Source organism: Lycium barbarum, chromosome 2 (assembly GCF_019175385.1).
Source record: "Lycium barbarum isolate Lr01 chromosome 2, ASM1917538v2, whole genome shotgun sequence".
NCBI classification, from domain to species: Eukaryota; Viridiplantae; Streptophyta; class Magnoliopsida; order Solanales; family Solanaceae; genus Lycium; species Lycium barbarum.
Genome location: NC_083338.1, coordinates 2,838,375 through 2,910,463, shown reverse-complemented (window position 1 = coordinate 2,910,463; position 72,089 = coordinate 2,838,375). Strand labels below are relative to the sequence as shown.

Genomic DNA, 72,089 nt, shown 5'->3' with positions numbered 1-72,089 from the left:
CACATTTCATACACAAAATTTGAGTGATTATTTTAAGTCTTGAATGTTGTATCAAAGTTGTATACAATGTTGTTGTAGTTGTATTAATTTTACAGAAATCTAACATGAACTTTATACACGAAAATGTAAGCAAAATTTTAAGACTTGAGCGAGATACAAATTTCATACTGTTTTCATACACACAATTTTGAGCGGATTTTTTAAGCCTTGAATGAGATATACACATTTCATACATTTTTCATACCGTTTTCATACACTAAATTTTGAGCGAACTTTTTAAGCCTTGAGCGAGATATACACATTTCATACATAAATTTTTGAGCGAAAAAAATATTTGAAAAAATAATTTTTCACATTTAATTTTTTTTTTAATTTTTTTTTTTAAAAGAAGCATGTTTTGTATAGGTTTTGTAATGTTATGTTTTGTAAATATAAAACTATCGTCACGTTTCGTAAATATTTCTTCGTAAGATGTATATATACGTAGTTGTTAAGGGTAAAAGTCACGTCTGTCTTAACATATCTATGACCCATGCCAGACCAAACCGGATTTAGACCGGGCAATTCACAGAATTGCCCTTCTTTTGGGGTGGTCTTTAAATTTTGCCCTTCATATTTGAAATCTTTAAATTTTGCCCTTCGGCTAAAACCCATGGGTTCCAGGTTCGAACCCGCACACAGTCAAAATTTTAAAAAAAAATTCGTAAGACAGAGTTTAAATTTCGCTATGCCCCCACCGACATATACTGGTGAAGGAATTACCAAAGTTATGCCGAACCCGGCATACTTATGCCTTATGGGCAGATTTGGCATAAGTATGTCGGGTCCGGCATAATTTTGGTAATTCCTTCACAAGTTTATATCGGGTCCGACATAAAAGTTTGTCCATAAGTATGCCCCCACCGGCATAAACTTCTTAAGGAATTACCAAAGTTATGCCGGACCCGGCATACTTATGCCAAGTCTGCCCATAAGGCATGAGTATGTCGGGTCCGACATAAATGTGGTAATTCCTTAACAAGTGTATGCCGGGTCCGGCATACACGCGACCCAAACCTTGCCTTGCAATTTTTTTTTTTTAAATTTATGCTTGAGCGGGGGTTCGAACTCAGAACCTCATGATTTCTGCGTGAACGCTCAGGGTTGCAATGCGAAGGGCAAAAATTAAAGACCAGCAATATGAGGGGCATAATTTAAAGACCACAAATATGAGGGGCAAAATTTAAAGACCACCCCAAAAGAAGGGCAATCCGCGCAAAAAAATGATTTAGACCATCAACGAGTGGCCCAAAATCAAGTCTGGTACACTTGTGCTGTCTCTAAACAGCCCCAGACGATTTTAGCCCAGTTGATCTAGTCAACTGAAAGGGCAAATCTGATTTTAAAACTGAATAATTTAGGAGAAATAACCTATATGTATGACCCACACATCTATTTTGCAGCCGATGTAGCCCATTGTATCATCACTATATAGATAATGTATACATATAGTCCACACATCTAGTTTGCAGCTGATGTAGCCCATTGTATTATTGGTGTATAGATAATGTATAGTCAGATAATGTGTATAACTATATATAAACATTACATATACTTTGTATGTATAATATATATATTTTGTATAATCAATGTATAAACACACGAAGCCAACTCAAATTGCATTGTATTGATAATGTATCTGTTCTATATAAGTTATTTTTAGTTTGATAATTCAAATTTCTTTATAATTTTTGTATTCGTGTCATATGCATGGTGTCTTTTCCTGAGTAAAACAATCATTTCTAGAGAAAAACATACTAGGATCCCTTCAATTTTGTGAGAGAAGTGGCACTAATTTTCCAATCCATTTGACTACAAAAAGTACCTTATTATTTCAAGCCTTCTTTTTAAGTTTTGCTACATAAACATAAAAATTAAATATTATTGTAAAAGAACACAATTTATAAAACCTAATCTACTTATAGTGATAGATTTATTGTTTATTACTAGCGACATTAAAGCTTTCCCACATGGGTAACAAAAGGTGATCAAACGCTAAGTACAATATAAAATGTACGTAGCACTGGTGACAAATGCAATTAGAAGAAGGGCAAAAGAAACAACTAGCTAGAAAGAGGAAAAAATAGTTGGGTTAAAAATTGTTATACTTAGATGGCCAGTGGACATTGCCTGTGATTTCCCAATAATTTAAGTTTACATCCACAAATAATTTGATAAGCACATATCAGTTAAGCATGCCTTATAACATGAGTAGGTCATTATATCAAACAAGGAAGAACTTGTGGTATTCTGTTCAATTCATATTTGCTATTTAGTTTTCCATTTGATTAACTTGTTATTATCATCATTATATCTCTCGTACAATTTTTAAATTCATTTGTTTTTAGTAGATGTTAGTAAATTTTATCATCTCCTACTCTTTTTCACTTCTCCTACTCTTTTTCACTTACTCCTACACTTAAACGTTATTAAATTCATACTCGTATATGCTTGTCATCTAAGCTCAAATGAATATACTTCACATATCAATTGAACTTTTCGAGAAAAAGAAATTCAAATTATCTCTCAATTTTTACTATAAATTTGATATTATCCTTAATTTAGAACTCAAGGATCAAGTGAAAAATTAAGGGACTTTTCTGACGGCTCAATCAATATCGAATTATATAGCAACAAATTCCACCCTTTTCCTTTTAATTTTACAAAGAACAGTAATAACACCACAGACAAATTAATATCATACCAAATTAAACAAATATCAGCAACCCGTCTAAACAAATATCACATTCACATGTATTGTTTCTCGAAAATGCACAACTACTATATAATATACAAAGTGTACATTGTTCTGATTTTTTCTTCCCCACCCCCCACCAATGTTATAGCTCCAATATTAACACTGTCAAACGCATAAGTAGAAATCAATTGCTGCACCTTTTAGGAACTTGATTTACCCCTGCAACGAAAAGTAGTAGTAATAAGAATAGTTTCAAGTACAATCTTTTTTCAAAAAATATCATTAATTAAAAGACAAAAAAAAAGTCCCGTGTACAAAGCATATCGCATTCATGCAAGGTTCGGGAAAAGATTGGGTTAAAAAAAACACTGCACCCCAAAGGGGTAATTTAGTAGCCTACACCTATGTTACTCGGACTCTTCAAAAATGGACACGGGTGCGTGTCGGATTCTCTAAAAGAAGTGCATTTTTAAAGGATCCGACATGGGTGAGACATCATTTTTGGAGAGTCCGAGCACCATAGGCCTACACTAATGCAAGTATCAACATCATATTCTACCGCTCGAACCCACGACCCTTTTCCCGAACCCAAAAGGGGTAATTTAGCCACAAAGGCTAAAAGTGTCAATGGCTGATACCATAGCTCGAACCGTGAGCTTTTTCTCGGAACCCAAAGGGGTAGTTTAGCAGCCTATCCTATTTAGGCGTCAATCCGCCACATGTATCAGTAATTGATTCCACAACTCTAACCCGACCCATAGATAGACAACTTTACCATTACCTCCGATGCTCGGCTAATTAAGAAATAATTAAATAGAACCAAATTTATGTAGTGAGGGTATAATTACTTGTGTTTCTTGGATTGCTTTGCCTTGGCCATTTGTTCAAAAAGGCTACCATCATAAACACTCCTGACTGTCTCTTTGGGCAGCAAGCCATGCTCATCTTTGCAAAGGTGATACAGTATTTTCCACTCTGATTTAGCTGCAATACTGCATAATCCACCCAATTATTTCTGTTACAATTTCTTTAACACTCAAAAGATAAAAGAAAAAAATCAGCCATAATATCACAGGAAGTCACTACCCTGTTTTTAGGAACAAAAAGAAAATCACTGAACTTTGCATAAATACTAAAAATTTTCCTAAGTTATCACGGAACGTCACTAAATTATTTTTCGTAACAAAACTGAATTTTACATAAGTATCACAAAAAGATTGCTACACACTTTTTTTTTACAAATAGGCCCTTCAACTTTACCTAAGTATCATATAAAATGTATCTTTTGTAACCTCCTAATAGCTTTCTGCAATACTTAGGCAAAGTTGAATTAGTTTTCGATTACAAAAATAGTTCAGTGACTTTTACCTTGAATTAAGAAAAATTACAAAAAATAATTTAGTGACTTTAGTACAATAAAGTAAAAATTGAATGATCATTATAAGATTAAATCCATAATTTAAGGATAAAACCTCATTATTATTCTCGAGATAAAAAGAGAAGAGCATTTACTGTCCGGCAAAGTCCTTGGGTTGCTTGTTTGCCTTGAGCAGTTCATCTAATTCAGTGCCTGTTAAGGCATCTTCATTTGTTCGTCCATGCTTCTTGAATAACTCCTCAAATTTTTCGGGACAGAACCTTCAAAATATGAAGATGCTAATGAAAACGGAACATTTACACACAGATTTAATTTATATACACCGACAGTACAAATTATTTTTATACAACCAAATGCTTTAACTGGCAATAATTAACACGTTCTTTATATTATTTTTCAGTTACATCAATAGTAGCATATAGTTTCCTTTAAGTGACGTACAAAGTATAAAAACTCATGTACTTCCTCTATTACAATTTGTTTGACACTTTTCGCTTTTTGAGAGTCAAACTTCTTAATTTTGATCGTGTGTTTGAACATAGAATCTCTAATTTTTTTGAAATAAAATTTAGATATTTGGAAACTACATAAAAAGTAATATAAGTCACCATAATTAATAATTTAAAATATTTAAAAGAGATATGTAAAAATTACGGTTAAAGAACAACTCGTTTGACTCTCGAAAAGCGAAAAGTGTAAATAAATTAGGACGGAGGGAGTATATTGTTAACGTATAAACGTTAAACTTGTTACACAAACAGTGCAGATAGTTCTTAAACAGATAATGTAATTCAACTATATATAACAGGTAGTGAGGATTTCCCAAAGAAGTATAAGGAGATCAAGTTCCTGTCCACTACTAATGTTACGAACCCCGCAAAACGTCCAAGCCTACTAATTGGATCACGAACAACATAATATGGGCGCCCACAACACAGAAAAACCAAGAATTAGGATAACTCTAACCTCGAAACCATGAGATTAGACCAACCTTCACCTGACTCAACCTCAAGCTCGTGAAATAAGAATTACAAAGAGTCAACAATCCTACAAGGAACACTACCCAAAAAAAAAAAAAAACATACAAGGTAACCAAGTCTCCTATCCACTACAGATCGATATGGAAATCTAACAGGTTGTATACCTTATTTTTCATGTAACTTGTTCCACTTATTATGAGTACTTAACCGTTGAGTGACGTGATTGTATAAAAATTCCTTTTTTAGCAATCAATGTATAAAAACTAAACTCTTCTGTTCAGATACATATATAACATAGCAGGACCAATTTGGATAAAAAGTAGAGAAGAGAAGCTTTATTATTTGTATATTACCTTCCTTCAGTATCGTAGACATCACTATCACTGCTATGCTTAGCAAATTTGATGTTCTTCACCTCAATTGGAAATAGTGGAGAAGGCCACTTCCCCTGTACATAAACTTGCACATTAATCTTATACTAGCTCTTTTTTTCTTTTTTCCTTTTTTGGGTTAAAATCTTATAGCACTTCTAAATGACAGCAGTGAGAAAAGAATAGGAAGATAGGCATCTGCTAACAATTTTCAAAGGTTTCCCTGTCAAAATGTCACATACAACGTAAACTTGCACATCAAAGTCATCTTGATGGCCCATCTGGTAAAATGGAGGTCTAGTCACAACTCACAAAAGAATTTTTGGGAGGTGTAAGCGACATAGGGATGACAATGGAGCGTAGCAGGTTGGCATTTTGTGGGTAGAGACAAAACCCAGCACCCTCACTGCACCCTTTGTCATCCCTAAAGCGACATTTTCGGTCAATAAAATATGTGAAATTAAGTTGCTATAAGAATGATACATTTTTATATTTAGAAATAATTTAACTTAATTTTTTTTTTTTTACCCTTGTTAATGAAATGATTTACAACCACACAAGTATTTATAACTTATTTTAAGCCACAAGTTTCAAAAATCTTTTTTTCTTTCTAAAATTTCGTGTTCAATCAAATTATATCACATAAATTATGAATAAGGGAGTATTAAAAGACCATATGTCGGCAAGTGTAAGTCAAAACTTTATGTTGACACTTGAATACATAAAACAAAAAGGCATATATCTAGTCATGCTAGATGTTGAAATATCTAATATTCATCTAGGTACATACTTATATTCTTACTCCCTACATCACAATTTATATGATGCATATTGACCGTCTAAAAACGAATTTGATATATTTCTATATTAAAAAATAATTTAATTTTAAACTTTTCATTTTGCCTTTAAAATTATTTTATAACTACACAAATATCTATGAATTTTATTTTATGCCACAAGTTTCAAAAGTCTTTATCATTCCTCCTTAAATTTCGTCTCTAATCGTACAATAAAATCATACTAGAGAGGGAAAGAGTAAATTACAGGTCGAGTTTTGCCACTAAGACCAATATTTATGAAAATTGAAGCAACGGTTGAGAGGAGAACGCCACTTCCAATTTTCCGGAAACCTGGTAAAATACAAAATCCCCAAAAAAGAAATAACAAAAAGTTAATAGAGTATCAACAACCTCTAATGACAAAATAAAACAAAAACATAACCGGAAACAGTTAACATGGAATTAACATGTCAAATGAAGAACATCTAAGAAAGAACAAAATAAACATACTCACTCTCGCTCTGTTCTTGTCTAATTTAATATAGTTATGCCATAAATTAAGATGAGAATGTATATTTATTACTGTAACTATAATTTAGTGATTAGTGCATATAAAAACTTGTACTCTCGCATTCCAGTTTATAGAAATTTGTGGTTATAAACATGATATTAACATACACATACATACGTTTATAACATTTGTGTGTATATCTATAAGAACTTCTCATAACATTTGTGTGTCTAATAACATTTGTGTGTCTAGCCGAGTTTGTAAGTAAGCTAATTATTTTAAAATTTAGAAAATTAGCCTTTCTTTGAGGGATTAAAACGGAAATATGATATATAAGGTGAAAAAAAAAAGAGGGGACTTAGATATATCACCTTTATAAGTTTCCCATGGGTAAATGAGACCATCTTTGTTAATATCAAAGAACATAACATGCTTTTCCAAAGGGGTTGGTTCTTTCTTCTCAATTCCTGCATGATTTTCAAGAACCACAAAGTCACTCACACAAACAGAAATTAAACTACAAACACAAAATTAATTAGAAGAAGATATAAAGCAAAAAAAATAAAAAATAAAATTGCATACCCCACTCTTCATCAGTACTATTGGAGGAAGAAGCCATGTGAAATCTTGTTACACACAAGTAGAGAACGAATAAGTTTCAATTTTACTTTCTAATATCAGAATATAAGTAGAAGATTTAAAGCATTTGATTTGATGTATAGAATCAGAGAATAATGTGAGTTGCAGTTATGCTTTTTCACTCTTTTTTTCTTTTCTTTGTGTGCTGTGAGATTCCCAAGACGTGTCTAATATATATAGTTGCTTGTATAGGTGGCGGCCTGAGGAGTCATGAAGTTTGATGAGTGTTCTCACACAACAAACACTACGTTACCCCTGATTGGATATAGAAGTCTTTAAAAATTCAAAACGCCTTACTAAAAATATATAAAAGCTGATCTTGCTCGCGTGCCTTTAAAATAAAATAAAACAAAACATTCACATAGAAAACACTTCCTTTTAAATGATTTTTATGCGGCATAAATTCAAATTAATCTAGATTTTAAAATGAATACCTTACAGGGCAGCTCTTTCGCCATGATTCTAGGGTGACAAGCAAGAGATGTGCATGATACTTTAGGTAAATTACATGTCGGAAAACTAATTATTTAGAAGAAAAAAGTATAGTGCTATGGAAGTTAAAGCACAAATTCACATAGTACGTGTATTTTTAGACTCTATAGTGATATAGCCCCAAAAATCTGTAAAATCTATTAGATTAAAGCGGTAATGTGTGTCATGAGCTTAGATTATGACACTAAGCCTATGTGCAAGTTAAGGTTCTTATGTACCTTCCCCTAACACGATTTTTATACTACATAGCATGTTCAACAAAGTTCACAACAAAAATTGCCCCTAACTTTTTTTTTTTTTTTTATAAATTTTAGCAAGTACATTGTATATAATTTATGTATTATTAATAATTGTATATTATACTGACTATATATTGATTGAGCGTCGACAACGATTACAGACTGTTACGGCTGAAAAAAGGTCAGCTAACTTAAAATGTTAGGATATCCTTCTAGTATTGAAGCTACACCCTAATAGATGCTAACTTTTTTAAGCAAAAAAAATTGCTACTTTACCTTATACAACTTAGCTTAATTTCCTTTTTCAAAGTAAGAAAAGCAATTAAAATAAAATTTGTGTACAGTATCATTTAGAAATGTGAAAAAGATCAAAACCTTATCCTTAAGCAACGGATCTATACCAATCTCTAAACCGTTTCCCACCGCATAAAGAAATCTAATGATTAGGGAGAGATTAGCCCTTTTTCACTAGTTTTAGTCATTGGTTTTTTTATTGAATACATTTTTTTTTTTGGTTTTTTATATTTTAATGCAAGTTAGATAGCATTCCACACTTAACCAGAGATTTTGGGTTCAAGTCTTGGGAATAAAAATAATTCAGATGACGCTTCCCTCTTTTATGGTTCTTACGTGGCGGAAATAAGGATTAGTCGAGATCCCAAAACAAGTATCAACACCGATTGAAAAATTAAAAAATAATAAAATTAATGAACTTCAATTTACGGATGCTTCAAGTACCTTTTTTTTTTTTTTGGGTGGGTTCAAAGAGTTGATAGTAGTTTACAAGAAGTAGAAGCAACGAGGGGATGTTATAGCGTGGAGGTTAAACCATGATTCTCGTAAAAGGGAAAAACAAAGATTGTTTGCTTTAAGAGTAGATTAGGTATAATGAAAAACAAAACAAAAAGAATAAATTAGGTGTGTGTTAGCTACCTTTTAGGCTTTTGGCTTTAGCTTTACTCGAAACTTCAGAGTGACAATATGAAAGGAAAAGAAAGGATGTTAGGGTGTCATATGAGTTTGGAATTATAATTTTTCTTTGTTTGCTGAATTTAATTATTTCTAAATTTAAAAGTTTTTTTTTTTTTTTGGAATGAATAAAATAGCAAAGTGTCATATAAATTGAAGCAGAAGGAATAACATCTATGAGGCCTATTAACTAACTATGTAACATCAACTTTAAACGAGCAATTGTGGCTTTCCAACAAGCATAGTTTAAGCTGGTCTCTCACCAAGTGACAAAGTCAAAATTTTCACCCGGAAAAAAAAAACACACACACACACACAAAAAAAAAAAAAACTAAAGGAATTCAACATATCATATATATGCATATACAATACGTACGTAGTTATACAGCACATAGTACAATATCTTTGAAAACAAATTCTTCTATACTCAAATAAGATACGGATATAGCTAGACATCACTTACCTCTAACCTCTTCAACTAGCTCAAATCCTTGATTAAACACCTTTCTACAATGGGACAATTTCCAAACCTAGCAAAAACAATTATAAATAGGATAATCCATCAATAATTTGGCCTCAAAGTGCTTAGGAGGGCCTTAGAAATAAGCTCCAAGCCCACCGACGGTCAAACTCACTTAGTGTGTAATGACCTTGCTATTAATTCCATTAAGTATAATTAAGTTTTGTTGTGGAGGTTCGAAATCAGATCTCGGCTAAAGAAAGAGGAGCAACTATTTTTGATCTAACGGCTAGAATAAAAGAATGATTAATGAGCTGGGAGGGCCACGATTTGGCCACGCCATCTAATAGCCGGTTATAAAGGACAAGATAGGAGAGAGAAAATCATTATTGAACAGGTCATTTTCCTCCTCCTCCTCCTCCTTCTTCCTCACGATTTCTTCTCCTTCTTTCATTTCTCTTTCTCTTTCTAAATCTAACTCTCTCTTTTCTTCTTCTTCACAAATCATTGATGACTATGGTGGACTCCCATATTACTTAGTATTATCTTATTAAGTATTTGATTTCCTTGTATTTGAATTTCATTTCAGTTATATAAAATAGAAAATTGCCCCAAAATTCTTTCAATTTCGCATTATTAGTTGTATTTAGCTTAAATCCATATCTGGATCATCACAATTGGTATCAGAGCCGTCAATTCTACAGCTTGTGGGTCGAGAATGATGGAAGGAACACCTTTACAGAGTTTAGATGCTAAGCTAACTCAACATGAGGAGGTCCTATCAGAATTGACTAAAGGTCAACAATCCCTTCATCAAACACGAAGAGGAATTCAAGGCACCTTGAGTTGATATTGGAACGATTAACAACCTTGGAAAGACCACAACAAAGGGCCCAAGGTGATGGGATTTTGCCCAATCCAACTCAAGAAGCAAGAGTGGTTAGACCTCAAGTTGCAATTCAAACCCCTCCTCCTAAGTGGGAATTGCCTAGTTTTGAAGGTTAGGAGCCTAAGGTGTGGATTAGGAAGTGTGAGGGGTATTTCAATCTCTATAGGACTCGGGAAAATTCCGAGGTAGAAGCTGCTTCCCTTTACCTGAATGGAATAGCTGAAACCTGGTAACATTCATTGATATTGAGTAAGGGGGAGATCTTTTGGACTGAGTTAAAAAAGGAACTAGTCATTAGGTTCAGTGATGAAGTGTTTGAGGATATTGTGGAGGAGTTCAACAAACTGAGTCAAGTTGGATTTTTTGCTGAGTTTTTGGCACAGTTTGAAGATAAAAAGGCTCATATGTTGGTTAGAAATCCCACCTAGATGAATCTAATTTTTTTGTCTAGTTTCATAGGGGCCTTGAAAAAAGATATTAAGGTAGGAGTTAAGTTGCATAAGCCAACTCTTAGGCTAGCTATAGAACAAGCTAAACTGCAGGAAAGAGCTATTGAAGTAGCTAAAAAGAAAGCCAAAGCTACTGCTAAACTATTTGCTAAGCCTAGTGGTTCTACTACTGTTAAGGGTGGTCCTTTATCTAGTGCACCTAGATCCAATGGATTTAAGCTTACTTCTGAGGTGTATGAGTATAGGAAGAGTAACGACTTATGCTTTAGATATGGTGAAAAATATGGCCCTGGGCATCAGCATAAGAAGCAACAGTTAAATTGCATGATAGGTGAACAAATCCTTGCCCCAGAGATTACTGATTTAGAAGGAGAACAATCTGGTGTTGATTTGGTTACTAAAGGGGAACTAGAGTAAGAAATTATGGAGGCTGCATGTCTGAATGTTTTGACTGGGGATAATCAAGGAGTAAATACTATACTAGTAAGAGGCATTGTGAAAAATAGAAAACTGACAGTATTGATTAATTCAGGTGCTACTCACAGTTTTATTGACGTGAACACTATCAAGGAAACTGGTTATCATTCTAGCAGTTTCCCACCTGTAAGGGTGACTGTAGCAGATGGCAACTATGTCATGACAATTTCTCAATGCAAAGGATTCTCCTGGAAGATACAAGGAAGGCCATTTATTGAGAAATTACTTATTATTCCTTTGGGTGGTTGTGATCTTGTTTTGGGCAATGATTGGATGAAGAAGCACAATCCCATAAAGTTTGATCATGAGAGAAACTGCATCACTATTGGTAGGAAGGGCAACAAGTTGGTGTTACATGGAATATTTGAAGAGGGTAAGCTCAGTATGATTTCTAATAGAACCATGGGCAAAATGTTAAAGAAAGGTCAGGATCTCATAGCTCACCTGTTTATGATGAGCTCGCTGGTGCAGGATGATCAAGAACATATAGATGAAACAATACAGGAGGTGGTAAAGTCCTATCATGATGTGTTTTCTGAGCTTAAAGCATTACCCCCCACTAGAGCACTAGACCACTCAATACCATTAAAACCTGGAGCCTTACCTATTAGTTTGAGATCTTATAGGTATAACTATTATCAAAATGATGAGTTAGAAAGACAAGTTAAAGAAATGCTTACTAATGGAATCATTCAACAAAGTCAATCTCCCTTTTCCTCGCCAGCTTTGCTAGTCAAGAAGAAATATGGTACATGGAGGTTCTGTGTGGACTATAGGGGTTTAAATGACATTACCATTAAGGATAAGTATCTTATTCCTATTATGGATGACTTATTAGATAAACTATATGGGGCTGTGATATTTTCAAAGGTGGATTTGAGAGCTGGTTATCACTAGATTAGAATGAAGGTAGAAGATGTGCACAAAACTGCATTCAAGACAGACATGGGGCATTATGAGTTTAAGGTCATGCCATTTGGCTTGACCAATGATCCATCAACCTTCCAAGCACTGATGAATCAGGTTTTCCAACCTTATCTCAGAAAATTTATATTGGTATTCTTTGATGATATTCTAGTTTACAGTCTCTCCTTAGAAGATCATGTGAAGCATTTGATTACTATGTTTGACACTCTCAGACAACATTCATTATTTGTAAAACAATCTAAATGCTCCTCTGGCCAACCCAAAATTAAGTACTTAGGCCATGTAATAATGGTTAACCGACCGGACTTACAATTAATTAGGCTAAGTGTAAGTATAATATTATAGAAAAGAAAATAGCTTTGTAAGTATTGCTAAAGTTATAGATAGATATATAAGAATGCTATTTAAAATAGGGCTTGTAAGAAATAATAATATACATAAAAGAGTTTGGTTATAAACTGAAAGAGCGCGGGATATGTAACGTTTTAAACATAGTTGAAAATAATTCAAAAGGGGAGGCCTTGACTAATTTTGTTTTAAGAGTACAGACAAGATAGGATTTTCTTTCTCCTTTTTATTATGTTTACTAACTATGCCTAGCTAAAAGATGTACGTGATTGATTCAAACTTGAAGAGTTGTTTATGAAATATATTTGAGTTCATGTTTATATATCAGTAATACCTTAAGATTCCCAATATAGTAAGAATGAAACATAATTCAAAATATGTGTTCATGGCTTCACGCCCTTGAAAATCAATTGCTTTAATATAGATAAATATTATAGGTGCTATAGATAATTTAATATAAAAGAAGAAAATAGAACCATGGAATCAATTATTGGTTCTTCCTACCCATTTACTAAAACCAACCCCACTAATTCCGCTAAGCTTCGCCTAACCTAAGCAAATAAATAAGTAAAATGTTAGTCATGTAAGTACAAATTAAATGCATGAAATAAAGTAGATGGACGAAAATAATTGATGGGCTCAACCCATTTTGCGGCTGCTGCTGTTGCTGTTGGGCTTCGGCTCAGCCCATTTTTTAGACTATTGAGAACTGTTCCTATTGGGATTTGGCCCAGAATTTCCGTTTCTTTTGTTTTGTTGTTTTTTTTGCTGCGGACTGGGCTGAACAGAGATGACTCGAGCGAGATTATGTTGGGCTTTCAGCCCAACACCGAGCGCGGAAGAAGAACGAGTCCCTCGGACTCGTATGCGATGGTCATGCGTAAAACAAAAGAAAAAGAATTAGTATATAATAAAGGACTGAGACATAAATAAGGAAACTAAGTACGCAAATTGAATTAGCACATAACACAATAATAGGACAAATAGAGAAAAATGTTCAAGCCCAAATAAGACAATGATAAAGAAACAACTGAAGCCCATGTGATGTGTTTCATATTACTGAATAATTTAAGCCCAGCGAAGTCATATTCCATATTTTGAACAAAAGTACAACGAGTAGAGGAAGGAATGCCAACATCATCAACACTTAATGGTAGAACTAACTGTCTAGGATGATACCGTCGATATACATTAGATATACTATCATATACATGTCAGGATAGCTGTACAGAGTTGAATATACTCTGTATATATGTGTATATACCCTCTATATACTACAACCATTCAGTCATATAAGAGAAGAAATAGGAAAGAGCAATCATGTTAAGTCATTTAACATATAAAGAATCCTATGTGGGCATCGTCAAAGAGCCAAAGTGAAGACAAACAAAACCACCAGATCAATGCACAGCAATATAAACCACATCAGCATACTTTTTGACATTCTGTTTAGTCATACTTAAAGAAACATAATGGTCTCAACCTTCACATGGACCAAAAACAAAGCATCATGCGAGATTACATAGCATTCTAACTCATACAATGTCCTTGAGTGCACAAGCAGGTTTTAAGTTCAACAAAAATGATCATGTGGCATAAAACTTATATTTTATCAAGCAAAGCACATCAGGTAGCCTTCCAGATTTAGCAGAACATTGACAAGAGTTTTCAGATACCGAAACTAGACTGAAAATCCTCCTAAAGCTCTTTTAAGCATTTTCTGGGATTTAGATTATTTGAACTAACAGTGAACCAGATGGCACGAGTTTCATACTTAGGAAAACAGGGCATACAGGGAACATATAAAGTCTCAATCACTTTGAATCAACTGATACGTCTTTTAGTTTCAAAAGGCAGTTTAAAGCTTAATAAAGATAGAGGTCTTATTAATAATACATCCTTTGGAAGTAAACAACATTCTGCCCAAACCACACATATCACTCAAAAGCTAGTCTAAATCGTTAGACAGGATCCACAATACACATACTGTATATTTAAATAAGACAAACAACATGCTGGATTTGTTGGGTTGGACGGATGACTTAAAATATGGGCTACTGAACTTGATATGGGCTGATGATATTTGTTGGGTATTTCTTCTTCTAATTCATTCTTTTTGGGCTTCTAATTTAATAACTAGTATAATGTATACTATATGAAGACAATTAATAATTAATATGTGGAAAGTAAGGATTTAATAAAATCCGAAAATGAAATGATGACGAGCCATTTAAAATTTGTGATAAAGTAATGAAAGTAACGTTGATAGTAGAATAGTGAAAATGAAAGTAATGATATTAATAGTAGTAAAATAAAAATAGTAGTGAAAATAAAATATTTAGATTGTTAATAAATTTAGAAACCCAAGGAAATAAATTGGAATAAAGGAGGGGCAAAATTGGGTGTCAACGGCACTTCTGAATGCAGTAGAAAAATGGAGACATTATTTGCAGTTTAAGCATTTTGTGGTCAGGACTGATCACCATAGTTTGAAGTTCTTGCTAGAGCAAAAGGTAACTTCTATAATCCAGTAGAAGAGTATGACTAAGCTTTTGGGGTTAGACTATGAAGTTCAACATAAGAAAAGGGCTGAGAATAGAGTTGCTGATGCACTCTCAAGGCAACATGAAACTGATTCCACTATTGATCATTACAAGGGACAGCTGATGGCTATTAGCATCTTTGTTCCCTCTTGGAGGGTTGAGATTAGCTCCAGCTATGAACGGGATGCTCAAGCTATGGAAATCATCTCTCAAGTATCAGTGGATTTACATGGTCCTAGCATATGGCATTTTTTATCTGGTGTTCGCAGAAGAAAGGGTAAGCTGTGTATTGGTGCTAATTGTGGTCTCAGGAACCAATTAATAACCACTTTCCATGAATCTCCTATGGAGGGTCACTCTGGCCAGCTTGGTACACTTAAAAGGTTGGCTCAATTGTTTTACTGCCTGGGATGAAACAAATGGTGATTGCATTTGTCTCTAGCTGTAACATTTGACTTAGAAGCAAAGAAGAGAATATAGCCTATCCAGGATTGCTGCAACCTCTCCTTATTCCTAATCAGGCTTGGAGTCATATTAGTATGGACTTTATTGAAGAACTACCTAAGTCAAGAAACAAGGATATGATCTTGGTAGTAATGGATAGAATGACCAAGTATGCACACTTCATTGCTCTTACACACCCTTATACTGCCTCAACTGTTGCTAATCTATTTTGGAAAAGGGCGCATAGCCTACATGGTACACCTGAGTCCATTGTTATTGATAGAGACAGAATATTTCTCAGTAATTTATGGCAAGCATTATTCAAGCTGTTAGGTACTCAGCTACATTACAACACTGCATACCACCCTTAGAGTGATGGTCAAACTGAGAGGGTGAATAAGTGTCTAGAAAACTACCTTAGGTGTATGACTGCTAGTAGGCCAAGTCATTGGAAGCATTGGCTTCAGGCTGCTGCATGGTGGTACAACACTAACTTCCATACTAGTTTGCAGTGCACATCTTTTGAAGCTTTGTATGGATACTCACCTCCTCAACTATCCTTAGGTCCACTGTTACAGCCCTTTTTGTTCCCCCGCGCTATAAATGCGCAAGTTTTTATTATTAAAGGGTTTTTCCAATTGAAGTGACGGTTTTGAGTAGGGATTAGTTATTTTACTGAGTCGCCACTTGGAATTGAGTTTTGGTGTTCAAAGCCACCTTATGAATCCCTAATCAAAAGGAAATGACTCTTTTATTATGGTCCGCGAAAACAGAAGACCGGGTAAGGAATTCTGTTGACCGGGGAGAAGGTGTTAGGCATTCCCCGAGTCCCGTGGTTCTAGCACGGTCGCTTTATCGACTTATACTTAGCTTAAATTAATCTTTGAATATATTTTGTATCTGAGCCTTGATTTGCTCGTACTTTTATTGTTGAACATTTATTAGTCTTAATCCGGATGCGTAGCCGCATTCCGGGTCTTTTAAAGTGTCTCAAAATAAGATGCGTAACCGCATTCTCAATCGAAACAAGATTAATTATTAAAAGATATTGACCAAAGCGCGTAGACGCATCCTTGAGTTTGTTTAAGGCATCTCGAAATAAGATGTGTAACCGCATTCTTAATCGAAACAAACATCGTAAAAACGCACCTAAAGCTCGTCTAGCGTTAAAAGCAATTATTTGTCTCTGAAATTCGAGACTTAAAATTATTCGGTTATTATTTATTCCCTCTTTTGACAGCGGGTTTTGAAACGTGTTCGCAACCCATCTCGCTCCTTAATTAACTAAAGAGACCTTAAACATTGATCTAGGCCTAAGTGTTATGCGGTCCAAATTATTTTAGACTTACCCGCAGCATTGGCAATTAGCACTTTAAGATATACCCGATCAATACGTCCATCGATTACAATATGAAATACAAAAACAGAACACTAAAGGGGAAAAGATCATAATATTATGCTTGTCAATAATGCGTCAAGACTTCCACGTCAATTTACAAATCAGCTTCCAAGCCTTTAAACTCTAAACCACTATTTTGCCATTGTAATACTAATTCTAGAGAAGCTTAAACTATACACGTTGGCTCATTAACACATTTGACCAGCCTAGATTGATAAACAAAAAGAAGAACAAAATACGTCATTAAAACATTAGTAGTATAAATCTCTAACCTTACCTAATTGAAACTTTTCTCACAACAGAGATGCTCAAACTATAGCTAATTCTATATGTTGACCCATTATCATGCTTCATGACTCAACTCCAGAGTCTTCATTTGTCCAATAATGAATATGTATGAAAATATTTCACTAAGACATGGTACAAGTATTGCTAAGCTTGAAATATATCTAATTAACAACATCAAAATCCTAATGAGACTTTAGACAGAATACTTCATCATATTCGAGTAAGTGAAGGAAAAATTCAAATTGACGTGCTATGAAGACGAGGACAATTAAACACGCAAGCATTTAAAGGAATAGAACGAACGAAAAAGATAATAACAGAGATAAAATAAAGATTGGACAAAAATAAAGATTGGACCTTTATGGAGTAAAATCTTCTTGCAATTTATTAAAAACCTTTAGCTGTTAGCAAGTTGAAAATACAATCGAATCCGGTGTTGTACTTCTACCGGAAATAGCAAACACGATCAGAGAGCCTCACTGGAAACCTCGACGAACTAGAACCCTTGAACCCAGCTCAGAAACGTCCTTTTACCTCTATTGAAAAGACATTGTCTTGGCTCTTTTTAGTGGGTGTTCACATGGTGAAGAAGGTAGAATATAGAGTTGTTTGGGCTGTTGTAAATGATTTTGAAGCTCTGTTTAATTTTTTTGTTTTTGGTTGAGGGAGTAAAGTTGGTGTTATTGGAAATAGGGCTCCTAGGTTCGTTTTGGGGGACAAAGAGGGTGGGTTTCACATGATTTATCTGGTGATGTTAGGTGTAGTGGTTGATCGTGTTGTATGGAAAAGTGCTAAGAGTGAATCATAATTTTTAGGGATCCGGCTGATCTATGTGTATGGTCTTATGGTAGTGACGGCTAATGTGTGGAAAATCAGGTAGGTCTCTAGGTTTCTATAATTAGATATTTATAGGGTGTCTAGGCTAGGGTTTTGAGTGTGTTATTCCTTTTTTTTTTTTCTCAAAATGCCCACATGAATAAAAATATCTTGAAGGATGAAAGGAATATTCCCTTCCCAAAATGGATTGTGCCTTTTTTGTGTGGATAGGGTGAAATTTTGCCAAGTGGCGGGCCATCATTGGTTCCATTTTTATTTTTCTTTTCCATTAAAAGGATATATAAAATACCAAAATAAATATATTAATCAACTATTTTTTAACCAAAACTAAGAAAAAATTAAATAAATAGACTAAGAAAAAACCAAAAGATAGAATTAACTTAGAAAAACTAGATTAAAAGAAACCTATTTTTTTTTGTAATTTTTCTTTCTTTTAAACACAAAACTTATGCCTTGAAAATAGCAAATATTTTTTGTCCTTTTTTCATTTTCACAAACAAACCTACTTAAAATGAAATAATAGTTAAAATCCAAGATTAGACTAAAAAGAAAAAATTAATCAATAAGACAATGAAAACATCCCGGGAGGGTCAAAAATTACGTGTCTACAGCATGTCCCTCTTTGGTTGGGGACGCAAAGCGTTCTCAGACAAAGACGTAGACAACGAGACAAATTTGGACCCGACCATTATTTGAAGGAAGAGAAAGGACAACATAAAAATGTGACCGAGCCCTGGTCTTGGGCATCCTACATATCCCGGGTTATAAGGGAATCAGGTCACATGTGGTTCAAGGGTAAGAAGGGAGATGACACAGATTGAGGTGAATAGTCGAGCGAGGTCCTGTCGAAGCTCCGGTTCGCGGCTCCTGTTATTACATCAAAATGAAAAATAAAAGTTAAAAAGATAATACAAGTACAAGACCCTAGCTATGGAGCTTCTCTTGAATCTTGACCCGAATCTTCATGTTTTCCCAAGTGTGAGATAAACACTTCGATTTCGAATTGGACTTGAAATTAAACTCTACGCATTAGGCGAGGTCCTGATTTTGAAATTGAAAAGCAGTTGAATGTTGACCCTATTGTTCAGGCGGGCTCCTGCTACTTCTAACGGAAAGTACACCCTATTCTTCAGGCGGGCTCCTGAACTTGAAATTGAAAGATTTCCCTATTATCCAGGCGGGTTCCTGAACTTGAAATTGAAAGGTGGCCCTATTCTCCAGGCGGGTTCCTGATCATCCCATTCTTCAGGCGGGTCCTGACTTGCTCTCATTTTTCAGGCGGGTCCTGACTTTCTCCCCATTCTTCAGGCGGGTCCTGACTTGCTCCCCATTTTTCAGGCGGGTCCTGACTTTCTTCCCATTCTTCAGGCGGGTCCTGACTTTCTCCCATTCTTCAGGCGGGTCCTGACTTGCTCCCATTCTTCAGGCGGGTCCTGACTTTCTCCCATTCTTCAGGCGGGTCCTGACTTGCTCCCATTCTTCAGGCCGGTCCTGACTTGTTCCCATTCTTCAGGCGGGTCTTGACTTGCTTCCCATTCTTCAGGCGGGTCCTGACTTTCTTCCCATTCTTCAGGCGGGTCCTGACTTGCTTCCCATTCTTCAGGCGGGTCCTGACTTGCTTCCCATTCTTCAGGCGGGTCCTGACTTCTTCCCATTCTTCAGGCGGGTCCTGACTTGCTTTCCATTCTTCAGGCGGGTCCTGACTTCTTCCCATTCTTCAGGCGGGTCCTGAGTTTCCCATTCTTCAGGCGGGTCCTGACTTCTTCCCATTCTTCTGGCGGGTCCTGACTTGCTCCCATTCTTCAGGCGGGTCCTGACTTGCTTCCCATTTTTCAGGCGGATCCTGTACATTATCAAAACAAATAACACGAACAAAAATTTTCTGTCCCAGTTTGCACTAGGAAATTTTTGGTGAGTGTTAGCAAAATTGTAAAATAATTCAATTATGAAAGTAAAATTAAATGTACTAACTAGGAAGTGCGTCTCCCAGGGGTTCAGAGATTCAGAGGGGGTGCGCGAGAAGACAGTTTATAATACAGTTCAACAATATTAAAGCGGTAAATGAGCGACAATTAGCACATTAGGCTCAACAACACATAATAAATCCAAATAATAATAATAATAATAATAATAATAATAATAATAATAATAATTATAATTATAATAAAAGCCAAATATAAGGCAATATCACAAAGCTCGAATTCTGGTTAGTCCCCAGCAGAGTCGCCAGAGATGTCACACCCCTTTTTGTGCCCCCGCGCTATAAATGCGCAAGTTTTTATTATTAAAGGGTTTTTCCAATTGAAGTGACGGTTTTGAGTAGGGATTAGTTATTTTACTGAGTCGCCACTTGGAATTGAGTTTTGGTGTTCCAAGCCACCTTATGAATCCCTAATCAAAAGGAAATGACTCTTTTATTATGGTCCGCGAAAACAGAAGACCGGGTAAGGAATTATGTTGACCGGGGAGAAGGTGTTAGGCATTCCCCGAGTCCCGTGGTTCTAGTACGGTCGCTTGATCGACTTATACTTAGCTTAAATTAATCTTTGAATATATTATGTATCTGAGCCTTGATTTGCTCGTACTTTTATTGTTGAACATTTATTAGTCTTAATCCGGATGCGTAGCCGCATTCCGGATATTTTAAAGTGTCTTAAAATAAGATGCATAACCGCATTCTCAATCGAAACAAGATTAATTATTAAAAGAGATTGACCAAAGCGCGTAGACGCATCCTTGAGTTTGTTTAAGGCGTCTCGAAATAAGATGCGTAACCGCATTCTTAATCGAAACAAACATCGTAAAAACGCACCTAAAGCTCGTCTAGCGTTAAAAGCAATTATTTGTCTCTGAAATTCGAGACTTAAAATTATTCGGTTATTATTTATTCCCTCTTTTGACAGCGGGTTTTGAAACATGTTCGCAACCCATCTCGCTCCTTAATTAACTAAAGAGACCTTAAACATTGATCTAGGCCTAAGTGTTATGCGGTCCAAATTATTTTAGACTTACCCGCAGCATTGGCAATTAGCACTTTAAGATATACCCGATCAATACGTCCATCGATTACAATATGAAATACAAAAACAGAACACTAAAGGGGAAAAGATCATAATATTATGCTTGTCAATAATGCGTCAAGACTTCCACGTCAATTTACAAATCATCTTCCAAGCCTTTAAACTCTAAACCACTATTTTGCCATTGTAATACTAATTATAGAGAAGCTTAAACTATACACGTTGGCTCATTAACACATTTGACCAGCCTAGATTGATAAACAAAAAGAAGAATAAAAAACGTCATTAAAAAATTAGTAGTTGTTTACCCCGGATTCGGATAATCAATTGAATTTGTAAGTGGGTATAGGATATGTGCTTGGGTCTTGATGTGTGTTAGATAGAGAGAATATATATATGGGAGTTCTTTAATAAAACGGCCAGTGATGGCAATTTGCAATGAACATGAACGTTTATAAATAATATGAAACACTTGATGGAAGAAATACAATATAAATGGAAACAAATAGCCTTGACCGAATCAGATATTGAAAGAGAGAGTGTATATATGAACTTCTTCTATTATAAATGTTCTTGGAAAGTAAAAGGAGTCAACCCTTACAAAGGAGGGGGATGTGCCCTATTTATAGTGTGACTCCCCTGGTCCTCATACAATGTGAACTAATAAAATAATAGAAACAAGGACAGCTCTGCACGGATTTGGTGGGATTAGACTGACGGCGCCGTCTGACACACGCATGGTGGGTAGTTGACCAGGACTGGACGTTACTGGCGCGTGGCCCGCCTACAACGGCCACACGGACCAACGACTACTCGGACAGGTAGCTACACGGACCAACGGCTATGAATGCCCGAGTCACCGGGCTTGACCGTTTCAACGATGCAGAAGGCAGATCAGTCGGTGCCCTCACTCAGCTCCGGCCCAAGCATTACTTCGGTCAAGGGCGAATAGTATCCGGCACATTCCTATTAATTCCTCCGGTACCTCGTTCCACCGGTTTGACTTATATCCGGTCTTTACCGTATACAGTAGTATAAATCTCTAAGCTTACCTAATTGAAACTTTTCCCACAACAAAGATGCTCAAACTATAGCTAATTCTATATGTTGACCCATTATCATGCTTCATGACTCAACTCCAGAGTCTTCATTTGTCCAATAATGAATATGTATGAAAATATTTCTCTAAGACATGGTACAAGTATTGCTAAGCTTGAAATATATCTAATTAACAACATCAAAATCCTAATGAGACTTTAGACAGAATACTTCATCATATTCGAGTAAGTGAAGGAAAAATTCAAATTGACGTGCTATGAAGACGAGGACAATTAAACACGCAAGCATTTAAAGGAATAGAACGAACGAAAAAGATAATAACAGAGATAAAATAAAGATTGGACAAAAATAAAGATTGGACCTTTATGGAGTAAAATCTTCTTGCAATTTATTAAAAACCTTCAGTTGTTAGCAAGATGAAAATACAATCGAATCCGGTGTTGTACTTCTACCGGAAATAGCAAACACGATCAGAGAGCCTAACTGGAAACCTCGACGAACTAGAACCCTTGAACCCAGCTCAGAAACGTCCTTTTACCTCTATTGAAAAGACATTGTCTTCGGCTCTTTTTAGTGGGTGTTCACATGGTGAAGAAGGTAGAATATGGAGTTATTTGGGCTGTTGTAAATGATTTTGAAGCTCTGTTTATGTTTTTTGTTTTTGGTTGAGGGAGTAAAGTTGGTGTTATTGGAAATAGGGCTCCTAGGTTCGTTTTGGGGGACAAAGAGGGTGGGTTTCACATGATTTATCTGGTGATGTTAGGTGTAGTGGTTGATCGTGTTGTATGGAAAAGTGCTAAGAGTGAATCATAATTTTTAGGGATGCGGCTGATCTATGTGTATGGTCTTATGGTAGTGACGGCTAATGTGTGGAAAATCAGGTAGGTCTCTAGGTTTCTATAATTAGATATTTATAGGGTGTCTAGGCTAGGGTTTTGAGTGTGTTATTCCTTTTTTCCTTTTCCCAAAATGCCCACATGAATAAAAATATCTTGAAGGATGAAAGGAATATTCCCTTCCCAAAATGGATTGTGCCTTTTTTGTGTGGATAGGGTGAAATTTTGCCAAGTGGCGGGCCATCATTGGTTCTATTTTTCTTTTTCTTTTCCATTAAAAGGATATATAAAATACCAAAATAAATATATTAATCAACCATTTTTAAACCAAAACTAAGAAAAAATTAAATAAATAGACTAAGGAAAAACCAAAAGATAGAATTAACTTAGAAAAACTAGATTAAAAGAAACCTATTTTTTGTAATTTTTCTTTCTTTTAAACACAAAACTTATTGAAAATAGCGAATATTTTTTGTCCTTTTTTCATTTTCACAAACAAACCTACTTAAAATGAAATAATAGTTAAAATCCAAGATTAGACTAAAAAGAAAAAATTAATCAATAAGACAATGAAAACATCCCGGGAGGGTAAAAAATTACGTGTCTACATCCACTACTTGAAACTATGGTGCCAACAGCTGAGGATACTATCATGAGACGGCAACAAACGCAACAATTTCTAAAGGATAATTTGAACAAAGCTCAAGAGCGTATGAAGTACTATGCTGATAGAAGAAGAACTGCTAGAGAGTTTCAGGTGGGGGACATGGTTTACTTGAAGTTACAACCCTATAGACAGTCTTCCATTGCTCTAAGAAGAAACTTGAAGCTCAGCTCTAAGTACTATAGTCCATATAAGGTACTAGCCAGGATTGGTAATGTTGCTTATCGACTAGAGCTACCTCAAGAGAGTAAGGTTCATCTTATTTTCTGTGTATCCTTTCTCAAGAAGAAAGTTGTTGATCGAGTGGTGGTTTAGACCTTACTTACTAACACTGGTGAAGATGGTCAGTTCTTGGTAAAACCTTTTGCAATCTTGCAAAGACAAATGATCAAAAGAAACAATGTTGCAGTGGCTAGAATTTTGGTACAATGGTTTAACTTGCCTCCTGACGATGCTGCATAGGAGGATTACCAATTTATCAAGGCCAAGTTCCCAGATTTTGATAATTAATCCTTGAGGGCAAGGATTGTTTCCAAGCAGTGGGGATTGTAGTGACCTTGCTATTAATTCCATTAAGTATAACTAAGAGTTGCTGTGGAGGTTTCGAAATCAGATCTCGGCTAAAGAAAGAGGAGCGATTATTTTTTATCTAACGGCTAGAATAAAAGAATGATTAATGAGCCGAGAGAGCCATGATTTGGCCACGACATCTAATAGTTGGTTATAACGGACAAGACAGGAGAGAGAAATTCATTATTGAACAGGTCATTTTCCTTCTTCTTCTTCTTCCTCATGATTTCTTCTCCTTCTTTCATATCTCTTTCTCTTTCTAAATCTAACTCTCTCCTTTCTTCTTCTTCTTCTTCTTCACAGATCATTGATGACTATGGTGGACTCTCAAATTACTTAGTATTATCTTATTAAGAATTTGATTTCCTTGTATTTGAATTCCATTTCAGTTATATAAAACATAAAATTGCCCCAAAATTCTTTCAATTTCGCATTATTAGTTGTATTTAGCTTAAATCCATATCTGGATCATCACATAGTGGAAATAGACTTAGGTTCAATCTCTACTGAGAAGAAATCGCCTAGCATTTTTGCCTCCACTAGGATTTGAACCGGTGACCTCATGGTTCTAAATGCACTTTATTGACTACTGGGCCACACCCTTGAATGCAAGTCCTAATTCCATTATTGCAACTCAAAAAGATTTAAGGAAAAAAAATCATAAGGAACCAAGTGCAAGATTGTTCTTGAACAGATTTTCTGGCAGATTGACCGATGTCGCCAACAGGGTCGAACAAGAACACAAAAATATAAAAAGGAGAGGAAAAGCACATTCAACATCAATCCACGATTACAATCCCTAATTTCCCAGTTATACAGAGAAACTCCAACTATGGTAGTTACAAAATAGTCCCTTATTTTCATATATAACAAGTTGGCATTATTCAGTAGAGTTCGAAAAGTAACAACAATCCCTTCCATAATAAGCAGTCATCTTTCTCAAATAAAACCATACACATATTTACAGATATATTAGGACAACTTTGCTACTATCTGAGCAATAAGGTTATATACATTTTCATCTTCAGTGTTCTTCTCCAATTACAAAATACAACACCTCAGAACCAAGCCTCTTTGTTCCACCCGATTCTTTTCATTGCCTGCCAAAAGAAACACCATATTTCACTCAAGACAGAGATCTCTATGAGTGTTTTTTCACCCAGTTTCTCACTTCACAAGATTTTGTATATGAGTTCTTTTGACATATTCTTTTAGTATTTTTGTCAATCACAATTAAGATTCTTTATAAGAAAATTCATTTTATTCATAGAATATGAGTTGCTTTTTTCTAGGTGTTATCGAAGGGGAAAGCTTCTTCAACTTTAATCCTTAGTAGACACCATAAGATAAAATCTCTAAATTATTCAACGATTAGTTTCATGCCTTAAAGATCTCTACCTTTTGCTTATGAAATGATATTTTAAAACTATTGTTCCCTTCATGATATTGAAGATTTTTTACAATGGACAAGGAAGTTATAGGTTGTGCACATCAAAATTCTCCGAATAAGTATCATGATGTCACTACGGAATCTGAAGTTTCCATAGATATGATATATAGAAATATCTCACAAATGTGAAATGAATATTTGAAGAATAAACAAGCACAATGGAGAACCGAAATATAGAAAGGAGTTTTACCAAATTGTCAAGATGTAACTAAGGAGTCTGAAGTTTCCAAAGATATGATGTATACAAATATCTTACAAATGCAAAATGAATATTTAAGAAATGAACAAGTACGACGGATAACCGAAATATATAAGGAAATTTTACCAGATCATTCATGAAAGGAATGACTAAATATATTATGTATATACAAGAATTTCTTTTGGCATTATTCACATTTTAGGAGCACTGAGCAAATAAAAGCTTATTCTGTGTTTAAAAAAAATAAAAAAAAATCTCTAACAATTTTCAACAGGCTATTTCGATGACAGCATTCTTAATCGGGTTGCTTATGTTGAGAAAAATTTACACTGACATTTAAGATTGCAAATAATTTAAGGAGAAATAAACAAATAAAAAAAAGATGTGTGTGTGCGTGCATAGTGAAAATCTTATGAGAAAATGTTAGACCATGCCCTGAAAACATTTAGACAACAGTCTAATGTTTTGTCAACATTAGACAATATTCTAATGTTTTGTCTGTAAGGCTGAGCAATATTTGAGCAAACATTAGGCCAGAGTCTAACATTGCCCGGAAGGGTAATTTTACAAAGAGAAACATTTGCACAACTTTTAAAAATAAGTAATCGGGGACATTTGGATAAATCAGTCCTCTACATAGGGCTATGGGCTAAGCGCCTCTTGGGAACCAATCCTCTTTTGGAAATGATAAACGCTCTCTGGTCATGAATGTTAGAAGAGGAGATAAGGAGTGCAGATATGGCAAATAGAGGTGGATCCAGGATTTTAAGGTTATGGGTTCCAAAAAAAAAAATTACAACAACAACATACCTAGTGTAGTCCCACAAGTAAATCATGACATTCCGGAAAAAGAAAGGAGAGAAGTAACCAAGCCCAATTCTCTGATTAAGCAGCTTAATAAATGCCCAATTTACTGTTTTAATTTGCTGGGTCTGTGTTTTTTGTTTGATGGCTATTGCTTTTTAGAAGCAAAAGAAAGCAAATTGAATTTTTTTTTAAATAAGCGTCCAGCGGGAATCAATCCCGCAACCATCTGGGCAAAATCCCCCTTGGCAGTCCGTCCTTTGCCAAGGAACCATCATGGTTATGGATTCCACACTGAAAATACTTATACTCTTCTATATTTTACAATATAAAAATAGGACTTACGGTAGCGGTTGTGGGTTCTCGAGAACCCACACCCGCTACTGTAGATCCGCCCCTGATGGCAAACATATTTCAAACTTCTTACTTAGCTGATTCAGAATAAACAATAGAAAAACTCAAGCTAAATTGAAATAATTGATAGCTCAACTTCAGCATGCAGAACTAGTTTTCGATTTTGAGGAGACATCATTTCCTTCTTTAACTGCAATAATATATCTTCCATTGTGTATTGGCGCTTCCAATCTGCTAGCATGGGGAAAAGACTTGGCTCGACCTGATAATGTTCTCAGGTCGACGTTAAGCTTATTTTCTAACTGTCCAAGTCTTTAAAAGTCGATTAGACAGTGGGACCTACGACGCCGGTTTCTTGGTTTACATAACTCATGTTTATTCTTGTTTGGAACCTCACACTAGGTGAGTGATCTGGTTACTCCTTTCCGCAGAAAAGTTTTAACTGATAGATGCGCCCTTCATGCAGAGTCTAACAAACAGTACATGTCATAACAAGCCCGAATTCTTTGGCTTTCAGTATTACCAAAGTAATTATGAGTAGCAGAAAACACCAAGCAAGCAATTCTCACATTCAATTGACAAGGTAAAAATAACCCTTGCCGGAAAGTTACATCTTCAATTTAGAGACCTTAGAAGTTTCAATAAGAAAATACGTTTTTGAAAGAATTGTAAACAGCCCCAGTCACGTAGTATTAGTTAGGCCAACCATTATTAACCGAGGACTAACTTGCCTCTATTGATCAAATTTCATTTTATTCAATGAATATCAACAACAATCCTTGTCCTCAATGATTATAACATCGATAAAAGGTTTCGAGAAAGTTGTTCCTTTTCAACTATCTCCCCTCCCATGCCTTCAATTCTCACCCAAAGAACACTTTTTTCTAGTTGTTAAACGCGCGCTTAAGCCTTGAAGCGAGGCACAAAACATGTTGAGTGCCCCTCACTTTATGGGTGCTTCAGTATCATCATCAAGGCTCTAACGCATACTCGACACTAAATAATTGATATTTTCTTTATCGTATTTTTTTTCATGTTCTTTGTCCATATACTATCTGTTATTCATGCTTCTGAATATTAATCTTGGACTACACATGCATTTTTGTATTTTTTTTTTTCTCCCTTTGCACCTTTTTCATTAAGGCCCTTGCTTTATATTCGTGCGCTTAAAGCCCCAAAGGACTTTAGAGCTTTTTTGCGCTTTTCGCTTTTGATAATACTGAATGTATTCAACATGGTGGTTGAAAGTCAAGGTGACTATAAGTGCATCAGTGACCATTCAGGGCAGAGCTGAGATCTCCCTTTTTCTTCTCTATGCTTTTTAATTCTTTATCTTTCAACCTATTTTTTTGTTTTTGGTCTCCAGAAGCAACTGAACTTTAGAACCTGTTGCTAATCTCATTAACTCAATTGAGAAAATCCAATATGCTATTTTTTTGGTATAAATTTTCGGAAACAAAACACCAGCTTTGATATCTTATATTTCTCATTTAGCCCGACAGGTCCTACAGTAATAAATCTATTTCTAGCAGGACTAGAAAACAGATCATTTCCCTCTGCATTTCAACCACGTCAATTCTTTTGATGTTGACCTTATTTCATCAATAAATCATAGAGAAAATTCAGACTTATCTCGTGAACTAAGTTAAGTCTCAAAAGCAGCTTATGCACGTTCACGAAGAGATGCAACAACCATTAAAAGCCTAAAGATGAAAGTTATGGGAACCAAAGAAATGATTAAAAGATCTCTTGATGCAACAGGAAGTTTCCTTGGTAGTTTTGTTCCAATATTATGTCTATTGTTAAGCTACAAACTTCTTGTCAATCAATTTTCCTATAGTAAATCTTCAAATACTTTGGCCCTCCAAAATGTGTACTTCGATAGCTTCTTCAATATATATTGTCTACTAAGCTTGGAAGCAGCTAGTAAGTTTTGTCAGGTCTACGGATGCTTTGTTGATCTTGGTATTTGCAGTAATTTTAAACGAGTCATTTTCAATATTGTGATGGAAGTGTTCCTCAGAAAAATTCAGCTTTTTAGATGCAGTCGTACTTCTTAACTTTGCCTCCGAGGCACTTGGTGGCAAAGCAATTCTATGTCTCCAATTAACTACTGTTTTATAGCCTGTTTGGCCAAACAGGCTATTAATCTTCTATCAACATACCTTAGTGTTTACTTTTACATTAACCCAACTAAAGGAGTTGGTGACTAAAATATCATAGCCCACTACAAGTTAAAAGTGTGATACGATAGTCAACAAGGATATTTGAAGATTAGCCAAGAACTAAATTAAATGACACAATTCTTACTCATCTCAAGAAAAGATACAATTCTTAACATTAACAGCGGAAAGCATAAAGAGGGAATTAATACTAAAATTCAATCAACTTCAAGGAAAAACCATGGATATATCCAAGAACACAGAAAAATGGATCTACAAGCACATCTTCGGAAAAGCTGAGAAAGAAAGCCTTACGTTGGCAGGACCAATTATAGTTCCTGTCCATGATTGCATGTACACATCATCTGCGTCATCCATTCTGTAGTTGACAGTTCCATCCCCAATTCCTCTTTCTCCTCTTTCAAGCTCTTCCAATAATTTGAAATTCCTCGGGACTGGAGTTCAAGGAAATATCATCAGATAAAGAGCAACACACTTATATGGTATGCAGATTGTAGTGCATTTAAAAAGGGTTTGCTTGAAAGACTGAAAAACACAAAGTTTAATGAATAACAATCATGTTAAACCTTATAGAGGAAAACAGCAAACAGTTTGTAGATACAAAGGGAGAAGAATAAGGAATAGTATTGCACAAGATACCAAGGAATAGTTTTTTTTTTTCCTTAACTCATACTGTTGCAACTACAAATTGAATGAGTAAAACAAGTTCGAATATAAGTGTCGATAAAATTATAAGTTGTGTAACCTAAGAGTATCGTACAAGATGCCTAGGAATAGTTTTCTTTCCCTGAACTCATATCATGGTAGGTAAAAAATGAATAGCAAAATAAACTCGCTAAAGGAAGCTAAATAAAAATATATTCTAGTTGCTTGATCCAAACTGCTATTTTTTTCTTTGATGATTTAAGATTGTTCGAAATAATAGCTGTTATATACCAAAAACCACAAAACTTCCAAAATTAAGTAGAAACTTTTTGTTAACAAGTGGTGTTTTCCTCAAAATGCAGACTTCAGAACCTCCCAACAACTGAGGGTCATCTTAGATCATTAGATCCCCAATTGTATGAGAGGAAGCAACTAAATTTTCACAAAGTTATTTTTTAACGTGCAAGTTATATAGAGGAGATAAATGTGTTACAATTTCATTCAAGAACTTAATGGTATTCAATTGCATGTAGCACTGAACTTGAAAACAAATGCCATCTCAATTTCGGACGAAATAACAAAAGTATCCAGAGAGTTCACTATTTTCATAATTCTCTTCTAACTTAATAAAGGAGGAAAAAACAGATTCAATCAGTTTTAAATCAATAATCATGGACATGCAAGTATGGCTGTTTCTTACAAGTGAAAATATAAACGGGTTAAGTATCTAGCACACTTTACAAAAAGCTAAAAACTCAGACCTAGGTAAGATGCTAGAAAGTACCCAATGGTGTGGCCTAGTGGTCAATGAAGTGGATTGAGAACCATAAAGACAAAAACACTAGGTGATTTCTTCCCTCTGTCGCAACCTTGGTGGACAGAGTTACCTGATACCTGTTGCTGGTCGGAGGTGCAAGGTATCCCATGGAATTAGTCGAGGTGCGTGCATGCTGGCCCGGACACCACGGTTATTAAAAAAAATGATGCTAGAAACTTATACCGCTCTATAAATGAAATCCTTAAGTTTAGATTCATCCTACTTGGAAATGTACCATTATGTTTTCTTAAGGCAATTGTCTGCAGAACATAATCATGAATTATTAAGTATTGGAGTTGTGATCAGCTCAAATCATTTTGCCTGCTCTTAAGGATGCGGATCAGTTAGTATTTACATTGAGTCACATGCAGCTCCGCATTCCTTCCTACCCCAGGGGTTAGCTCAATTGGCAAAGGTTGAGGGACTTGTGTCTTAGGTCACAAGTTCGAACCCTGTCTCAAGCAAATCAATAGCTTGTTTGTCCAAGCTTCTAGAAAGCCAAAAGTGCTTATATTTTAAAAATGAGTGTTTTTGAGTAGTGGCAGAAGTTGTTTTTCAGAAGCTAAAAAATAGTTTTTCCGTAAAAGCACTTTTGGAACATTGGTCAAGCATAAAGTACTGCTCTAATAATGGCAAAAGTGATTTTCAAAATGATTATCCAAACACAAATTGCTACTCTCTAAAAATACATTTTTGATAAGCACTTCTAATAAAAACAATTTAAAAATAAGCAGATTTTGGAAGCTTGAACAAACAGCCTATAAGTCTAGTAGAAAGTGAAGAAAGCTAGATGGATGGACCCATCATCCCTAAGTTTCGAAGGTTGAGGTTGGTTCAAGGAAGTGGCTCTAGACAAATTTCTCGATCATCATCAAAAAAATCTGCATTCCCTCTTTTGACTCTCCCTCCAGTTGCACACACCCAACAGAACTATCCTAAAGAAAAAAAAACCCTGAAAATGTACTAAAACTTTCAACAACCTTCTAACTAGAAATTACCTTCTCCTGTCCGTTACTTTTCTTTGCATCATATATCTCACATACACAACTCTTTCTGTGGTTGATGTTGATTTTGTTGAAACCAAATAGCAGGAACAGATGAAACGAGAACTCTAATTACAGAACAGGAGACCAAGAACTCAGCCACCCAGTGGCAGGTGGAAGCAACGTAGATGGTAAAAACTTACAAAGGAGCAAAAACCGATCATTCAGCAGCCGCAGGAATAGTATATTATCTAGAATTTCAAGCAATGAACCTTCGACCTGAGCATCAGTAAGACAATATCTTCACCTTAATTAAGTTTTCTGATAACAAAGATTTCAACTTTCCAGTAAAGGCTGACAACAAGTCCACCATGAAATACAATTTGTTTTGTTAGTGCCTCAAAAGGACAACTCTTTAGAACTGGAAAAACCACCTGAACAGAGCAGAATGCATATAGCTAACCTCAACTTTTACAGTGGTCAGGCAGATTGTTCTGAAGAAAGAGGACCCTAAGAAACTCAGAAGGAAATAAAATGTAGGAATCACTCATAGTTAGAGAATAACAATAAGGGATGTTTTTTTTAGGAAAGGGATTATAATCCCGAGATTAAATTCAGGATTGGCTTATCCCACGTTTGGTAGTACTTTTTATTCCAGGATTAGACCAATCAACCGAAAATCTACCAATAAAGGTATATCCACTAGATAATGGCATTATTAATCCCGACCCCGAACATCCTCTAACCCCCCCCCCCCCCCCCCCTAAAAGAAAAAAGAAAGGGCAAGTTACCTATTTGGCTGGTCGGCAAAAATAATAACATTCGCTAGCCAAATGTACAAAAATTATATACTATTATGTATAAAAATTGTATCTTTTATGTATAATATACATTTATATACAGAAAATATACATTTTGCTGTCTATTATTTTGGTGGGGGCTATTTATGTCAATCTCTCAATAACGAAAAACCCAAAAAAAAAAAAAAGTGGTCTAGAATTTGCATAGGGATTAAGGGTTGCTTGATTTTTCACATTGAAACAGGAAATGTTAGCCCGATCACTAAATCCTATTCATGGTAAAACCCAACAAAGAAACCCTGGTCTCATACATCAGAAATTAAGGTATAAATAGCAAGGGAAAGACATAAACGAAAAAGAGACTTAAAACAAGAGTTCAATAAAGATTTAGTACAACTAAACAAAAAAAAAATCAATCTTGAAATGTAACAAAGCATAAAATGACTAGTACATTTTGAGGATTTTGAAGCTTACATTTTGAGGATTTTGAAGCTTACTCACAACCCTGGATGATCTTTCTGTGCTCATTTCTGGCAGCATTTTGAATTACAACAGCAAAGAAAGATTCTTTCTTTTTTAACTGACAAAACCAAAGGGTTCCTAGAAATACAGAATTCAAACAAAAAAGAGACTGAAAACAAGAGTTCAATAAAGATTTAGTACAACTACACAAAAATATCAATCTTGAAATGTAACAAAGCATAAAATGCCCAGTATATTTTGAAGACTTTGAAGCTTACTCACAAGTCACAACCCTGGATGATCCTTCTGAGCCCATTTCAGGCAGCAGTTTTAATTATAACAGCAAAGAAAGGTCTTCTTTTTTTTTTAATTGGCAAGGGAAATACAGAATTCTACCAAAAAAGATAAACTTTAAACAGACAAGGCAAACGAATTCAATAAAGATTTAGTACAACTAAACAAAAATATCAAGCTTGAAATGTAACATAACATAACATAAAATTGAGTTCTATCAAGATTTAGTACAACTAAACAAAAATATCAAGCTTTAAATGTAACATAACATAAAATTGAGTTCTATCAAGATTTAGTACAACTAAACAAAAACATCAAGCTTGAAATGTAACATAACATAAAATTTAGTTCTATCAAGATTTAATACAACTAAACAAAAACATCAAGCTTGAAATGTAACATAGCATAAAATTGAGTTCTATCAGGATTTAGTACAACTAAACAAAAATATCAATTTTGAAATGTAACATAACATAGAATTGAGTTCTATCAGGATTTAGTACAACTAAACAAAAATATCAAGCTTGAAATGTAACATAACATAAAATTGAGTTCTATCAGGATTTAGTACAACTAAACAAAAATATCAATCTTGAAATGTAACAAAGCATTAAATTTTGAATAGACAAAAACAAAGGGTTACTAGAAAGAGCAAAGAAAGAGGCAAAGCTCAACTCAGAAACACTAGTCTCATACACGCAGAAATTAAGGTATAAATATCATGGGCATACAGAAATCAAACAAAAAAGATAAACTTTAAACAGACAAGGCAAAAAATTTGTACAAAGATTTAGTACAATTAACAAAGCATAAAATTTGAAGCTTACTCACAGCCCTTAATGATCCTTCTGAGTTTGGTTGCATTTTGAATTATAACAGCAAAGAAAGGTTTTTTATTTTTTTTCTTTATTTTTTAATTGTTTTTAATTGACAAAACAAAAGGGTTGCTAAAAAGAGTAAAGAAAGAGGAAAATGGGAAGAATTGGACTGATTTTAGCCCAACACAACACAATCAATTTTAAATTAATCTCTAATTTAGTTCAATACTAGCTCAATTCTAACTCATTTTTAATTTGAATTTATTGCTTGAGATTTACTTTTTTTTTTTTCTATGTATTCACTTTTTTGTTTCTTGTATCATGCCTCTTATAAGTTTGAGGTGTGTTTAATGTGGAAGCAAATATTTTACATGAAACAAAATACACTACTGGTTGACGTGTCAACTTTAGCACTCATACAAAACAAGTATACGAAAATATTTAAAAGTGCTTTTCATCACTTAATATTTTTCGGTTGTTTTTACTTAGCTAAGCCAAACTTACTTTAGTCTTGTTCCTTTATATCGGGAGTTGTTCAACTTAGTTTGCACATAACTCGACCAATTTATATGCCATCGTGTCTAGATTTGAATTTAGTCTTTTCTTTTTATATCGGGTGTTGTTCAACTTAGTTTGCACATAACTCAACTAATTTATTTGTCATCATGTCTAGATTTGAATTTGGTATCTCCAGATTATCACTTTTATGTCATGACCACTTAAGCCACCGCAATGTTTAGACTCACAGTTGCAAATCAAAAACATTTACCCTTTCTTTTTCTTTTAGAATTTTTATGGAGAACTACATAAATTGGGGCAATTAGTATAGTGGCCCGATTTTCTTTCAATTCCGTGCTAGATAGACAAGGCAAGAAAAACAGGGGACATATCCGTCAGGGGCACAGTGCTACTAGTCAAAGTTCTCAATGGTGCTTTACTGGGACGCCTTGCAGGCCGGGCTTTTAGAGATGAGGCTTTTGGGCGAAACCAAGTCAATTTCGGATCACCAAACCTTGTAACCTCAAATGTGGCAAGAGCCACATATAACTGTAGCTCGTTGTCCAAGGTGCGTGCTATAACTTTAGTCATGGGAAGGGGCATAGAGAACTTTGTTCCCTACCTCATCATACTTTAGGAGGAGCACCTGCCACCCGGGGCTGCATTTATAGCCGCTCATGAGCGGATCTAGGAGCGTTGAAAGTGTTCACTAGATATCATTTGATAAAAAATTATAATGTATATATAAAATTAATTTTTTATTTTTTATATGTATATATAGAATTTGAACCCCCCTAAACACAAAACTAGAGATTGACTCAGTGATTAAGGAGATTTAAAATTTACCTTGAGTTCCAAGTTCAAATCGTAAAGACTAAAATTTAATTCAACTCCCTTAATGAAATTCCTGATTTTTATGCGTTTATCGTCATGCTAGATGCAGATACGTCCAATATATAATACTTTATCAATTTGTGCTTGTGATACTTGTTGGAGTTCTTGAACCTACCATTATTAGAGACGACAATATATAATACTTATTGAGTCCTTGAAACTCACCACTTCACTTCATTATGCAGAAGCTGGTACTAATATTAATTGCCTGCTTGACCAAGATTCTAAAAACAGTTTATTTTAAAAAGTATTTTTTTTAAAAGTACTTTTCAAAAAAATATTTTTAGCTAAAAGCAGTTTGTGTTTGACCAATTAATTTAAAAAGTACTTTTGAGGAGCAATTAGTGTTTGACCAAGCTTTTAAAAGTGCTTCTATGTATATTTTTCTCAAAAGTACTTTTTAAAAAAGTGCTTTTGGGCAAAAACTATTTTTTTAGCTTCTGAAAAACTGCTTCTGCTACTCCACAAAAATATTTATTTTCTTCAAAAAACTTGGTCAAATACCTCATTTTTTAAAAATAAACACTTAATAAAAAATAAGTATTTTTTAGGAAAATAAGCTCGGTGAAACAAAGGCTTGACTTGAGTTAATGCGGCTATCATTTGAGTCACCATTCTTATAATTATTGTTAGTTAAAGGTGAGTCGTCCATTTTTTTAGTGGAGGTTATCATTACTTGTTTCAGCTTTACTTCATGTTTTAGGTAAGTGTCTCTATAGGGAAAATGCTAAAAAAAAATAAAAAAAAATTAATCAATATATACTCGGATTAATTATAACGCATTCAATTTTTGTGAGCGATCTATTATCTTCATGGTCTTATTTTTTCTATATTTTTGAATTTTTTTAGCTGATGTGACACCAAAAAAAATTAATAGCGAGTGAAAGTAATAAAAATAGTTTTTATATTTTAATAAAAAATAATTTTTAAAAATCTATTTATATTTTATCCTCTCACCCATCTCCATCCTCCCTATATTCCACATTTCAATTGTTAAAGTTACTAAATGCAATTTATTTTTCTCTTTCTTCTTCTTTCTCCTTTTCTTCTTTCTACTTCTTTCTCCTCAACCTCCCCCACCGCTGCTACCTCCACACCTCCTCCTCCGCCGCCATTGTCGCCGCCGCCGTCACACCGCCGCCACTGATGTCGCCATGATTGAACATAGCCCAGTTCGTAAAATCATGGGCAGTTCGTGCAATTTCTACATTGTTATTAAATTCCATTCCCCATGAATTTTCATGAAATTTAACAAATGACAAGAGGAGCGGATTGGATAATTTTCATGAAATTTAACAAACAACAATTTCCGTTGTTATTAAATTCCAGTCCATGATTGAATATAGCCCCGAAAGAAAGAAATTGAACAGTTTATCCTTCAAATGACAATTTCTTCAAATGGGTGTCAATCACTGAAGTTCAAAAACTCGTCGAGGACATTTATATATTTGAGTTGCATCTTATTAATTAATATGAGTTTGTTATTGCGATCTGTTTAATGTTTACAGATGTATTCACTTTCTTAATTAATTAATGTAACACCAGTTGCAAAAAAAAGGAAAGAAAAAATTGCGTTGAATGTGTGTTGCTGCTGTTGCTGCTGCACAGTTTGTCCTTCAAATGGACTTTAGGACTTTAGAAACAATTGCGTTGAACGGCAGAAATTGAGTTGAGAAAAGGACCAAAATCATCCATAATGTTTGAGTTTGGATCAAAATCATACATATTCTTTCACATGGAGCACTAATAGTACATTATGTTTGCATAAGTGGTGCACTTTTAGTCAAACTCCCAAATAAATTTAACGGAAAAGAACAAAAATGCCCCTGAATTTTTAGAAAAGGTATAAAAATACCCTTTATTCATCTATTTTGCTAAAACTACCCCTCAATTCAACTTTTTGGCTCATTTATTCCCCTTGACTAACGGACAACACTAATTTTTTTTTTTAAATTAAATTGCACATGACATTTTATTACTGAAAAATTAATTTATTCTTTTAAAAAGAAATCTGAAACCTTGAAATTTTTTTAAATTTGAATTTTTTTTAAATTTGGAAAACTTTTTTTTAACGAGTAAAACCTTGACTAACGGACAACACTAATTTTTTTTCTTTTCAAAATGTGAAAAATTGGATTTTTATAAAAATCTGAAAAAATTAAATTTTTTATGGAAAAACTGTGTTTAAAAAAAAAAAACAGAAAACTATCTTTTTTTTTTTTTAAATCTAGAAGAAAATTATGGAGTATTAGTTTTGCACATTTTACTTAAAAAAACAATCAGTTTTTCAGATTTAAAAATTGAATTTTCTAAAAAAAAAATGGGGTTTCCACCCGTTAAAAAAGGTTTTCCAAACTTAAAAAAATTCCACATGTTTTAATGAAAATCCATTTCTGTTTATATATATATATATATATATATATATATATATATATATATATATATATATATATATATATATATATATATATATATATATATATATATATATAAAAGGCTTGCTACATTTGTTTTTTAAAGAAACGGATGTTGAAAAATTATTTTTTCTTATTCTACAAATAACGAGTTTTCAGATTTCTTTTTAAAAGAATAAATCAATTTTTCAGTAATAAAATGTCATGTGCAAATTTTTTTATTATTATTTTTAAAAAAAATTAGTGTTGTCCGTTAGTTAAGGGGAATAAATGAGCTAAAAAGTTGAATTGAGGGGTAGTTTTAGCAAAATAGATGAATAAAGGGTATTTTTATACCTTTTCTAAAAGTTCAGGGGCATTTTTGTTCTTTTCCGTTAAATTTATTTGGGAGTTTGACTAAAAGTGCACCACTTATGCAAACATAATGTACTATTAGTGCTCCATGTGAAAGAATATGTATGATTTTGATCCAAACCCAAACATTATGGATGATTTTGGTCCTTTTCTCGGCAGAAATTGCACAGTTTGTCCTCGACAAGTTTTTGGACTTTAGGAAGAAATTGCACAGTTTGTCTTTCAAATGGAGGTAGAAAATGGGTTGAATGTGTGTGTGTTAATGGAGGAAGAAAATGGGTTAAATGTGTATGTTAATGAAGGAAGAAAATGGGTTGATAAATTTCTTGAAATGAAGAAGAAGAAGAAGAAGGGTTTAGTGATGAAGAAGACAAAATTAATGGTTTAATGGTTAATTAGAAGTTAATTAGTGTAAATATAATTAATAAAAGAAAAATCAAATGAAAAAGGGAAAGGAGACGTGGCACCAATGTGTCGGAGAGTGCAACACTCTCTACTGTGCAACTAGGCATCAATTTTTTTTGATGCCACGTCAGCCAAAAAAGATACAAAAATACAAAAAAAATAAGACCCCGGGGGGAGGGGGGTAATAGGTCGCCCGCAAAAGTTGGGTGCGTCATAATTAATCCGAGTATACGTTGGGGGTTTTTTTATATATTTTCCCTGTCACTATATATGTATATATTTTATTTTTATTTTTTAATATTCTTATGTTATGTTAAGTTACAATTTAAATCCTCTTGGCTCGCTCTGGAATATGACTTATAGTATTCGAATTTGTTATAACTAGGGGCGGACCTATATGCTGGGTGGGGGGGGGGACTCTTTATATATGTGTATATACCTTGAAACGCTACTATATATTTGAAGAGGACCCCTCAAAAATATCTGTCGACGTGGGTCAGTTGGTAAGCATGCCCCTTAACTCTTTGTGCATAAGCGCGCGACCCAAGTTCGAGTCCTAAAAAAAAAAGAAATAAAAAGTGTTGCTGGCACGTTTCAAACAAGGTACCTAACATGTGTAACTTGACACCAAACCACCAGGCCAGCGAGCGAGTTCTAAACAATTATGTCATTTTGTTTGTATATTTTTTACATCGATTCAATGGGTGTTCACAAAATTTTCAAATGATGTAATGTTGAAGAAAATTGTGATTAGAGACAGACTCAGGATTTGAAATTGATGCTTAGACTAACGCGCATCTTCCTTTGATGGTGCCCTCATCGTCTTAAAATCTTGGATCCGCGTCTGATTGTAACAACATCTTCTATATTTTGTTTGTGGTATTTCACCTATTTTACCAATTAATTATGATTTAGTTAGTGAGGTAGAAACTCGATGTATTTGGATTCGCTAAGTTTATTGCGGTGATAGCTGAACTAATTAGATGGACTGATCCAAAATAAAAGCTAAGATTTAAACCTGAAATTATAGTTGTGTAACTGCCCTAATGATTACCAAACATAAACAATGGAACCAAAAAAAAAAAAAAAATCACAAAGATTGGACATTGTATCTTTTCTCCTTTTGCAAATCTGTCAGAATGATAATGATACAGTTTGTCGTCTTGTTGAAGCCCTTTGACCATCCAACATTTATGAAGAACATTGGACTCTTTTTTTTTGGTCTCTATAGATCTATTCACAAAAATCCTAAACAAAAAGGATTATTATTTTAGTTTGAAAGAAGGGATTCTTTGTTAAGATTTGATGAATTAAGCCTATTAACTAATCTATCAAGTGCTTCTTTCATCCACCATTGTTGACAAGCTTCACTTGCTTCCTCCACACTCATCTGCACAAATACAATTAAATAAAATTTTAGTTTACTTCCACTAAAAAACAAGAATTTGCTACAAATTCTCATCTCTACTCTATCGCTAAATAGCTCTGAGCTAACGACTATTTTTTATACTGTTAATCCGTCGTTAAATAAGATTAGCGACTTTTTTTATTGTAACAGATCAATCTCTAGCTACTTAAATTAAATCTTAATTTTTTTTTTATAACAAGTTTCCTTCTTCTTTTTTTGGTTTCAAAATATGTAAGTACTTACCCATGCTCTTTTCCTGAGATTTTGTTCAGGCCAAAGAGAAAGTTGTTCAGTAACAAGCAATGGAAACATGTAACCTTCATGATAGATGCTTTGACTCTTGCTCTTGAATCTCCATTTTCCTAATTCACACTGTAAAACAAAAAGAAAAAAGCACACTCTTTGTTAATTAAAATCTCCAACAAAAACAATTATATGCATTTGATAACTAATACTTCATCCCTCTCACTTTATGTGATAACTCTTTTTCTACTCGTCCAATAAAAACTTAAAAAATAATTTAACTTAAACTACTCAATTTATTCCTAAAAACACAAATGTTAGGACACGTTGACCATAAGATTAAAAAATACTACCTCATCCTTCATAATTTAAAATGTCATATTTCATAATTTAACTTCGTGCTAAATTAAACAAGCGCACATATTGAAATCTTTGGTCAATTGAACATCACCACATAAATTGAGACCAAAAACCTAATTAATTATTGCAACTTGAATAAAGATAAAAATATTATTTATACAGACCTGAACAATGCCAAGAACACCAGCTTCTTCAAGAGATTCACGAGAAGCTGCTTCTTCTACAGATTCATCAATTTCCCATCCTCCCTACAAATTCACATTTATGTTAATTGTAATTAAGAGGGAAAAAATATGAAATATAATATTAAAGATTATATATATGTACCTTGGGAAACATCATTGTATGACCCTTTTGTGAACTAACTACAAGGACCTCTAATTCCCCATTTCTTGTAAATCTATATGGAATACATCTGCAAAATATAAAAATTTACATAATTATTAATTTTGTCTTCCTTTTTTTTTTCTTTCTTTTTTGGAACATAAAACAATTAAAAGAAAAAGAAAGAAAGAAAATAAAAAAACATACCCAACAACAAGGCGACGACCTTTGTTGTACCTCTGCAATTGTCTTCCTGTACGAGAAACCATACAAACCATTTTTTTTTTCCTTTTTCAATTTAGACAAACCTTTCAAAAGGGAATATAAGAGCCAATAAAATTTTATTATGAAGAATTGGAAAGGCTAAATGAAAAGATGAGTGATAATGTGAGAAAATGATGAGATTGGGTTAAGAGAAAATGATAGGACAAGAATGTAAGAGAGAAAATTTTCTATGGTGCTTTAAATAGAGAACATATGCTTAAACCCCCACCCACCACAACTTGTTCAACCCCTCCACCCCCACTCATGAAAAAATATAATACTAGTAGTAGTAATAGTTATTTATGAGTTTACTTTCATTACTATATTGATAATGATGTTGCTTGAAACTATCTTCGTATTCGTTTTAGATTCTTTAAAAATAAGTATTTCAGTTTATTTGTATTACTTCTTTTTATATTAGTCCTTTAAATATCTCTTTTTTTTTTTCCTAGCAGCTCTTTAATTCAAAGATTCCACGTTGCATGATGGACATTTCGGTATATATCTACATATCTTTAATTGAAAATTATATGGATAAAAAAAATCTTGTTTATTATCTTAAATTTTCTATAGAGTCAAAAGCGGACAAACAAATTAAAAATAAATAGAGTATATTTATTTTAAATCTGACATGGACATAGTGGTAATTTTTAAAGGATTCAAGTAACATCTACAAATAGTGCAAAAACTAATTATACCATCCAACATAGGCAGATCTAGCACTAAGCTCAGTAAGTTCAACTTTTAAGATTCTTAACATTAAATACATATATCTTTAAACTTATGAATTAAGTCTTACTATTTATTGCAATATTACTATGAGATTTTAAATGAACCCGATACGACGATATCGTATTTGCTTATACTGTCAGATTATTTAAACAATAATTACAAATAATTTTATTTAAAATACTTAATAAGTCTTTATAACAGGTGAATTGTGCTAATATTATTAAGAAATTATTAAAAAATACTCTCTCCGTTTACTTTTACTTGTCTGGTTTGAACTTTATACATTTAAAAAAAAAAATTGATACGATTTTTTTTTATCTCCATATTGATTGATTATAGTCTTAGATTACTAAGGTAAAACATGAAAAATAGACATTTCTCTTGATATGCTAAAAATGATAAGTAAAAATAAAATATATTTTTAGTATAGTTCGCAAGTAAAAGTGAATGGAAGTATATAAAATTTATAAATTCATAATTTATGTTTTCTAGTATAGTCTATTTTTGGATTCTTGTGTATGTGGCTAACAAAAACCAAAAGCGTGGATGCGTGTAGGAGGAAGAACATAGAGGCGTGTGGTGACTCCCGTCACTAACTTACTTTGTCCTTTCTTATCCCTTAAGTTTTTCTATTCTTATTCTATATATTCTTTCTTTTGATTCTTTATTGATATAATAAGTTATATATAATTGAAAATGTCGGTATTTTTACACTACATTATATTTTAGTTTGTGATATCAAATTAGTTATTTCATTCGTCTCAATTTATATAATCATATCTAACTAGCCGTAATTTTTTTTAAAAAAAATATACATTTGAAACTTATGGAATATGCACATCAGCGTATGACTACACATTATCTCATTAAGTAAACACTCAAAAGTGGCACGCACACATAAAAACGTGGTTGAATGGTATCTTTCATATTTTTGTTCCTTCCTCAAGAAGTTCTAGAGTTTTTTGATGTAAGCTCTGTTGGTACGGTTTTCACATTTAAGTAAATGTCCTATCTTCAAAGGAAACTGCTGACGTGAAAAAATCTATCTCTTCTTTGTGAAGTATTCAAATGAAAAAGTTTTAAATAAAATAGTTTTTAAATAATAAAATTCGACCTTTTTTAAGGATAAATAAAGAAGAAATATAATACATAAATTGAGACAGATTGGAGTAATATACTAATACTTGTTATAATAATTTACTTGTAATTAAGTTTGTAAATGACTTGATCGAATAGAAGTTTTCTAGGTCGGTCAATACTTTGAGATTAGATTCATTCTTTACACTCCTCTATTATTCGTTTACTAATTATTAGGGGCATAATGATTGGTTAATGATAATCTGCTATATATGATTGACCTTTTCTATAGCAATTTTGATTTAAAAAGATATTCTTGCGAATATCATTTGGAATGACTTCATAAAAAAAGAAAACATAACTTATTCAGTCCCAAACAAAAGAAAATGGAAGAGAAGTTAGTTGCTGTTGAGAAGTACTAATTAGATTAATTAATTATTAAGTTGTTTAATATTTGGAATAATTATTATTGTTAATAGATATCATTAAACTTGATCATCCTGCTGGATCTTAGTAGGCTGGTAGATTTGACTTTATAATTTCAGAAAGGTGCCAGTGTCTTATTCCAAATGAATAAAAAAGTAAATAGGAAAGAAGAAAATTTATTACTTGCCTAATTACGTGTCTGCTACATGGTCTTGTAGAGAACTTTCTTTATGGTCCACTAATTTTCTTGTCCTTTTTAACATGTTTTTCTCCTAATTTTTCTATTCCCATTTACGTTAAATTAAGAAAATTTCTATAAATAAAGTTTGACTTGTATGCATGGGCGGAGCCACCATAGGCGAAGGGTGGTCAGGAGTACCCCCTTCGCCGGAAAATTACGCGGTGTATAGAGATTAAATGTTAGTTATTATGGGTATATATTTAATGTTGAACACCGTTAACACGAGTGAGAAGTTAATTTGCACACCCTTCGTCAAATTCCTGGCTCCGCCACTGCTTGTATGTTAGAAACCATATTTAACAAAATAAAAATGTATTTTTTTTAACGATTTTAATTTTAGACAAGATGATGCACACAACTTAGTGCATCAATGTAAACTTTTATTCTTAATACTTAGTAAGTGTTAATAGTAACTAGTAAGTACTCCTTGTTACTTTTTTTTTTGCAACAATATATTTAAGACAACACACCAATTATGATTTATTTAAGACAAAATTTTCTAAAAGTCTTGTTTTTAAACTTCATGTCCGATCAAATTAATGATTTTTTTTATTTTTTTTTTAAAAAAACAATTTCCTCAGGTAAGTTGATTATAACTAATAAATTCACCTTGTTGCTTGCCATTTTCGTAAGTAATTAATTGAATCCACAAACGAAAATATCCATTTAAAAGTTGGCATTTTTCACATAGATAGGAATCATCATTTTCAAGAAAATCGAAAGACATCTTTTCCACAGTAGTCATTGTCCTCACGATTAGTTTAGTTTTTTAGTTATTACTTAGTCAATTTGACACAATTTACTTCGATGCAAATGGAAAGTCAACTTCCACCGGCCATTTTTAGAATAAGAAAAAATTTAATTTGTTGGCAGAATAGTTTCATAATTAGTAATCGCGACATAATCCCACCATCTCATTTTAAGGAGTCGTTTGGTGTGTGAACAAGTTATGCGCCAGAATTATAATTTCGAGATTATAATACGGGGATTAAATGATGACAAAATCATTAGTGAATATATTTTGATTAATAGATGTTTGTATAGGGGATTGTTTTTAATCTATCTTGCATTTTGTTGAGGGACGTATTACCTAAAACATGCATGATAAATTGTAACCTGAATCATGGGATTATCTATCTCATATAGAAGATGATCAGGAATAGATAATCTTGATTATAATTTCGGGATAGCTTGCAAGACCTTTGCTAAGTCATCGGCAAAGCTAGAGTTCTAGCTACGTGATATATTGGCAAAATTCAGTAGCATTGGTTTTGTCAAAACCTTATAGTTGTACTGAAAAATTCATTTAATAAATATAAATGTTTTATTCAGAACGATCAATAAGCTATCTTTCTCTGAATTTTGAACCTTTAAACTCAAAATTGTGAATTCGCTTCTAGACTACTAAGTCATACACATACCATTACGATGTTGGCGTAAATTAATCTGATAGCACATAATAAGTGTAACATAAGATCGAGTACTAACGAAAGCTAGCTAAGATCACTTTTTTCCTTTTTAATTCCACCAAGTGATAAAAGAATTTAAAAAAAGAATTAAATTGTAGGTATGAAATTATAAAGCAACATAACCTCTAATATATTAGAACTAGAATAGGGACAAACTACTACTAATTAATAAAGAAAAATAATTAACATCAAGAGAATCTTTTTGTGTTTCCTCACGAAAATAATATGTGATTGACTTTAATAAGTTGACTGGATCCAATTAACCTCCAACCGAGTGATCTACATTTTGTTAGACTTTTCCTAGTGACGAGGAATAATGGAACATTAAAGCACATGCAATGATACTAATTAAAGATTAATATAATATACTAGGTTTTTCTGTAGGTAGATATCATGATTTAGCGACTTAGTCGTAGGATGTGAACTAAGACCAATGGAAACATAAATAAATTAAATTTGTCTTTAAAGTTCGTACTGTTTCATTAATTTGTGGAGATTTGAATTTGAATCATTTAGACTTCGAATGTATTTGTGCTTTTTTCTCTTATAATTACTACTACTTGTTTGTTCTGAATATATTTGATTCATGAAAGTTTTGTAGTCTTAAGTCATTAAAACATTGCTCAATTAAAAGTTGTCACAACCACACAACTAGTCTTTGTTGGGCTTTATTATTTGCAGTGATTCAAAATTTGAAATGTCTTTTGAGCAAGATATGATACTTTGTAACCAATGAATACATAACATATACTAAATCTTTTACGTATAGTCAAATCTTTCTATAACAACGTCGTTTGTCCGAATTACTTTTTGATGTTATAGTGAAAATGTCTTTGTAAAGAATTTATAATATAACACAACATGAAAATCCGTTCCAAGCTCGTCGTTGTTAACTTCTTAGATTTGAGTGAATTAGAGGACAAAAAAATAAAACGCGAAACTTATAGAGTGGTAACGTTTAATGTAAAACGTTCTTCTTCAACTCAGTTAATCGATAAATTGAGACAATCAACTGAAAATCGACTGAAATAAGTTATTATAGAAGATGGTTGTTACTGAGATGTTCGATCTTATATTATTTAGCATTTAAGAATTAATTTAGGTTCTAGAAGTAGAAGGAGGACCACAAACATAGCAAGTAAACATCAAGAAATTTCCACAAAAGCTTTTGTCTCATCTTTTTATCTTTGTCCCATAGTTATAACATAATCACTGAAGAAGCATAATAATTAGTCGACTGCACGTGCATTGGAAAACTAGGAAATGTCCTTGCAAAACAAAAAGTATTCTCTTATTATTTTTCTCTTTAGTTGCTATTTTTCCTTGGTACAATGAATATTAACTGGGGATATATGGTTTACGAATATTGACGAGGAGGACAAAAGACTCGGCCTGTCTCAAGGTCGTGTTTGGCAATTGAAAGATTGGAAGAGTCTTGGCTCAAAACTAGAAGAGACTAGCAACTCCAAATTGAATGGATCAAATAATTAATGTGCAGCCTTTGTATTTCATGAGTTATGGAATATGCTAGGCGAAGCTAGAATTTTCACTTTATTTCTTTAATACATAAATATAGGGTTTGGACCAAAATTACATTAAACTCGTAACCAGACTTATAGCTCCACAGGGGAATATGCTTTACATTCCATCTCCTTTTTGTTTGGCTTCCCAAACTAGGCTAATGCGATTGAATTCGCACAGTGGAAGACCCGTTAAAGGAGGAAACACACACCATCAGAGTTTTTTCTCATATTAGGGCTCCAATCCGGACCTCTGGTTAATAAAGTTCCAAGGGAGATTCTATGGAGATGCTTGGAGGCTAGAGATGTACTTGTGGCGTATACTAGGGTGATCAAGGACATGTATGATAGAGCCAATACCAGGGTAAGACAGTGGAAGGAGATTCAGAGCACTCCCCTGTGGTGATTGGATTGCATTAAGGATCAGCTCTTAGCCATTTTCTATTTGCCTTAGTGATGGATGGATTGATGCGATAAATTTAAAGTGAGATGCCATCGTGTATGTTATTCGCGGATGACATAGTTTTGATTGACGAAACTCATAGCGGAGTTAAAGCTAAGCTGGAGGTTTGGAGACGACTCTAAAGGGTTCAGGTTGAGCAGGACCAAGACAGAGTACATAGAGTGCAAGTTTAGGAACGTAGCGCATGAGGCTGGCGTGGAATCGAGGTGGTTAGACTGACTATGTTGTATGAGGTGGAGTGTTAACCAATTAAGAGCACCTACGTTCAGAAGATGAAAGTTGCGGAAATGAGGATGTTGTGATGGATGTGTCGGCATACTAGGAGGGATAGGATTAGAAATGAAGAGATACAGGACAAGGTGGGAGTGGCTTCGGTGAAGGATAAAATGCGAAAAGCGAGGCTGAGATGGTTCGGCCATATGCAGAGGAGATGCACGGATGCACCAATGCTGAAGTATGAGAGGTTGGCCATGATGGTTTTCAGAAAGGAAGAGGTAGGCCGAAGAAGTATTGGGGAGAGGTGATTAGACAGGATATGGCGCAGGTCTAACTTACCGAGGATATGACCTTAGCTAGGAGGTTATGGAAGATGCGGATTAGGGTAGAAGGTTAGAAAGTAGTTGTTGGCTAAACGGCCCAAAGATACGCTTAACATAATGTGATATTGTCCGCTTTGGGCCAAGCCCGCACGGTTTTCCTCAAAAGGCCTTGCATCATTAAGAGTATCTGACACCTTATAAGTAGCTTTTTTTTCTTTTCAGCTACCAATGTAGTACTTTGTTCGCACACTCAACAATCTGCCCCTCGAACTAAGTTTCACATGGCTCATTGACATAATTTACGGGTCAGAGATTCACATGTTTGTATGCCACCCACATCGTCAGGAAATTTACGGTCACCGAAGCCCAAAGGCTGTGTATGCGTCTTCAAAGCTACGGGTAAAGGTCGCAAAGCGGACCATAGACGGGAAAAGGCACTAAGCCAGGCCCCATGCTACACTCCGCCATCTTCATACTCGTCATGCCAAACCATTGACTCTGATACCAGTTGTTGAGCTTAACAGTCCAAAAATACTCTTAACATGATGTGATATTGTCCGCTTTGGGCCAAGCCCGCACGGTTTTCCCTAAAAAGTCTCACATCATTAAGAGTATCCAACACCTTATAAGCAGGTCTTTTTTCTTTTCAGCTACCAATGTGGTACTTTGTTCACACACCCAACAATCCTTTTATACTAGTAGCCGTAGCATTATTCTTGTAGTTCCTTGTCCCGTAATTTATGTTACTTGTATTATCTGTTATTTCTTGTACTTCGATTATCGTATTATTTTGGGATAGTTACGGCCCTTTTTTTCCAGTTCGCTTTATCATGCTTTCCGTAGTATTTTGCCATGGATTTTTTTTATATATGTACTGTTTTAAATTGCTTGTTCTTATGTCGATGGTCTACTGGAAACATCCTCTCTATCTCCCAAGGTAGAGGTAAGGTCTGCATACACTCTATCCTCGCAGGCCCACTTTATGAGATTTCATTGGGTATGTTGTTGTTGTGGGAAGACCCGTTAAAGGAGGGAGCGCACCACCAGAGTTTTTTCTCGTACTAAGGCTCGAATCCGAACCTCTGGTTAATAAAGATCTAATCCAACCCACCACAACACATCCATCACAATGTTGTTAAACTTACAGAGTTAAATTTAAAACATAATAGCAACAGTTTTTTTTTTTTTTTTTTTTACTATATATCAATGTAATTTAAGGATTGTAGTTGGTCGCATACCTATTCTTGACACTTAACTTAGATAAATGACTTCTTAAATAACCAGTGAATACTTTAAACTTAATTATTAATATGCTTACATTTTCTTTCATAAAGAAATAAAATGAAAATTAAGAACTAACTTATTTATTCTCCATTTAATGACAAGAATGAAAAATTGCGAAAGTTCTGCCTGACTAGACTGACCAGACCAAACAAGTTTGGTCCTGTCATGTTTGACATCCATGACTGGAAGAGTACCATCGTGACTCAGTATTTATCAGTATTTACTGATAAATATATATAGAGCATCTCAAAATTGAATTATTCAAATATATAATTACTAGGAATCGTTCTTTGTTGCATTATCCAAGTTGATGTCCTCTTACATTTTACTTAATTTTTCTCTTTGGATCTACGTATCTTGTGACTTTTAATTAATTCGTACCACGTAGTAATTATATTGTTTTAGTCCATTAAAAAAATCTTTTTAATTTTTAAAATAATGTAACTTAAACTAGGATTTTACCTTTGGTGACAAGCTTTTATAGTTACACAAATGTTATGGCACCACAAATTTTAGAAGTTCTATAACTACAAAAATGGTATGATATGGTTTATTTCACAAATTTCAAAAGTTTGATTTCTGTAAATCTCGTGCCGAAGTATAGATTCTCATAAATTGAAACGGGAGAAGTAGTAAAACTTTAAGTAGTATCCTTGTCATTTTATGTGGTACTGCTTGACTGTGCACGAAGTTTAAGAAAGAAGGAAAAACTTTTAAAATTTATGGTATAAAATAAATCTTAAAAATAGTCTATAAACCGTCTCAGATAAATGTAAAAAATTAAAATAAAAAGGTGACATTTTGTCGTGAGTTGGAACAGACGAAAAAGGAAGCTATAGCCTATAGGTGTGCAATGTGCCAAATAAATTAAGCTTTTTTTATTAAAAAAAGATCGTGCATTGTCGAATAGTCTTTATGCAATGGGATAGAGGAGGGTAATGATTTTAGAGTGAAATTTCAAAAGAGTACAAAATGCTCCCAATCGATGTAAATGCTAAATCCAAACAACTTTCAAAGAAACTACTCAAGTAAAGTTAGAGCTAGGACAAGTGTGGCAAGATTGACTAACATACACAATAAATAATAATTTCAAGTGGAAGTTTTTTAAAAAATGGTACTACTATGATTTACCTAGCTCGTAGTCAGGTTTTAAGTGCAAGTGCATCGTCCATTGAAACTAATTTTACTAATGTTATGTAAAGTACTTTATCCCTTTCATTTACTAAACATTCGTCTTCCTCGAGCTTGCATTATTGAATCTTTTTAACAATTTCCCAATTGTCGTGAACATTAATGCACACTTGCTTAGGGCTGCTCATCGGGCGGATCGGACGGATTATTATGTTAACGGTTCGGCTTAACGATTATCGGCTTTTAAAAGTACTAATTCGCTAGCCAACCTATAAGATATCGATTGGTTCGGTATCGAATTAGCAATTATCGGACGGTTATCGGGCGGTGTATCAGTTAAGTATGGGTTACCACATTCAATCTTTTATTTTGGTTACCACTACTGGACAGTCTGGACTAGTACTCTTCTGGATATGCCAATGTAAATATTCCTACCGGACTACTGAATATGCCAATCTGCGAGCTCTGTATGAACTTGGATCTTGTGAAATGCTTCTGCATTTTTTCATGCAACAAGGAACATTTTGTCCCTTTTTGCTGACAAAAGGACTTGTATTTGCTCCGTTAGTTTTCCTTCTTATTTCAGTGAAAAAGTCTTGCTTAGGCACCGATTTACTTGGTAATGACTAATACTTGGTAAATATTCCTTAAGTGCAGTTCTCCTTCACCTAAGCAGTTCTCCTTGTCCTAAACAGTTCTCCTTGTCCTTTTACCATACACCAAAGATTAACATCCAAAATGCTCTTATAAGTCTAGCAAAAATTATGTCCAATCTGCAGTTCTAATACTAATGAAAAGGCAAAAGTATTACTCGCTAATACTAGGAAATATGTGTCTTTATGGAGTATTGACTAGGGAGAATTCTAAAAGTTTTAAAATAGAGGAAACCCCATGGATCAGAAGGGGAAAACCCATTACGATCATAAGTGAAAAAAAAAAAAAAAACTCGAAATTTCCCTTGCGTGTAGTAGCAGACTAGCAGTTGTTGAGTTATTGTGGACTTGTGGTTTAATAACAAATGCAGCCCACTTTTGCGATCTTCTCTTGAGTCTTGACGCCGTGTAAAAAGCAAAAAAAAAAAAAAACCCTAGGAATCCATTAGTTGAGTGGAAAATGACAGCACTACAACAGTTCCTACCCTTTAGTTAAATGAGGGTTATTTTCTAAATGGGCTGTTGCAACTATTGCAGTCTTATTTACTAAATGGGTTGTCTTATTAATTAAATGGGCTTGGCCTGCTGAGGCTTATCTTTAAGTTTACAAATTATAATTACCATACATATTTTATATGTTTAGAAATTATAATTACCATACATATTTTATATGTTTAGAAATTATAATTACCATACATATTTTATATGTTTAGGGATAAAAATATAATAGATTCTTAACGGGTTAACGGTTTACCCAATAAGAAAATTGAGTAATCCGTCCCCCGCACCGATAAGCCGTTAGTTATAAAATTTAAATCCATTCCCCACCCGCTAATCCGATAACCCAATACTAATAAGCCAATAAACCAATTTTACGGTTGGATTATCGGTAGCGATCGATTTTGAACAGCCCTACACTTGCTTACTTACCTACTAGAACTTTTGTACCTTTCAAGTCTATTAATTATATTTCAAGTTTTTCCCTATCATCTTTTAAACTATTCCTTTTATTTGCAGACTCTTCCATTGTTATAATTCCCAATGAGTTTCCATTATTGAATTGGGTCAACAAGAACAAGTTGTTCCTTTCCTTAATTTTTTTTTTCCCGTTTCCCTCCTTCTTTATATCAAACATAAATATAAATGTGGTTGGGGCTTGTTGAGCAATTTGCATTACTAATCCCTGCAACATTTTTTCTATATTAAAATCTGCATAACTTGTTTTTAAACCAAACAACCCCTTAGGGAAAATTTCAAGCGCAATAATTAGAGTTCTTTATATATTTTAATAATAATATTTTTTGAACTACCATTTAGAATTTTACACGATGTAATTGAAATGACAAATAATTTATCCATAATACTAAGTTAGAAGTGGGATCACACTTGAAGCAAATTTGAGTAATCATTGTTGAAAAATATTAGAGATGATAACACTAATATTATTTAATTAGAAATGAAGAACAATAATTAACTATAAAAGACGAAATAGAGTTTTGGATGTGAAAAAAATGTTTGAAGCACCCGATGGAAAGCGACTTCGGAGTAGATTTTCATTGCTACTTGAAAATTTTAAATCTCTCAACTATTTTTATAGAAATTAAAGAATGAGTAGCCATATAATAAAATAATTTAAGTGATGATTTCTACAAAAGGAATAAGAATTTATAGATATTGAAACATAATTAATGTAATTTCTCATGAATAGATATATCCTTCTACAAAGATTGATCAATGTTATGCTTTTTCAATGAACAAATTCTTAAAAGCTTGGACGCATCTTTCTGGAACATATATATTATGCTTTTTCAATAACAAGTACATTAAATTTTTTGAATACTCAAAATAAAACCATTAACAAAATTGTACTATAATCATCAATCGAAAGAAACCAGGTGCACTTATACACGTGTAACTTTTGGACAAATACTCCTGAGCTGAAATCATAGACAATAGTAGACTAAAAAAAGCAATGGATGATGACAACATTACAAGTAAGAGTGAGTAGTGTTTTTAGAAGAAGGGCTAAATATGTTTGGGATCAAAATAATCAGAATATCATGCGAAAGCTATCAATTGCAAATTTTAATGACGATAAATCAGACGACAAAGAAACTATAATAAAAGAAACATAATGTTTGATATGATTTGGTCAATTGACCTATATATTGTGAAAACTAATATAAAAAGCATAAAACCTATTGAGAGAATATCTCCCCCTAAACAAGACTCTTTAATGACTACATTGTGGATACTATTGTGTTCTAGTTGTGGGAAGGAGGTCTTCAATTTATAGATGTCCAAAACTTTTTCTCCAAAACAAGGAATAGCAATTTGGAAGAGAATTATATTTTTCTTTAAGAAAAAGTAAAAGCAATTATGGTAATACTTTGAATTTCCTTCAAGAGAAAAGTAAAACTCAAATTTGGTAAGAAAATTAGGGCACAAAACCCTAGTAAAATATAGGATTATATGATTATAGTGTGACATTTCAAAATTCCAAAATCACAAAAAAAAATAAAAAATGGAATTAGCTGCTAATTTCGTCGCTAATTCATTACTAAATTCCTCGTAGTTAATAATATTGTTTGATAATTTATCATTAATCCCGACACTAAATAAATTGAGTAACGGATTTATTTAACTACAAAATTTATCCGTTCTTATTTTCTTGATAGTGATAAGCCGGAAAAAAGTGACATCAAGTAGATGAGATTAACATATTAGGTCCACGTTAGATGCAAATTGGAAAATGCCAGAACTATGGGCTATATATATATATGTTCTTATCGTGCTTGGCAAAAAAAAAGAGGGTCTATCTCATGACTATTTGTCTCCGATTCTATCCTTTAAAAGAAAAGAAAAACAAAAGACAAAACAATTTCTTTGTGGAAAGTGAATGAGTCAATGAGAGGACATATAAAATACTCTATCTTATCCTTTTAATAGTTTATGTATTCTAGTTCTTTAGGGAGAGGAACCTTCGAGCAACATAAAATTATTATGAAATTATTTACTTGCGATTTTTAGATCACGAGTTTGAACCATGAAATTAATTATTGATGATTGTGTTAGAATGAGTTGTCTATATTACATGTTCTTATTGTACTGTCCTTTTGTGGACCTAACGATAAAATTATGGAATTATCTCTGTGCGACTTGTAGTTCATGGCGAGTTCGAGTCTTCATATCAATCACAGATGATTGTGTTAGACTAGGCTGCTTAAATATTGCACGTCCTTGGCATACTTACTGCCTTTTTTTGGACCCTGCATGAATGCGGAATATGCTTCGTGCACCGGACTACCTTTTTAGTTTTAGTTTTGGTCTTTTTAAGAAAAATGAAATATCGCTTTTTTTTTTATTTAGGAAGTTAATTATGACATTCTCATTTTTCTTAATGACATACATATAAGAAAATCATGACATATTTTAGATTACAAATTCAAAAGATAAATTTGATTCTTTATATATACCTTTAATTTGCAATCATTCGATTTAAAAGTCTCATTTACATGTTTATATTTCGTATACTCAGCCAAATTAAGACACGTAAACATTTAAAAACAATAGAGTGAGTAGTACTTAAGCTCAACATTATCGTGATCGTGACTTATCAAGAAGTGACGAGGCTCTCTGTATAAAGAGTTTTAAAATTCTGACTTTTTCTCTCTGTCTCTGTCTTTTATTAATTTTCTTTTTTAAGATCTTTGTTATTCTGATAAGTAGGGAAACATACCAATTTTTTAAAATTTTTAGAGCCACCCAGTATAAGAAGGGATGAAATTCACCAGTTTTTGACCAACTGATTGGCAAGGACCTAAAGAACATGCATGCACCAAATATATAAATCATACCATCAGTGCATGCGTAATTATACTACTAATACGTTCGTTACTTCTTTTAAGCAATATAAATGTGTGAGCTTTTTATGAATGTTTATGATCTTTTAAAACTAATTTAACATTATATATAATTCAAACAAAAAAAAACACATTTTGATCAGACAGTTCATCCGATTATTTGATATCTCCACATATTCTTAGTGCGTATTTTGGAGTCACAATGGTCCTTCAACAGGTTTGCATACTTCAAGTTGTCTGACCACAAGTCTTAATTTCTTAATTAAAACAACCTCTCAATCTCCAAATTCAGTCCTTCATGTGGATTCTTGGAATTAGTGGCGGATCCAGAAATTTTAAGTTCGCGAGTGCTAACCTTCCTTTAATATAAAGTTGCTAGCGATCATAAAGTATATAAGTGCACAAGTATTTGAACACAAGATGAAAAAAGTTAACGGAAAACATTAAAAAAATGTTAAAAAATAAACGAAAAGTGAACAAAGAAAGTAAAAGAAAAAAAAAAAGAATTACTATCATGCACCTTTAAGTTAGGCACCGAACCAAAGCATCCACAATAAGAATTTATTTATGGGTGCTACTCAAGCTATATATATCAAATTTTTAAGTCCGAAATATTCCGTTTTTAATAAGGATAAACCTGAGAGTGTTGTTAATTAAGCTATGATTTCAAATCTAAGGAATATTATGAATATAACGCTGTTTAACAAGAAAACAAAGAACCTTTCTAATTTGAATCTTGCACGCATAAGTTTCAAAAGGATTGTGTATAGGAACAATTTTCATTTCAAGTTTAACTCTCAAAATTCTCAAAATCAGGTTATGTAATTCAACAGATCTATATGGAGGGGAGAGGTTAATTTCTACTGAAGGGATTATTTTGTTTTCCACTGCCAATATCCTTTTTTTTTAAAAAAAATTTGGGTGTTGCTTGGAGTGAAAGTAAAATTGTCTCCGTTTGACCAATGGATCATGAATCCAAGTCATGTAATCTACCACTGATACTTGCATCATGATAAAGCGGGTGGGAGGTTGCTTCAGCTTGGGCATATATGGATAATACTTACCTGCACTAGATGTTTATACGAAACCAAACAACTTAACTTTGGTATTTCAAATTAGAGTGAGAACATATATCACCGAAAAGTCATTGTCATCTACCCTTTTTATAACTAAAAAAAGAAAAGAAAAAGGAATACCATAATTAATCACCAAATTTCCAAGAATTTGTGAAGGTATAACTGAATAAGACTTCCCAAAATGGCAGAAAAAAGGGGGCAAAAGAACTTTTAATCTACCTAAAATGATGTCCACAAGCCTTGATGAACAGAGTTACCCGACACCTCTCCTAATGGGAGGTAGCAGGTACCTCGTGGAATTAGTCAAGGTGCAGCAAGATGGCCCAGACACCACGGTAATAATAATTAAACAAAAGAGATGATGTCCACAAGTACAAGAACTCCTCAGTAAGTTGATGCATTTAGCTCTTTTATGAAGCTGATTCTTTGGCAAGGAGTAACTTTACTCTCTTGCTAAGATCCTTCATCACATCCACAATGAGTGACTTCTTTTGTATTCTGAACTGGAGAGCCAACTCAGTAGTAGGAGAAACATTTTGCTTCAACAACGACTCGTCCTCCATGATTTTCGTCGGGAAGTGTCCGAGAGCAATTACACACAACGCGACAACAGTGCGAAGGGCGGATACCTCAGTCGATATTCCCAGAGGGGCTTCGGATGCCAACGATTTGAGCTTCTCCAAGTCTTGCGGCTTCACCGCTTCTTCATCGTTTGATAGGATAACTCTCAAGGCTGCTAATAATCGGCCCTCTACTAGCTCTCCACCTCCTAGTGTCACCTTTAAGAAAATCCAGCAAAGTAAATCAGTTCAACTCCAGAAACTAATTGCCTTGACAGATTTAAGACCAAGCTCATCACTATGGTTCTGTAGAAGTTTTTTTTTTTCTTCTCATAGCTAGTAATATTTGTATAGTTTTACCGTAGGCATAATGGTGCTTCAAAAACGATAGAACTTCATAATGTAGGATGAAAATAGATGGGAAGGAAAAGCTTGAACCTTGAGATCAGAGTTTTCTCCGCCTAGATTTAAATGCGATAAAATCTGCTGCTGCCATGGGGACGGTGCAGAGAAGTTTGGGGATGAAACCCCTGCAGCCATACTGGCAGCATCAAGAAGAGCAGCGTCATATCTAAGTTCAATGCAGTCATAGGGGTTTGATTGAATGACAAATCCATAATCTAAAAGAAAAAGATCGCTACTTAAACAACCATAGTTTAGTAGCAACGGATCATTTTGCTTTATCTCCCTTCCTGCGACCACCTGTTAAGTAAAAATACGAGATATACATGAACATTGAACGGAACAAACTAACACCTTCATCTATGACAAAGGAAGAACCAATTTATTGGTACACATTTTCAAGTTTAGATGCAAGCATTTAAATACCTTTACAAGTATATTGCTATTGCCGTTCTTTTCTTCCTGTACAATTTCAGCATTTGGATCAAAGCTGTGGTTGCACATATCAATAAGTGGAAGCATCATAGGAACATTACTGCGGGTACCATCAGGACGTTTACTTCCATACAATCGGAATGCTCGAGATGAAACAGCTGACATAGCCCATCCTAGTGCAGATGAATCCACATCTTGGCCACCAAAAGGATGATCATCGGGTTTAACATTCTCGAGTTCATGCTTCAGAAGTTTCTCAAACTCCAGTAGAAACCGACATCTTTTGTTCACCTGACAAATGAAAATGTTTACAAGTTTCACATCAGCGAAACATATATAGCTTACTTCCAGAGTTATTTCCATACCAAACACACCCTTAAAAGTATTATTTCCACTGGGAAAAACATTTTCAGCATATCCCTCCAATACCTGATAAAGAAGAGGGGCATACTGCAAGTTCTTTATATCCTCGCCAGGAAAGAAAATCGGCACTGTGTAGGTCTCCGGGAGATTGCTGATGTATGGCCACCAGAATGAACCTTTTCTTGCTCTCTCTTGCAGAAGCTTCAAACCCAATTTCATAGCCCACAGTTCCTCTGCCAAATGCTCCAAGTTTCCAGTTTACTCCTTTTATTAAATACTCAAAAGCCTAATTTATAAAAATTTAGTTACCAATCTATACTGAGACAGAACCACTTCTGACTTCTCCTAATAGAGATCAGAAAGGTATTTCAATGTATAGCATTAGCCACCTAACTTGAGAAAGAGACTAATTTTATTGAAAAGGGACAGCAACAGAAGAGCAAGAGTAAATGATAAAGACTGATTTGCAAAATAGAATAACAGATAGGCAAGCAAAAACAGTACAAACTGCTGGAAACCAGCAAACAGAACAGAGTTATCTGTTTCTTTTTACTCTGACAAGATTAGATCGTCTAAGAAAAACAAATGTATATATAAGAATATGCCAACTGTATAAGGTATTATAAAAGTTAGCACAGAATCCAACACCATACAATTACCAATTATGGTCATATCTATCTGAATTGCATGCGACAGTAAGCCAATTCATTTTGCTAATATTAGCTACACTGGTCAGTAGACCGATCATGGGAGATTAGGGCAACGGACAACATCCCCCATGGCACATGGTAACTCACATTAACATGCCAAAAAATAACATTTTAACTCGAGCGTCGAGCGTCGTCTCGGATTCCGCTTCTGATCTCTCTTTTGTTAGAATGAAACTGACAGGGTTCAACTAAGAATTGATCGCCTGCAGACAGCTTATTTTATTGCTAAAAAGTGGTCCAATCTCATCAGCACCCATGGTACTATCTAAGACAGGCATTTGGGTGCAATAAATGATTAGTAGACTGATCATGAGAGGTTAACGCAGGGGCAACATCCCTGTGGAACATGGTACTTCATTAACATGCCAAAAAATGAAATCTTAACTCAAGAGTGTCGTCTAGGACTTGCAATTGGCTTGTCAGAAATATGATTTGTAAAGCTGGTGCCTAACCCCAAAGAAGGATATAGTCTCCTGAGTAACTAGGATTGCGCATAGCCAGCATTCAGCAGACATGATGCCCTAATACTGGTATCAGTCTCCTTCTCAACTTCAGCACAGATTGTACTAATCTTCCCGCTAATGTGGGCTGCAGTATCCCCATTACTGGCACTTCCCTTTTCCCCAGTAACATCTGTCATCAGTACTTAGTTCTGTGATTACACTCATGTAACTTGTAACCCGTTTATGGTTCATTCTCTACCACCCCTAGCCTAGTACACTCATCATACTAATCTGAAGACTAATCTTTAATTCTTACACATTTTTCTAAGTCGTAAAATTTCTGGTTTCAATTTTCAATTACTTTGTACGAGAAAGAACAATTAAAAAAATTAGTTGAAGCTATAACTTCCACCTTAATCCCTTTCCGTTAATATGGAATAAATTGTCTAATACATCCATAATTCCATGACTAACAGTCCGTCCAAAGTCAACTTCATCCCTCATTACCTTATTATCTGATTTTGGGCTTATAACATATAGGAAAAATCTTCTTTCTGTGACCTATAACATGGCAGGCCCAAATATTGAAATCTATCTGGAGCCCAGTATTTACTGTTTTGATCACTTTATGCTGCACTTTGAATGTTTTATACTCCATAATTTGCTTTATTTGGGGTAATGTCGAATGCAACTTAGTTCTTTCTATCTGATCTGTAGTAGTTGTTCTTAGAATTTTGATTCAGTGATTCGGTCATATTGTTTCTACCGTGCCATCGAGGTAATCTCATATGTGTACTTTCTTTTCTCACTATCACGATTCTCATTGCTTTCTAGTGCCCAATTCATCATAATCCTCTTCTTGCTCAGATGAAGTTATTTGGCTATGGTTGTAATATTTCACTCCCCTAATGATTTAGTACATGAAACAAAAGCAGTATTCTTCCTATTTCCTAATTAGCTTGAGGTTCCACCGTGTGTGTTTGTGTGTATGTCTGTATATTATATACTAAAACAATGTACTTCATTTACACATGTCTTATCTGATCTGATTCCCTCCACTTTACTTTTCTTTGGCTACTTAAATTTCAGCATTTACTCCACCAAATGTCATTGCCAAAGTCAGCAGTATTGATATTCAAGTATCCCCGAATCAGATACTCAACTCATGCAGATGTACAACGTGCAACACAAAACAATCATAGTTAATCCGCTAATCAAAGAACCTATAATAACACCTACAAATTTTTTTCTCTAGTGGAAAACGGCAATCCTTTGACTCTGCCAATGTGTCCGTCCCTAGCCTCGATAAAGGATGATAGTTGGGGAATGTGGGCTCAAAGTCAGCATAAAAGATAGTCTAGTTATTATATAACTTCCAAAAAATTCGGCCTGGACAGTGGAGAATGGATACAAAGGACTATAGAGTGAACCCCACCTAATTTTCTGTTAATGTAATTGATAAAAAGGAAAACATTTTGTATGACTATGGTGTCCGGCCAACTTGCTGTAAAATATGGCCTTTGCAGCTAACTCAACCCTAAAAGTTAGCTCATGAGGGGAGGTTTGCCCAAGTCCATATAAGCAGACCACCAGTCTATTGCCTAACCAATGTGGAACTCTAACCCACTCTAACACGCCCACACCTTGACTAATTCCATCAGATACTTGCTACCTCCCACTATCACAGGTACCTGGTAACTCTGTCCACCAAAGCTTAGACAAATTAAAATAAATTACCTAGTGCTTTTTTTTTTTAATCTCCGCTGCGATTTGACCCTTAGACCTCATGGTTCTGTCCAACTCATTGGGCACACCCTTTTGTGCATAAAAAGGAAATCTTTCTGGCAGAATTGCATGCTTTTAGTTATCTGAGAGTTGTGGTGGTTCACACATCACATTCAGCTTGAAAGAAAAAAAAAACAATCTAATTATCATTAAAACCTATGGAAAATCAGTCTGAACAAAGACAAATAGATACAAAGACATATAAGAAGAAAGAAAACCCCTTACTAGGATATGGGAAGAAATCATCTACTGTTTATTTTTTTTTGCCTATCTTGGATTTAAACCTGAGACCTCATAGTTTCACCCACTTCGTTGATCATTAGGCCACACCTTTAAGGGTCGTTTAGTAGGAGGTATTAGAAAAAATAATACAGGTATTAGCTTTGATATTATTTAATCCCTTGTGTGGTAGTGCTTTCAACCTATCTATAACTGGATTCAGTATTATTCTTATACATAGCAAACCATGGCATTAACAACACCAGTACTATTCCTATTCTAGTACACCATATTCCGTTACATCCTATGCATGTTACTTAATACAACAAACCAAACAGCCAATAAAAAACAATCTCAGCATCACTAATCCCAATATTACTAATCAGCATTACTAATACACCCTATTCAGTACTATTCCTATACACCCTACCAAACAACCCCTTCCTATTCTAAAACACCCTATTCAGTACAATTTAGAAATTATGCAATGCATATTATTTAATACAACAAATCAAACAGTTAATAAAACCCCTTACCAGGCACATGTTGAGCTAATTTAATCAAAGCAGAATGGGCCCCATCAACATCAACTGAATTTTCAGACACAAATTTCAAGGGAATATGCTGAGGAAGGGCAATAATGTCAGACCCTTTTGGTATATCCTCAGTAGCAACTAAACCAAGTCCAAAACAATCTCTTTCTTGTGCTATTTTTATTGATTTGTGAACAAAACCACCTTCAGTTTTAACCCACTTGATTAGGTCTGGTGGTTGTGGTACTAGTCTTGTTAGGGAATTAGCCACTACCATCATTTTGCTTGACATTTTCTTGATTTTGCTGATTTGTATGAAGTAGAGAGAGTGTTCTGTTTGGTTGGATATTGGGGGAGAAAAAGAAAGAAGATTTATATATGGAAATTTTTTTTGAGAAAATTACAAAAATGGTCCTTTATGTTTGAGGTAGGTTCAAAATAGTCTCTTAAGTATAAACTTAACTGTTTTAGTCCCTTAAATTTGTATACAATTGACACATTTAGTCTAAGTCAAATATTTCCTCCACATTGTGAGATTTCACTGGATATATTGTTGTTGTAGTCTAAGTCAAATATTTACTGAACTTTGCCTATTAGATGTCTTCTTAAAAATTATTTAGATAAAAAATTTCATGGATCAATTTTGGTTACATATCATCCTATTTTTAGATGAGCTGGATTGGACGGATCATTAACCCCCTCAAACTTGAGCGGGTTGGGCAGGTCATGGTTTTATGAGCTAATTAGTGTTGATTTAGAAGATGTTTAGCTTAAATTTACCCTAAATATCAATTATTTTTTTCCGACAAAAAATTTAGATTATAATTATTACTCTCTCTGTCCTAATTTATGTGTAGTATGTCAAAAAAGGATAATACATTTTTTTATTTAGGAATAGAAATAATTTAAGTTTAAATTTTTCCTTTTATCCTTAATGAAATGATTTACAACCACACAAATATTTATGGATTATTTTAGATTACAAGTTTTAAAGTCTTGCTTTCTTTCTTTCTTAATTAAACTATGTACCTAGTCAAACTATATCAAATAAATTGAGACTGAGGGAGTATTATTTTTGCAACTATAGCAGGTGGGTACGGATGGCATGATTCTCATCGTGCATCCACTCAGTAACAAAGTTTCACCAAAATCCAAAAATGTTTATAGCTTGTTTGGATGGGTTTATGCCTATAAATTGTTTGCAGCTTATAAGCTAAAAAAATAAGTTGGGTAGTCTAATTTATTTTTTGACTTATAAGCTGCTTTAGATAAACTAAGTCAAATGGGCTCAATTATTTTTTTGAGCTTAGTTTAAGCACAAAATGACTTTAAACTGGTCATTCAAGCACTCAAAAAAACTGAAAACAACTTATAAGCAACTTATAAGTCAATCCAAACGGGCTCTAGGACTAGTAACAAAATATACGTACTTAATATTCACGCTAATCTCTTCATAATCCCCATACATCTCCAGTTTTCTTCAATCTAAAGAAAAAGAACCCGCCCAACACAAATAACTCAACAACGATCGAATATGAACTAGAACAAGTGTTCAACAAATTCGACATAAATGGCAATGGAAAAATATCATCACCAGAACTATGTATCATCATGGCCAGCTTAGGAAACACCGTAACGGAAGAAGAATAGCTTAGAATGATCAGCAAACTAAACAACACGAAGAACATCGATTCGGACGAGGTTTTAGAGAATCTTAAGGATGCTTTCTTGGTGTTTGATGTGGATAAGAACGGGTTGATATATGCTGAGGAGTTGAAGAATGTGATGAATAGTATCGGAGAAGAATGCTCGTTGGAAGAGTGCAGAAAAATGATTAACGGTGTTGATCGTGACCAATGGCGGAACTAGGATTTTTACTAAGGGGTGTTAAAATATAAAAAAATAAATATACGGCGTAATTAAGGGGGTTCAACACATAGTATATATACATAAAAAGTTCTTTTTACGTATTTACACAGCAGTGTTTTAAAAGGCGAAGGCGTGAGGCGAGACATTTTATTTAGCACGAGGCGAGACGTAAGCCCCGAGGCACAGGGCGTAAATCTTTTAATATGTAATTTATAATATAATAAAATAGTATAGTAACACAAAAATTATATCAAAAAATACATTAATAGTTTAAAAAAATTAAAAACATTAAAGAAACTCATAGAAAATAAGACTTCTAACATGATCTTACAAGTTTAAATAATGCAATGATATAAAAGCTATTATGAGATGCAAATCAACTCTAACATCTTACTTTCAAACAATAAAAGAATCACAATTTCATAAAATACATCAATATCATACTACACAATTTACCTCCCTGCAAGAAAATAATTAATAAACTTTATCTGTATTATAATTAAAACATCACTCTTTCATGAATAAAAGCAAAACTACTTTCAAATAGTGAAATAATAAAATATGATAATCTTGAGACATAGGACAAAAACATGAAAACCAATGATAAGTGAAGATGTAAAATTCGTCTATCTATTTCTATCTATTTTTAAAGTAAATGTTAATTGCTATTCTCCCTCACGGTGTTCTCAATTAAGTATGCAATACTATGGCTTGCTATTTGAGTTACTCTCAATCTTCTTATTTCTATAGATGAAAAAATTATTAAACAAGATTTTATTAAAGAATTATGAGGGTCAATATTGTTAAACTAAGGAATTTGACACATAATTTGTGTAAGAACTGTTAAGCGAGCCCTGAGAGTTAGACTTGTTTAGGGCGTACAGTCAGGCGCTTAGGGCATAAGCCCCACACGTAAGCCCCAAGGCGTTTTGCTAGTGCCCTGCCTTGGGGTGAGCCCCGAGGCGTGTCCCAAAACTATTTTTTAAAACACTATTACACAGTGTAATTTTTTGGCGAAGGGGTGTCGGTTGACACCTCTTGGATGCATGTGGCTCCGCCACTTATTGTGACGGCGATGGAATGATTGATTTTGAGGAATTTAAGGTTATGATGTGTTAGGGGTTGGAGGTCTTATCTAATGGACTCTCAGTTTTTATTTTTATTTTTATTTTTTATATTAAGCCATCACCACTAGATTGTGAGTCTAGGGTGTGGGGGGTTTGGCTAGATCCCTACCATGTTAATTGAAGCAATAAGATTACAATGATTAGAGGGGGACATGGAACCTTGCCTCTAATCTACAAAGGAAGATTGAGTATATCAATCTTAAAATGAAAGAATTAGCCTATACAAAGCTCTTTCCATAAATACAACGCAAGTTAACTAACAAAGAAGTTGCATTTTTCATATCTTTTTCTAACAATGGGCAATTGCCATTTATCAAGTTGAACTAATCCCTTGACTTCTCTTGGTAGACTTTGGTGAGAATCGTATAAGGTCTTGCTTCCATTTGATGATGCAAGCTTTGCCAGATAGTCACCAACAGAGTTTGCTTCCCTAAAGCAATGAGTAACTTGATATGAGGCCCCCTCCAGAATCTTAAGGATGTTGGTGATAACCTGTCTCAGCTTCAAGTTATCTGTACTCATAGTTAAAATTCGTTAATGTAATTTTTAAAGATTAGGGGTTCAAATTCTTTCTTGGAAAAAGAAAGGAAAGAATTGTAGAGATTTGATTTTAGTTTGATTTCCTTTGTTAGAAACTATGCTCAACCAGATATGAAATGATGGATAAATGAGAATTGAGCATTTGGAGAATTGTCAATGCCTCCAAATTAATCTGCATCGGGTGATTATAATAAATTTATCGATGCATGACGTATATCTTTTACGTAAATTTTTAACACTTAACCATCGTTCAGGTAGGAAAAGTGAACAACTGATAGTTTAGGCGTGTTTTGATAAATAGTTAATGATAGTTCAGGTAGAAACTAGCACACATGATAGCTCACATAGGAAACTCACGAAAAAGTAATAGTTCATGTATGTTTTTAATAACTCTAAGAAGTATTCAATGAAATGCTCCAAAAGGGAGTGTAACGTCATACTGTATTTGTTAATTTTATATGGTCTCTTTTAGTCGTTAAGTAAGAATGATGTTTGATTGAGGAGTTCTGATCGATCTACCTACTGCTATTAAACTATTTACTTATGTTTATGTCTGTTTGCACATCATATAAGTAGCCAAAAATAAAAAATGACAGGGCAAAATTGTATTCCAGTTCGTAGATCTTTGCTTGTGGAAACTGATTGAGTGGGCTCGAGCACTTTTTGGTCTCTTGCTATTTGAATAATTTAATTAATTAGGAGTACTGTTTTTCTGTCAATTAATTCAAAGTTCTATTTTTCAATTGTTATTCCAGAAGTCCTGAAGTTTAATATTTACAAAACTTAAGAATATTGCGTCCTTAAGTTTAATTTTTTTTTTCAAAACTTAGATACTTCGTTTTAGGCATAATACATAAACAAGCTCTCAAACTTGACTTCAACTAGCAAGTGTGCCCTCCTACTTTGGGTATGCACAAGTAGGCACCTCAACTTGTTTCCACTTTGTCGGTTGAACACTCCAACTTACAAAATGATCATCTAGACACCTCCAAAATTTATGTGTCACATCAGTGTCATGTCAGCATTTGTGTTTGCGTGTCCAACTTTATACAAGTTGAGATATCTACTTATGTATACCCAAAGTTTGAGGGCATACTTGCCAGCTGAGGTCAGTTTGAGGGTCTGTTTATGTATCTTGCCTTCATTTTAAGCTTAGTTTCTCCAGTTCAAAACTTCAAGACATTATATCCGTAAGTTTAATTTTTGAATTCGAACTTCAGGATTTCAGGATTTTCGGTTTAGTGTCCAAAAGTTTAGCTTTTTCAATTTAAACTTCAGGGACACTATGTCATGAAATTCTCATTGTGTAGTTCATTTAGGGACACGATGTCGTGAAGTTCACATTGTATTTCAAATTTTAGGCTTGTGTCCTGAAGTTCAATTTTGTGTTTTCAACTTTGGTGAGTAGAAGTCTAACGCAGTGCATATGTTCATGAAAATTTGTCTATAAGTTTGAATCAGGACTATATGTCTTTAAGTTTAAATTATAGTTCAAACTTCAATTTATACTCCTATAAAATAAGATGGCGATACCTATACGAGAGTCATGTTGGTCGTGAGATGAAAATCCTTGTTGATATAGATATTAGGAAGAAGAAGATGACGACATGGAAGAAGAGAAGTGGCAATGTGCAGAAAAAACGAGAAGGAGAAGAATATAAATAGGCACTGCTGATTGTCACATCTTAAAACCAGACGAAGATGAAAAAGAAGAAATCACATTCTTGACTTCACTTGGTTTCATGAAAATTTGTAAGCAAGTTTTGGCTGAAATGACTTCAATTTCGCTTTACTCTTATTGTGCTTTAGACACAACAGCATTCATTAGCCTTCAACCCGGAGGAGATATAAGCATACAGAGTATGCGAGGCTTCAACCAACATAATTTCTATACTCTGAAGTGACCCTCTTACAACAATATGTACACAGAGAAAAGTTCAGGGAGTAAATTAAAGGGAAGAAAGAGGAGTGTGTATTTCCCACACAATTGTCCTTCAACTGGTCAGAACCGGATTGTAATCCAGTAACAACCCATAATCCGGTAACAACCCAGCCCGCTAGTGATACTATCCGCTCTGGGCCTAGGCCCACACGGCTTTAAAACGCATCAACTTTCCTCCTAAGCTAGGGTGTCACATTTTGTAAAAGCCCAACCTGCCAGTGATAGAGTACGCTTTGGGCCTAGGCCCGCACAGCTTTAAAAGGCGTCACTAGGAGATAAGACATACTTAGTTATATACCCAGCATCTCTCTTGTGTTTTGGCGATGTGGGACTTTCCTTTTAAAGAACATTTCCATGTCTTTTTCAAATTGAGCAACATAAGCATTAACTACTTCAATATTTGAGGCACCAACATAATGAATCAATCCCTTATTCCATGCTGGGGATTTGTCATCTAACAACTCTTCTGGACACTTAGATAACCAATGTATAGTACAAGAAGAATGTGCAAAATGTATCGATCGCGATGGCAATAATCTACCATGAAAAGATCCTGGAACTCCTGATGCATAGTAGGATTTATCGACCGGTAGTGATTGAAAGAGGGTGTTGAAATCGTTTGTGACATGATCATTGAAAAAAACTTGGAATTCAGGAATATTATTAGTGAACTGATGATTATTGTATGCCTTGTCCTTTACAGCTTCTACAACATGTTGCATTGCGCTAAAAGTGTTTGGTCCAACCGAACATCCAAACTCTGTAATACGGAATGTGTTTGAAGAAGATAACATGATTTTGATGTCAAGCTTTCGAATAATTACATCTCTTATCATCTCCTTTGAACCCTCTAACACTTCGCTTTGCATGCAATTATAACAGTAAAGTCACGTTGATGGGTACGTAGGTTTTGTCGTTATAGCGAATAAGTTTAGTGATTTTATTATTATAGATGGAAAAGTTTAGTTACCTTAGTATGACAACAAAAATAATTTTGTGATATTTTTGTTATTACGCATGAAGTTTACTTATTTTACTACTATAGTGGGCAAAGTTCAATTAATTTAGTGTGACATATATAATTGTGGTTTACTGTTATAATGGATAACTTCAGTAACATGGGTGAAATTAACTCATGTTTTTCTCGGTAACTACTTGCATTCAAGAATTTAAGAGCTTAATTAATAAGTAACCATTTTTAGACAGCATTGACAACGTTAAATTAGAAATTAACTAAGTTCAGCATGTTTTGAACATAGAAACTTGACTTAGTAATTAGACACAAGCCAGTAGTGTTTCAACTCAAAGGTTATTCAAATCTCAAATGTTTGTCAAACAAATGTTTTTTGTATATGGTTAATTCAGATTCAATTTGGTATATAGTGGTGCAAGTAATTAATACCTGCAATTGAGAGTTTTTGGAGTAGCGTGGACCATCACCAACATTCATTGGGAAAGATCTTGTCATTTTGGCTAATGGCTATGATACACTTCTATTGAAGATAAGGATCTTGATATACAGGATATACACAAAAATATACATAGTATACAGTTGGCATATCCGGTCACTTGAGTTATAATTGTACTCAATCTTATGCCTGGCAACCGGTTTCATTTAACCGGTGACCGTACCGGTATAACCGGAACCGGAACCGGTATAACCGGTTAACCGGTTCCGGTTAACCGTGTATTGGTTTACCGGTCCGGTTCCAATATTTTGGAAACCGGAACCGGACCAGTTAAACCGGTTAAACCGGTTAAAAATTAAAAAAAAAAAAGTATATATTATATATAAATATATAACATATATATATTAAGTATATATACTTATATAGTATATATTATATATAAATATATATAGTATATATATTAAGTATATATGTATATATACTATACATATTTATATATAATATATACTATATAAGTATATACACATATATAAGTATATATAGTATATAAGTATATATAGTATATATTATATATAAATATGTAACATATATATATTAAGTATATATATGTTAAGTTATGAATATACCTAAAATATACTAAGAATATACTTGTAAGTATATTAAGTTATATAGTATACTTAAACATATATAAGTATATATAGTATATATAGAAAAAATAGTATATATAGTATATAAGTATATATAGTATATATAGTATATAAGTAAGTATATATAGTATATAGTACATATATATAAGTATATATAGTATATATATTAAGTTATACACATATATAAGTATATATAGTATATAAGTATATATAGTATATATTATATATATATATGTATATATACTATACATATTTATATATAATATATACTATATATACTTATATACTATATATACTTATATATGTGTATATACTTATATAGTATATAATATATACTATATAAGTATATACACATATATAAGTATATATAGTATATATTATATATAAATATATAACATATATATATTAAGTATATCTATGTTAAGTTATGAATATACCTAAAATATACTAAGAATATACTTGTAAGTATATTAAGTTATATAGTATACTTAAACATATATAAGTATATATAGTATATATAGAAAAAATAGTATATATAGTATATAAGTAAGTATATATAGTATATAGTACATATATATAAGTATATATAGTATATAAATATATATAGTATATATATTAAGTATATATAGTATATATAGTAGATATGTATATATATTAAGTTATACATATATTTAGTATATATATTAAGTTATACATATATATATATATAAGTATATATAGTATATAGTACATATATATAAGTATGTATAGTATATATATTAAGTTATACATATATATAAGTATATAGAGTATATAGTACATATATATAAGTATATATAGTATATATATTAAGTTATACATATATTTAGTATATATATATATTAAGTTATACATATATATAAGTATATGTAAGTTATACATATATATGTATACGAAAAGCACTATTCTGTATTGCTGACTTGCTGTTAGGCTGTTAGTCAGTAAATATTTAAACTTTAATTATAAAGTTGTATAACATATGAAAATATAGCTACAATATACAAATAAATACTATAATATATATATATAATACAAAAAACAAAAAAAAACATTTTAAGCAATCCAAACCGGACCGGTTCCGGTTTGGACTTTAAAACCGGTAAACCGGAACCGGTTAGGCGGTTCCGGTTTTGGAACCGGAACCGGCCGGTTTCCTAACCGGTTCCCGGTTCGGTTCCGGTTGGAACCGGTTAACAGGTCTACTCAATCTCTTGTATTTAATAGATTTGTGATAAGTCTTAGGCTAGCATTGTTAAACTAGAATAGGATTCTTGTATATCACTTGTAGTAGGCTAAGGTCTCTATGTATATTCATTCCTATAAATGGAGTTCTTATACTCGACTGATTCATCATCAGTAATACATATTTTCCCTCTGAGTTAGCATAAGATTTCTACATGCTATCATAGCAGAACCCATCTCACCCGATGTGGGCTCTCAAATTAAATTGTCCATGCACCGGATGTCCAGTCCTGGGCGTGAGATGGGGTGTTGAAGAATGAAAAGAGTCCCTCATCAGTGGTTAATGAGATGGGTGGTCTCCTTATATGGACTTGGGCAATCCTCCCCTCATAAGCTAGCTTTTGGGGTTGAGTTAGGCCCATGATCCATTTCTTTACATGATATCAGAGCATTAGAATTCTTCTCGCTGCTTCAGTTGTAACTTTCAATGGCTCCAAACACACCTACTACTAATACTCTCTCAACTTCATCACTGCACCACCTTATTGCTTCATGTTCCATCAAACTTAAACCAACAAACTATTTGATTTGGAGAACACAGATGTTGCAACTCATTCAAGTGATGAGGCTGACATACCTCATCAAGGAAGAGGCAATAGTACAATCATCTGAGAAAAGAACAGGAAAAGCTGCTGAAACTGACTCTGGAGATACTGTAGACAACAGTAGTAAGGAAGATTGAGAGGAGAAAGATGTTCTCCGCAGAAGTTGGATTTCAGGAACTCTAGCAGAAGAGATTATGTACCTTATAGTAGGATGCACTAGTGCTAAAGAGATATGGGAATGTTTGGAGGAAGCCTACCTTCAAGCAACCAAAGATAAGGAGTTTCAACTTAAACAACAATTGCAAAATGTTAAATTGGGAACCAAAAAGATTGATGATTATATTAGAGAGTTCAAACGCATCTGTGATGGACTTGCAGCCATACACAAGCCTGTGATGAAGACAACAAAGTGATAAACTTTGCTAGAGGTTTAGGTCTCAAATTACAAGATCTTTAGAACTGTCATGTTAGGCAAGGCACCATATCTTACTCTAAATCAATTTGTCAATGCACTCAGGGGATTTGACATAAGAGAGGATGAAGAAGAAGTGCCTCAGCAAAACTTTAACATGGCATTTCTGCTCAAAGAGGTAGAGGAAGAGGAAACTACTCTCAAAGAGGCAGAGGAAACAACATAACAGTTAAGGTGGAACTCAAAACAAAGGGAAAGATGCATCTGAGGCATGTCAAATCTGTGGTAGAAATAACCACACAGCTTTAAAGTGTTTCTATAGGTGGGATTATTCATACCAGGCATCAGATGAGTTGCCAGAAGCATTAAGTGTTGTAAATTTGCAGAATGGATCCAATACAGCTGATGCAATGTATATGGATTCAGGAGCAACCACTCATTTAACAAACAACTCAGGTATTTTGTCTGAACTTAAGAGTGATAATGGTTCTGATAAGATTGTTGTTAGAAATGGTTCAAAGTTAGATATTACTCATGTTGGAAACACAACTAGAGCAGGACTGAAACTAAAAGAAGTTCTTGTTGTACCACATATCAATAAGAACTTACTTTTAGTCAGTAAAATTGCAAAGGATAATTCATGCACTCTTGAATTTGATGAGTCTCATTTTGTTGTTAAGGATAAGAAGACAAAGAGTCTACTAGCCAAGGGAACTAAAAAGGTAGGATTATATGCATTGGAGGATAACAACTTGTTTACCTTAACTGCTACACAAGACTGGAAGAAATCAAACACTATTTGGCATATTAGATTAGGACATCCTAGTTTGAAGTCTTTACAAGTTTTGAGTAGAAGTAGTTGCATTAATGTTAGTAGTTGGAATAAAGTGCCTAGTGTTTGTTCTAGTTGTAAGTTGGGAAAGAGTTGTAAACTACCATTTGGCTTGAGAAATAAAATTGAGAAAGAAACTTTGTTAAAGATCTATTATGATCTGCGGGGTCCTGCTCTAGTTGAATCATCTCAACATATGAGATATTATGTGGTTTTTGTTGATGATCATACAAGATATCATGGATTTATCGTTCGAGAAAGAAATCAGACTTCTTTGACACTTTTCTCAAATTTCTCAAAATGG

General features: G+C 33.7%; 5 protein-coding genes across 11 annotated transcripts; all 5 read right to left on the bottom strand.

Annotated features, from left to right (window-relative positions):
• Nucleotides 1-2,635: 2,635 nt before the first annotated feature.
• On the bottom strand, nt 2,636-7,560 carry LOC132625871 (probable peroxygenase 5). Its single transcript, XM_060340467.1, has 7 exons — nt 7,339-7,560; nt 7,128-7,223; nt 6,511-6,596; nt 5,449-5,543; nt 4,250-4,375; nt 3,586-3,729; nt 2,636-2,956 (listed from the first exon to the last, which is right to left on the bottom strand). The coding sequence occupies exons 1-7, from the start codon at nt 7,373-7,375 to the stop codon at nt 2,938-2,940; spliced, it is 603 nt and encodes a 200-aa protein (XP_060196450.1). The 5' UTR covers nt 7,376-7,560; the 3' UTR covers nt 2,636-2,937.
• A 17,583-nt stretch (nt 7,561-25,143) lies between these two features.
• Nucleotides 25,144-34,139, bottom strand: LOC132625869 (ubiquitin-conjugating enzyme E2 variant 1A-like). 6 transcript variants are annotated; one of them, XR_009577013.1, is made up of 4 exons: nt 34,124-34,139; nt 33,015-33,140; nt 29,590-29,729; nt 25,144-25,405 (listed from the first exon to the last, which is right to left on the bottom strand). XR_009577013.1 is itself a non-coding variant. In XM_060340465.1 (4 exons), exons 2-4 carry the CDS (start codon nt 33,078-33,080, stop codon nt 25,364-25,366), a joined length of 225 nt encoding a protein of 74 aa, XP_060196448.1. In that variant the 5' UTR covers nt 33,081-33,140; nt 34,124-34,139; the 3' UTR covers nt 25,144-25,363. The 6 variants fall into 6 exon arrangements, 2 of the variants coding, with proteins under 2 accessions (XP_060196448.1, XP_060196449.1); XM_060340465.1 differs by having other exon boundaries at nt 33,038-33,140; XR_009577011.1 differs by lacking the exon at nt 34,124-34,139 and having other exon boundaries at nt 33,015-33,546.
• Nucleotides 34,140-39,778: 5,639 nt separating this feature from the next.
• Nucleotides 39,779-41,466, bottom strand: LOC132625868 (nudix hydrolase 17, mitochondrial-like). Its single transcript, XM_060340464.1, has 5 exons — nt 41,222-41,466; nt 41,018-41,105; nt 40,855-40,938; nt 40,331-40,459; nt 39,779-40,069 (listed from the first exon to the last, which is right to left on the bottom strand). The coding sequence occupies exons 1-5, from the start codon at nt 41,290-41,292 to the stop codon at nt 39,950-39,952; spliced, it is 492 nt and encodes a 163-aa protein (XP_060196447.1). The 5' UTR covers nt 41,293-41,466; the 3' UTR covers nt 39,779-39,949.
• Nucleotides 41,467-55,855: 14,389 nt separating this feature from the next.
• LOC132625867 (uncharacterized) lies at nt 55,856-61,542 on the bottom strand. Of its 2 annotated transcripts, none has more exons than XM_060340462.1 (5): nt 61,206-61,542; nt 57,579-57,745; nt 57,141-57,440; nt 56,751-57,014; nt 55,856-56,531 (listed from the first exon to the last, which is right to left on the bottom strand). In XM_060340462.1, exons 1-5 carry the CDS (start codon nt 61,492-61,494, stop codon nt 56,163-56,165), a joined length of 1,389 nt encoding a protein of 462 aa, XP_060196445.1. In that variant the 5' UTR covers nt 61,495-61,542; the 3' UTR covers nt 55,856-56,162. The 2 variants fall into 2 exon arrangements, with proteins under 2 accessions (XP_060196445.1, XP_060196446.1); XM_060340463.1 differs by having other exon boundaries at nt 57,579-57,798; nt 61,206-61,341.
• Nucleotides 61,543-64,450: 2,908 nt separating this feature from the next.
• On the bottom strand, nt 64,451-67,549 carry LOC132624446 (loganic acid O-methyltransferase-like). The gene is made up of 2 exons (XM_060339230.1): nt 66,979-67,549; nt 64,451-64,710 (listed from the first exon to the last, which is right to left on the bottom strand). The coding sequence occupies exons 1-2, from the start codon at nt 67,547-67,549 to the stop codon at nt 64,451-64,453; spliced, it is 831 nt and encodes a 276-aa protein (XP_060195213.1).
• Nucleotides 67,550-72,089: the final 4,540 nt, after the last annotated feature.

What these genes read in the sequence shown, in the direction of transcription:
- LOC132625871 (XM_060340467.1), bottom strand. Translation starts at nt 7,375, where the DNA reads ATGGCTTCTTCCTCCAATAGTACTGATGAAGAGTGGG. An exon ending in CCCATGGGAAACTTATAAAG is followed by an intron (nt 6,597 to 7,127) that starts GTGATATATCTA and finishes GTATTTTACCAG; the next exon opens with GTTTCCGGAAAATTGGAAGT. An exon ending in CCCAAGGACTTTGCCGGACA is followed by an intron (nt 3,730 to 4,249) that starts GTAAATGCTCTT and finishes TGGATTATGCAG; the next exon opens with TATTGCAGCTAAATCAGAGT.
- LOC132625869 (XM_060340465.1), bottom strand. Translation starts at nt 33,080, where the DNA reads ATGCTGCCAGAAATGAGCACAGAAAGATCATCCAGGGTTGTGA. An exon ending in AAGATCATCCAGGGTTGTGA is followed by an intron (nt 29,730 to 33,037) that starts GTAAGCTTCAAA and finishes CTTGAACTCCAG; the next exon opens with TCCCGAGGAATTTCAAATTA. An exon ending in CTATAATTGGTCCTGCCAAC is followed by an intron (nt 25,406 to 29,589) that starts GTAAGGCTTTCT and finishes TTCTTTTGGCAG; the next exon opens with GCAATGAAAAGAATCGGGTG.
- LOC132625868 (XM_060340464.1), bottom strand. Translation starts at nt 41,292, where the DNA reads ATGGTTTGTATGGTTTCTCGTACAGGAAGACAATTGCAGAGGTACAAC. An exon ending in GGTCGTCGCCTTGTTGTTGG is followed by an intron (nt 41,106 to 41,221) that starts GTATGTTTTTTT and finishes TATATTTTGCAG; the next exon opens with ATGTATTCCATATAGATTTA. An exon ending in ATACAATGATGTTTCCCAAG is followed by an intron (nt 40,939 to 41,017) that starts GTACATATATAT and finishes GTGAATTTGTAG; the next exon opens with GGAGGATGGGAAATTGATGA.
- LOC132624446 (XM_060339230.1), bottom strand. Translation starts at nt 67,549, where the DNA reads ATGCAAAGCGAAGTGTTAGAGGGTTCAAAGGAGATGATAAGAGATGTA. An exon ending in AAACACAAGAGAGATGCTGG is followed by an intron (nt 64,711 to 66,978) that starts GTATATAACTAA and finishes CTATGAGTACAG; the next exon opens with ATAACTTGAAGCTGAGACAG.
- LOC132625867 (XM_060340462.1), bottom strand. Translation starts at nt 61,494, where the DNA reads ATGTCAAGCAAAATGATGGTAGTGGCTAATTCCCTAACAAGACTAGTA. An exon ending in ATTAGCTCAACATGTGCCTG is followed by an intron (nt 57,746 to 61,205) that starts GTAAGGGGTTTT and finishes AGCATTTGGCAG; the next exon opens with AGGAACTGTGGGCTATGAAA. An exon ending in GAGAAAACTCTGATCTCAAG is followed by an intron (nt 56,532 to 56,750) that starts GTTCAAGCTTTT and finishes ATTTTCTTAAAG; the next exon opens with GTGACACTAGGAGGTGGAGA.